This window comes from Jaculus jaculus, chromosome 7 (assembly GCF_020740685.1).
Source record: "Jaculus jaculus isolate mJacJac1 chromosome 7, mJacJac1.mat.Y.cur, whole genome shotgun sequence".
Taxonomy (NCBI): Eukaryota; Metazoa; Chordata; class Mammalia; order Rodentia; family Dipodidae; genus Jaculus; species Jaculus jaculus.
This window is the reverse complement of record NC_059108.1, coordinates 95,086,638-95,158,726: the sequence shown is the minus strand read 5'-3', so window position 1 is coordinate 95,158,726 and position 72,089 is coordinate 95,086,638.

Sequence of the window (72,089 nt, the reverse complement as noted above, 5' to 3'; positions counted from 1 at the left end):
GATTTTAAGGCCCTGCATTTATCAATAGAAAAAACAAATCTAAGCAGAAAATTAACAGAAATAGTGGAGCTAAGCAAAACTAAAGACCAACTGGACATAGAAGGCAACTATAGAACTTTAAACCTAATCTTCATAGGGCATATATTCTTCTCAGCTGCTCATGGAATCTTCAGTAAAATAGTTTATGTATAGGGCATTGTGCTGACCTGCAGCATAAGGGTCAAAACAGACCCCAAAGGAGGAAGTGGGAATGAATCTGAGACAAGAACACAAGGAATTGAGCCAAGACAAGTTCTGACCAAGGCTCAAGTTTATTCAGGCAGACACAAGCTTATATACAGAAAATAAAATTTTCTCAATAATGCCTAGGTGTCTGAAGTCCACTTCACCAAGGCTGAATGATAATGCCTCTGTGTCTGAAGTCTGCTTCACCAAGGCCATATGATAAAGCCTCTGTGCCTGGAGATCAAAGACCAGCTGCAGTTCCCAACATCTCCCCCTTCTTTATTTATTAAAAGAAGTGACTATGCCTGTCTTAGGTTGTCAGAGGCAGAAGAACATCCTCACCCATCATAGGACAAACACATTATCCTTCAATACATGCCCTGTCTTAGGTTGGATGCCTCGTCCCCCAATATTACCCATCTCTGGTTACCAGCCAGATAAAATTCATGGAGAATTAGAATAAAGTCTGAGAGAGCCAAGGATATGCTCTATAGTGCATAGCTTGGACCTCTGCATGAACATTCACAATAGACTTCATTAGGCACTTGAAGAAAATAGGCAATAGGCATAAGAGAAGCAGAAGTCAAACTCCCATAGCTGCAAAGCTGCCTATCCAGGAACTTAGAGAGTTCCAACCAGGCAGCACAGACTTAATTGCAGTAAGTAAATAATTAGCAGCCTTGGTGGCATCAAAATCAAGATGACTGTTCTGAATAGCTAGAATTTCTGAATGTAAACTAACCAAATCTAATGAATTGTTATCATGGTGCCAAATTCCTTCCAAGTGCATTTTGACCTTTACCCAATTTTTACAACTAGCATTGTAAGTTTTAGAGGTGATGCAGATCCATTGATAATCTTCATGGCATTCCAATCAAACTCTGTAATTGGCTATGTGTTTGAGGGACTTTATACAAACTTATTTTAAGCAAATTTTATGACCAAAGAAATGCATGGAGTAGACAGTGTATTGCCCCTTATCAGGAAACTGACCTTGCTGGGAAGCAGAAACTTAGGCCTATTGATGATTCTGAGGCTTATTATGGCTTCCTGAGCTTGCCTTCATTCCCTCCTCTATTTGTAACTTAGGAGGACCCAATCTTGGGTCCTTATTAGGGGAGAGGTTGTAAAGGATGATACTGGGTACTTAGCAGCATGAGTTGTACTGCATTAATTCATTCTCTGACAAAAGAGAATTTTCCATTGATTATACAGGGTCCAAGGGTTAGTAACAACAATAATAAATAGAATCACGGGTCCAGCTAGGGCTGAAAGCAAGGTTGTTAGCCATGGGGACCAATCAAACATGGATTCATATCAATTTTGATTCTGCTGTCTATCTTTAGCCCTTTCCTCTGGTTTCTTGCAGACCATGGCTAAGCTATCTCTAACTATAGCCAAATTGTTGATATAAAAACAACATTGCTCTCCCAGGGCTTGGAATAGTCCTCCTTGTTGTAGAAAGAGTAGATCTAATCCACTTTTATTTCTCCCTCTCATGAGAAGACACTCTAACTGCTTTAGGGGACTGGGTCGAAGACATCAGATCATTTACTATTTCCTGCTGAATGGGACACAAAGTGGGGACTTGTTGCAGTTAGAGTCTCTCCCAGGGAGGGGAATTATTTTAATGGACCCCAAAATGTAGGAAGATAGTCTTGAAAGAGAACACTGGAGAGAAAGAATAAAAGTAAGGAGTCAATGAGAAGTGAGCACACAGCAAACTGGTCTTTTTGGAGGTTGAGGGAATCCAGGTAGACAGGCTTGGATCATCTCAGGACCATCTGAGGATGAGCTGGCAGAGATTTTCTTTCAGAACTGTTCATTAAATGGCACAGTAGTATTCAACATGGCTTGTAAAACAGATGAGATGTTAGCAAAGTCATCAGAAACATACACAACATTTAGTCTTGATAATAAAGAGCTATTGAGTGCCATTAAATGCTGTACAAATATATTTTTTGGTCTCAGAACTTATTTACATATTTTAGATTTGAAAATAACCCTTTGAACATCTATAGTTGTTTTTCTTTATTATAGAATTAGAACTATGGGGGAAAATGTCTTGTTTGTTTCCCTCTTGAAAAGCTCTTGTGTTACTTAATAGACCATTTATATATTTAAGGTATTTTTTAAATCTTTGATTATACATTTCTCTCTGAGTGTTTAAGACCATACAGAGAGCCAAAAGTTAGTAAGGATTAATTTTGGAGGTCATTAATGGCTCTCCAAAGAGACTTTAGGGACACAGGAGTGGCCCCATATCTTACTGGTGTCTTTTGCCTTTTAGGATGATTCAGTGCCATGCTGGCCAAGTAGTTTTCCCTTCTTTGGGGAAGTCAGGAGGACTGATTGATCCTCAACTGTGACTCTTTTGTTTCACATTGTACACCAATTTTGTTTGGGTCTCCATATCCTCCCACTCAGGAACACTGGTGACTTACAAGGGGGCCAGTGTAGAAGTGTCCCATCATCTCCAGTGGCCTCATGACATGGGAACACAGGCCAAAATATTGACACTTTTTACTCCGATGATTCCAACTGGCTTTGGCTTCTACATAGGTGATTAACACACTTAGAAAGGAAGTTACTCAAGCCTCGATGTATGTACACATAGAGCACATTTAATTACTAAGATAGACATAGTTAAGAATGGCACAAGTGCTTCTAAAATCATTTTTCCTATCTTCAAAATTTTTGTTGTACTGTGGCAGCATAAATCATAGATCTTAGGTATAGAAAGTAGACACATCTCACAGTTTAAATATCTAACATTTATAAATATAGGCACAACATGTTACCAGTCTTGAAAACAGTACCAGTTTACTTACAAACTTAAATAATTTAACCTAGAAATTGTCAGAAAAGGACACGTAAGACACTATAAGGTCTTAGCACTTGTGGGAAAACATCTTTGATTAGTTCAGATACCTGTGTGGGTACAAATTACCCAGAGAACATTGGAAACAGAACCATGGAGCTTAATTTTTTTTTTTTTCCCTCAGATGAGGACCATTTTTTAATGTTTTTTTTTTTGTTATTTTTATTTATTTATTTGAGAGTGGCAGAGAAAGAGGGAGAGAGAGAGAGAGGGAGGGAGAGAATGGGCGCACCAGGGCTTCCAGCCACTGCAAATGAACTCCAGATGCATGCATCCCCTTGTGCATCTGGCTAACATGGGTCCTGGGGAATGGAGCCTCGAACCAGGGTCCTTAGGCTTCACAGGCAAGTGCTTAACCACTAAGCTATCTCTGCAGCCCTAGGAGGAGGACCATTTTTTAAGCATTAGGCTATACCCTAAAGTAGGGAATATGTCTTAAGGGTAATATTGTTATAAGCACTGGACTTAAAATGCCAAAATTAAGATAGTTACTCTACATACAATAGAGTAGAATTTGGTCTTTTCTGAGCCAAAACAGCTAGCTAAATATTAATATAACCCTTGATAAATCTTTTTGAAAGAAAAAAACATTATTTGACAACCAATGATTTTGGCTTAAACTTGATAGCTATTGATTTCATGTACCACAGAAATTTTTATTAACATAAAACAATTTTATGTTTTACTCATGACCTAACTTTGATAAAGCTTAAGCAAGCTATCTCAACATATTTTAGCCTGAAAATTAGTTTTTTTTTTCATTCTTTACGAGTTTGTAAATAATTTAAAAACCTCTAACTTTAGGCATGGTGTTTAGGTTTAGCCTGAAAATTTCTTTTTTTACATCCACACACCTTTATTTACATACTTTAACATTCTGATCTAATACCACTCAAAAGGCATTTTTAACAAGCATTCTATATCCCAACATTGAAAAATTCCTTCCCAGTTCCTTTAATCAATTCATCTCACCCCATCATTAACTGTCTTTCTTATAAGGCTATTAAAAAATTACACCAAATTGATTAATCCTATTACTAAAAAGAAAGTAGAGTTAATAAAATTTTATGTCATTAATACCAATAAGTCACTTGGAAACTATTTTATTAGGAATAACTAAGGCAAATTATGTTGCTATCTTAAGGCAGGCTGGGTTAGAAGTCAGGTCAGTTGTCTCCTCCTTTTAAGTAACGGGATATTACAATCTTTTTAATATATCTGACAAATTATAGGTTACCTCTTCAGAGGGTGTTCTGTTGTTTTTAATAATCCCCTATGTAAGGTGAAGTCAACCTAGAACAAATATCTGGTAAATTCACTCCTGCAAAAGACATTTAACTTTTCCTTTTAAATTTCTATGCTCAGGTCTTTGAGTTCCTTGAAATCATTCTCTAGAAGAGAAAGGGGTATTACCTGCATCTGTCTCATCTCTTTATTTACAAACAGTCCTAAACACGACACTACTACCAAGCACAATGAGCACACACACACACACACACACACACACACACACACACACACAAAGAACAAATCCTCCTGATCAAGTTTTGCCTAGAGATTTCCAATCATCTTCTGTTAGAATTTTCCCTGCCCTGCTCTATAAACCAAGGGCTCATTTTATTAACAAAATCAAAAAATTTGCTTAAAGAACTTAAAGCAATCCCAATTCCTTATGCTTTTAAAATATCTTTTACTAAGACAATTAGCTGCTTTTTATTCTTTGCTTGTCCCATAATTGCACCAACTTACCTTATTCCAGAAGACTGAGCAGTCCTCTTTTAGTTTCACTTTTTTCCATGGATCCTGGGTTGATGTTGGTGTTCCTCAATGAAGCCCCTAATATTCAGGTCCCTTTTCGGGCACCATGTTGTGCCAGCCTGCAGCACAAGAGTGGAAACAGACCCCAAAGGAGGGAGTGGGAATGAACCTGAGACAAGAACACAAGGAATGGAGCCAAGACAAGTTCTGGTCAAGGCTCAAGTTTATTCAGGCAGACACAAGATAATGTACAGAAAATAAAATTTTCTCAATAATGCCTCTGTGTCTGAAGTCTGCTTCACCAAGGCTGTACGATAAGACCTCTGTGCCTAGAGATGAAAGACCAGCTGCAGTTCCTGGCAGGGCATAAAATATGTCTCCAGAAATTCAGGAAAATTGTCTTTAACTTCTTGCATTATACCTGACCAAAATGCAATAAAATTAGAAATCAATAAGAAAAAACAAAAAATATAGCAACTCTTGAAATCCAAATATCTCACTATTAAAAAATTAATGAGTCACTGAAGAAATTAAAAGGAAATCCAGAAATTGCTAGAACTAAATGATAATGAATATACAACATACCAAAATGTCTGCAACACAATGAAGACAGCACTAAGAGGAAAGTTTATAGCACTAAGGGCCTACATTATTTAATTAGAGAGAGGTGAAGTTAATGACTTAACCATCCATCTAAAAACATTGGATAAATAATAATAATCCCAATAATGCCAGAAACAAATAAATAATCAAGATCAGAGCATAAATCAATGAACTAGAAATTAAAATAATTTAAAAACTTGATGAAACAAAAGCCTGGCTACTTGAAAAAATAAACAAAGTTTATAAACCTCTGGACAGATTTATCCAAAGAATAATGTGGTGGTTTGAATAGAATAGATGGCCCCCAATATATTCAGTTGTTTGTTTGTAGTTTGCATCTGCTGGTTACCTGGTTGGAGGCAATGTCACTGGGTGATCTTAAGGTGTGGTGGTGGGTTTCCGATTGATTTCAATCTAAAGATATGCAAAGTGTGCCTAGCAGGAGTTCCTGAAATGCGCTGTGGCTTTTGACCTTTAGGCTTGTGCTTCTCTCTGTCTGCTTGGGCCTGTGAAGGCAGGCTATCTTCTTCTGCCATTATGGAACTTCCCCTGTATCTGCAAGCTTCAATAAATCCCTTCCTGCATAACTGTGGCTGGTCTGAAAGTTCATCTCAGTGAACCTGAAGTTGTCTGCTACAAATAAAGAAGAGAAAAATAAATAAAATTAGAAATCAAAATGGAGATGTTAGATACCAATGAAGTTGGGAGTTTCTTCAGGACATATTTCAAAAATCTATATTCCATGGAACTAAAAAATATGAAGTAAATGGATCAATTCCTTGACTCATAGCAATTACCAATACTAAACCCAGAATAAATTAATTGCCTAAATAAAGTTATGAAATTAAACAACAACAAAAGTCCAGATCCACATAATTTCACTGATAAATTCTACCAAATCTTCATTGAAGAACTAAAACCATTATTTCTTAAGTATGCTCCACAAAATTTTAAAGGAGGGAATGTTCCCTGATTCCTAATATGAAGGCATCATGGCACTAATACCTAAACCAGACAGATGCCCAATAAGAAAATAAAGTTATAGACTGAAATCTCCAAATAACTTAGACACAAAAATTCTCAGTAAAATTCTTCCAAACTGAATAGAACACATCAAAATATCATTCACCTCCATTCAAGTAGGCTTCATCCCAAGTGTGCAGAATGGTTCAACATATTAACATTGATAAATGAAATGCATCACATAAACAGACTTAATGATAAGAATTACATGTTCATTTCAATTGATTCATAAAAAACCTTCAACAAAATAAAATACTATTTTATGATTGATGCACTGGAGAGTTTATGGGTGGAGAGCTCATAAATACCAGACCTAAGGCCCATATCATTCTAAATGAGGAAAAATTAAATGCCTTCCCATTAAGCTCTGAAACTAAACAGAGGTGCCCACTCTTACCACTGCTTTTAAACATAGTACTTGAAGACTTATTGTAAGTAATACCACTAGAAAAAGAAATAAATGAAATATAATTTGGACAGGTAGAACTCAAACTAACCATTTTTGCAGAAAACATGATTCTTTATATAAATCATTCAAACACTCCACCAAAAAAAAAAAAATACAAAACTGATAAATTCTTTTAGAAAAGTGTCAGGATATAAAATCAACAAAAAGAAATCAGAAAAAAAAATGTATATATCAATGGCAGACATAGAAAAAATATCAGTGAAGTAGTCCCATTTATAATAAGCACCAAAAAAGTAATACCTTTGATTATTCCTAAGCAAAGAAGTGAAAGATCTATACAAAGAAAACACAAAAGCTCCTAAGAAAGAAATCAATGAAGATATGAGAATATGGAAAACTTCCAATGTTCAAAGATCAGAAGAATTTGAATCATGAAAATGGCCATCCTACTAAAAGCAATATAAAAATTCAATTCACTTCCAACCAAAATTCCAGCATGATTCTTCACAGAGTTAGAAAAAAAAAAAATAGCTTCAAAATTTATATGCAAACACAAAGGGCCATGGGTATACAATAGTATCCTCACCAAAAGGAATTACCTCTGGTGGTATACATGATTTCAAGACATACTATAAAACTATGGTAATAAAGACAGCTTGGAGTTCATCTGGGCAAAATGGCCCTGGAGAGAGCAGGAGTAAGTCTAATCCTAAAACCATGGGCTGTGGCTTATAATTCCTCATGCCAATGCCAGAAATAGATTACACACCACAGTGAGCTGTTGGGTAGTGAACTATGAGGTCCCCTAAACAAGGCAGTGTTCTGCCAAAGCATTTGATTACTTACCAAAGGTAATGTTTTTGAGACCCTATTGCTGAAGACACCACAAGCTGCTATGACAGAACATCAAGAAATAACACTGGCATTTATAAGGAAACTAGTTCCCCAATGTCTAGTCCTCAAAGTGCTAAAGTAGCTGCTTGGAAGAAATCAATATTGTGAACAAGCAGAGGCTCCTGCTATATACAAAATAAACTAGCTTGACCAGATGTACACATCTTTGCAACAGTGGCACTCTTCCCATGCTGGTAACCAATGGCTCTTTGATTAGAAAAGAGGCCCACTCAATGTGGGAGAGGGAACAATTCATAGCTGGTACTAGAAACCAAGACAGAATCCTATGGATATGATGGCTACAGACTGCAGAGAAAAGCTCCCAATAGTCTTTGGCCATAAAGAGTTGCTGCACCAATCAAAATCTCTTAGTTTTTATACTTAACCCCTTTAGTATATGCTGTTCTCATTCTTCATTGGAGAATCTGTTTTCTTTTTTACAGAAGGCAGGAAAACCTTGGATGAACCAAAACATGAAATGACACCTGACTGACTATTATGAGATAACTCACCTTTTTCACAACAGCCAGGGTCCAAGTGACATCACTGAGGAAATATTGAGTTAATCATGAGTACTGCTTTTATGATGAGCCTGAAACCTGTGCCAGCTTGATGGCAATAGAAACTGAGTAGAGGGCTGGAGAGATGGCTTATTTGTTAAGTGCTTGCCTGTGAAGCTTCAGGATCCCGGTACGAGGCTCAACTCCCCAGGACCCATGTTAGCCAGATGAACAAGGGGACACATATGTATGGAGTTCATTTGCAGTGGCTGGAAGCCATGGCATACCCACTCTCTCTCTCTCTCTCTCTCTCTCTCTCTCTCTCTCTCTCTCTCTTCCTCTCTACCTCTTTCTCTTTCTGTCTGCCTCTCTCAAATAAACAAAAAAATGAACAAAAACATTTTTAAAAAAGCAACTGAGTAGACTCAAAACAGTAAAGCAGAAATCCAAAAATTTCTGAGGGTTCAACACTAAAGTAGATTAAGACAATACCGACCAAAGCTCAGGGGCCACTGTGGAAGGGGGAGGGCAGAATGATTGTAAGAGCCAAATGGTGGGAAGGAGTACACAGATGCATTGCCTCCCCACAGTAACTGACTGTTGAGTTCATAATCCATTACCCTATGGTGAATACCAGTAACCCCAATGAGGATGGTCCTCAGTGAAAAGGTGGTGGGGAAGTGTGCTGCACTTAAGAAGAATGTTGTTTTTATACGGACAAAACTGGCCTAGTTCAAAATGGTATTGACAAGGTCTGTTCCAGTTTGGAGGAACGAAAGCATAACCGGGAAAAGCAGGAGTCATGGTACCAAAACTGGTTCTCCTCTTCTCCTGTGTTTTCCACATTACTCCCCTCTATTCCTGGTCCCTTCATAGGACTCCTTCTTCTTTCTTTTGGACCTTGGGCATTTAAACGACTAACTTCTTTTGTCAAAGAACAGGTTGATTCTGCCACCAGAAATTTGGTGTCTGTCCATTACCACAGATTGCAGCTACAAGAAGAAGAGGGCCAAACAGATGAGACACCCCTCGGCTCTCCTTCAGCCCTACTTGATTTTGCTCCCTTGGTTGACAACAGGTCATGGTTTCAATTACCTAAATGGCTGTGAGGCTCCCAATGATGGGATTATTATGGTACCAAGCCCAGGGGCACACCGTAAGCTATGGCCGCAGCCAGAGATGAGAATATTGTAGGGCCCATTCCCTGGAGGCCATCCACATAGCCTAAGACAGGCGGATCACCTTCCATGAGCTGTGATCACGGCCAGTGATGGGATTATTGTGGATCCAAGGGTGGAGGCAGCCCTCATAGCTTAAGACAGGCGGGCCATCTTCAGTAACTGGTGTTGGGACTGGAAGCATACCATATAGCCTAAGACAGGGTACCTCGCCCATTTCAATTATACAAAGAGGGAGGAAATGTCAGAGACCATGACCCGGCTGCCCTGAGGACAAAAGAGAACTAGCAGCCCTCATGCAGCCCCTCCCTGAGAACAAACAGATACTCTGGGAGATGTCACAAAAGAGATTCCAGAAATGCCACAAGATGCTCCAGAAGATTACGGCCAGGTGGCCCTACCTCCTTGTACCCCTCCCCCCTTTTCCCCCCTTATTGTCCTACCTGCTGGTTGATTATAAAAGAGCTGAACAATCCAACATTAAACGAGACCTTGACAAAACCTCCACTTGGTCTCCTTCTTTTCCACCCATTCTTTCAGGTTGCAGCACTACTCGACCACCCCGTGTAACATTGGCCCCACAGGTCGGGGGCAGGGAAGGGAGGATATAGTAACATAATTCAAGGGCAATGGGGCCAAAACATGATTTGTCCATACAACCAAGCTTCTAATTGATTGGATATGACTTGCTCATTTGGAGTGAACTCTTATCTGGCTCTGGGAACCAAGCCAGATTCCCAAGAAAAGGAAACCTGTTATAGATTCCAGAAAGAACCTCCACTGCTCTCTGTTGCTCTGATGAATACCTAAAGGAAATAACTGAAATGCAATACAGATTTTTGTCTTGGCTTCAGAAGTTTTAGTCCATGGGTCTCCTGGTTCATTATTTCTGAGTCTGTGATGGAAGGACATGCTGGAGTGAAGCTTCTCATGGCACGGAGGCAGGGGAGAATGAAGAGAGAGAAAAAGAGAGAGAGAGAGAGAGAGAGAGAGAGAGAGAGAGAGAGAGAGAGAGGGAGGGAGGGAAGAAGGGAGAGAGAGAGAGAGAAAGAAGAGGAAGAGAGGAAGAAGAAGAAAGAAAGAAAGAAAGAAAGAAAGAAAGAAAGAAAGAAAGAAAGAAAGAAAGAGGAGGAGAAGAAGAAGAAGATAGGGCTTAATTCATCACTTCAAAGACACAGTCCCAGTAACTTGCACCCTTCCACCAGTCTCTGCATTCTAAAGGTTCCAGCAAGTCATATTAACATGGTGTGCTGACAACCAAGCCTTCAACACAAAGCCAAACCATAGCAGTAAGTTATAAAGAATAAAAAAAAAAGATAAGATGGAAAATTAAATTAATAAACACTAGAGTCAAGGAAAAAAGCAATAAAAGATAATCACAAGTGTAGGCGCAGATTATTTTAAACCATAAAGGAGAGAAACAAGTCAGGCACATGAATGTGCTTCATAATTCAACCACCCAAGGTTCTCAACCAAGCAAGTGGCTTATGGTATTGAATGTGTATGTTTCACAGTCGCTTTTGAGGCTGTGGACTGAGTGGTGTTTCAAACTGGCTTGGGCTTGAAGTAGTTCTTTTATCTAGTTCATGACTTTGCTGGGGACTATATGAGTTTGATTTATGCACACTCATTGAGGTAATAAATGGTGCACTTTTCTGCAAGAATATCTTATAAAACATGTGTACTTGTTTTTTAATTGCATGGTACCAATTAATTTTAGACCCCTGTATGAATTGACATCTCTATTTCTCAACTCCAACTATCATCTGAAACTGCTCATTATCCTGTCATTATTTGTTGTCACTCATCACAGCAACTGTGATGTTTCATGTCTTCTGCCTGTGTTAGTAGCACCATTATCAATCCTATGTCTTATTCTCAGTACACAGGCGTCTATTATCCCATTATTTCTCCATCTCTCTTTCTCTCTGCTTCTCATAATAGTCACCAATGTTCTTAGTCCTTAAACATTCCTCATCATCTTTTTAAAAAAAAAAAAAATTAGCCCATCTTCAAACTGTCATTTTTCTATCCGTCTTTCATCAGTAAATAGTAGCAGCACTAATATGCCTCTTGGTCATCCATTAATGGATTTCCTCAATCAATCATATATCTTCTTCTATATGATTAGTTTTACTTATTGTCCAATTGTAGTTTAAACAAAAATTCCCTGCATTTCACTTACAAAATAACTAAACACTCTCTTTCTGCTTCTTGGGCATTCAACTCATTTTTCAAAAATGTTGCAATAGAGAATATAATCATTTTCTGTTCTGCAACCTATTTTCCTTGGTATCTTATTTCACTAACCACGGACATATTATAATTTAGTAAGTTATCATGTATTAGCCTTACCATTATCATCTTAATATTGGCATGTCTATGTTACATGAAAACTGGCTTTGACATATTGCTTTCATTTCTTTACCAACCAATTATTTGTGTTCATCCTATATGCAACATGCAAACACTTGCATGGATATAAATATATTCTGTATTATATTCAATTTTCATCATCTTATTCCACACCATATTTGATAAAACTAGTACTTTGTACTTTGTGTAATAGCATCATAGGTGTATTGTTGGAAAGCCACTCTGAACTTAAACATAAGTATTTCTTTCCCAGGAGCACAGCTATATCATATAAGTTAATGAAAAATTTCTATTGAATTTTCTTTCTTTCATTTGGTTTCAGAGTTAATATATCAGTCTATCTAAAATAGAAATCCCAAACTTCAGTAGTATGCTCAGATGTCTGAAAGTTTTAATTTACTTTGGAGAAAAGCTTCAAGTGAGTACATTTCTTTCCTTTGCAAATGATGTCATTTATTAGCATGTGAATTTATTCTTGTCAGATAATTCCTCTTATATTTTTATTTTCCCTTTCTCTGAAACATGTTCAAATTGGAAACACTTTTCAAAAGTGAATGTAAACCATTGAGAATATGTTTAGTAAATTTACTAACTAGCTTCCTCTTGGGAAACTTCAAATACACAGTATTTCATGGAAGCTTGTTTTTGGAGATCCTGAGTGTTCTATCCAAAGGAGGAGGAGGCAACAGCATGCCAACAACAGTACTTCCCATGTTTCTTACTGCCGTGTCTATCTTCAATGGTAAAAGTAAGAAAGATATGTTTAACACTATTCACCAATTCTGGAATGATTACCTGTCTTTCACAGTTCTGTTTAGCAAAATTAATTTGTTCTATAAGTTTTAAGCATGTAGACATAGATATGAATATGTTTAGGAAACATATTTTTTTTTCTAAAATTCATTACATCTTTCCTTAAGTTTTAGTAGAGACATCTTTTTAACCTCTTTCTCACTAAAAATCTTATCTGAAGATCTGTGATCTCACTTGCTCTTGATCTTTCCTTTTCTTTTTCTAAGTATACTTTTTGTGTGTGTGTGGGGGGGGGGGGGAAGAATGGGTATGCCAGGGCCTCTAGCCACCGCAAACAAACTCTAGAGGCATGAATCACCATGGGCTTCTGGATTATGTAGGTTCTGGAGAATCAAACCTGGGTCATTAGGCTGTGAAGGCAAACATCTTAATATCTAAGCCACCTCTCTAGTCCCTCCTATCCCTTTCCTCATGATTGCTCCTTCATTATTGTTATGAAAAGAAATTTAATTTTGATGTTGTATTTTTCATCTAAACTTAATATGATCAATTTTTATATCCTTCCATTCCTCAAGATAATTTTAATTTCTTCCCTTCACTCAATTCTATCACTCTGGGAAGGTTTAAAGCAAAATATATCCCTGAGAAAAGTCTGGTTATTACAAACTGGACATTTTCCTCAGCCTCAGTTCTCATTAGATGATCAATGTTATATGGAGAAGCTATTAGGATTCTTCATATATATTTATTATGAATTTATTATTACAAAATTAGGCTCTTAAAATTCTGTTTATTATCTTGAACTTTGTATAAGTATGGATTATAGCCCTGCCTTATCCCATTATGTTGTGTAGGATCACATAAAGCTTTTGTCAAAGAGATGATAGAGTCTTCCTTGATACACTGGTCCAGCCACTATGGAAATCACTGTAGTGGTTTCTCAAAACAAAATAAAAAAATAAAAGAATTACCATATGACTCAACTGTATAACCCCTGCTAGAGAGATGGCTTAGCGGTTAAGCGCTTGCCTGTGAAGCCTAAGGACCCCGGTTCGAGGCTCAGTTCCCCAGGTCCCACGTTAGCCAGATGCACAAGGGGGCGTATGCATCTTGAGTTCGTTTGCAGAGGCTGGAAGCCCTGGCGTGCCCATTCTCTCTCTCTCCCTCTATCTGTCTTTCTCTGTGTGTCTGTAGCTCTCAAATAAATAAATAACAAATAAAAAAAAAACCCACAATAGTCTGCATTATCTAGGTATCTCTTTAAGAGGATACAGAGTCCTGTAGGTTTATGCACAATAGCCAAGAACTTGAAGCAGTTCAACTCTAAAATGAATGGATGATGAACGATGGCACATATATTCTGTAAAATTTTATTCTGTTATACAAATTGAATTCATTACACTGTAGGAAATAGATGAAATTGGACACGTTTACATTAAGCAAACTATACCAGATTCAGAAAATCACATACCACATATTTCCCCTCATATCATGAACCCAAATTTAAATGTATTGTGTGCATATGTATTTTATGAGACTTAAAAATGGCCCAAGGGGAATAAAGGATCTTGAGTGTTTGAGGAGAAGATAATGGAATGCCTGTGACATAAAAGCAACAGAGTTGCAGTTTTTGGAGAGGAAAGAGATCAGAAAGAGAGGGGGAACAGACACAGGGGAGGACAATGATTGAGGAAAATAAACAAAGAATGAATATGTTTGAAAATACCATAATGCAATCCATTATGACATATAATCTTCTAAGCCAGAAACTTTTGACTAGGATTGCAGTACCAGGTATGAATTCCCTCCCATACAGTGGACCTCAAATCAAATCAGAAAGCAGTTCACTACCCCAGTGACAGTTATGCCACAGTCACAGAAGAGTGGGCTCACCTTGACTCTGACTCTTATCCTTGTACATTTAAAGACAGGTACTTATTGTGTAGCTTCATTTTATGAGCTTCAGAATCCTCCTGTCTGCACCTTCCATTGCTGTAGGTGCTTATAAAGCACAGATACTTTGTGTCTGGTTGCATGTGGTTACTGAACAAATTGTTGGCACTTTTGCATCTTTAACCACTGAGCCATCTCCACATCCCTTCCCTGAATCTCTGTGCCTTTCTGATAATTAAATAGGTGATGCACAAATTAATACTGGATTTATAAGACATAACTGAACATGTGGGTAGAAAATCATTTCAAAAGATTTTCAAATGTGAACAGCTTGTCAAACATCAGAAAACCTTACCAATTGATTCAATTTATGGCCAAAGGGAAAGAAAAAATTTAAAAATCTGATGTTTCTGTGTAAGGTACCAAATAATTACAGGGGGAGTATTGGAGTCTGTCAATCTTTTGCCTTGGGAAATAAATGCTAAATCAACACAGAAGGATATAGGTTATGAATTTCTATTTATAATATAAAAATTATGTGACAACAAAACAAAACAAAAAACTAGATGTCATTGGGAAACCATCTAGCAAAAATCTATGAATGGAAGTGAATACTGAAAACATGTTTGTTCAATATGATGCAATAATAATCACAGTTCACCCACTGAACCACATGAGAAGCATAAGCATTTACATTCTACCAAGCAAACTGCTACTATCTCCATAACCAGCATCATCAGCATGGAGACAGAGAAGCTAATGGTGCCAAGCACTTGGAAAAGTAAAGAAATGGAGTTGACAAGTACCTGAGATCCATTTTCTACCAGTAAATCATCACCATGTAAAGCATGCCTTTACTATTCTCATTTTAGCCATCTAGGGATTGAACATCAGGAAGAATCAGGAGAACAGAGAGCAAATGAAAGAGTAAAAGTACAACATAATGATGCTGATTATCACATTTCACTGAACAGTTGGCAGACACAATTTTAATAAGCATATTATTTTAAAATTGCTAGATTCTATAATGATATTAAATTACATTTAATTATACCCTCATTTAACATGAGGAAATCCCAGTTTTTAGAGGAAGAGTATAGGAATTTTAAAAGTAAAGTAATCTTCATGTTGACTTATGTTTGAAGAGGGCATTTTCATTAATTCTTATAAAATCTATGACTTTGAATACTAATCTTAGTAAGATGTAGAAGCTATCCATCAAACTTCTTGATTTTCAGTGTCATAAAAACATGTTGCTACTAGATACTTTTTGGTGTGCCTTCCTTGGTCACAAGTCTATTCTTGTGGAAGAGGTACATTTATACTGTCATGTCTAATGTGCTAGTGATCACTTGTGCACAAAATATAATGATTAATGTTATCATAATCTTACTTATTATATTCAGCCTTATTTCCTATAATCACACTGGAAACCTTGTGAATAATGATGATGTTTATCTCTCCAAATAGGAAAGTACAACTTGAAGTAACCACAAAATTCTGTATTGGTTAAGGCAAGATTTTTCATCCTACTTAAGAAATTAATACCAGTAAGTCTCTGGAGTGAAAAATAATCTCTACATATTGAATTTAGCTATGTTTCTTATCTTGATTTTTAAAAATCTATTCATATATTTTTCTTTTTTGTCTTTCTTTTTTATTATTATATATGGACATATTTTGTATGTAAACATCACATATTGTTACCATTATTTCCCTCCTCCCTGCTCCTTTTCTGAAGAGGTCTTTCTCATTGGAAATGCAGGTCAACCCCATACGGATTGTGGGTCATGCATTATGGGGGCAACAGTTTGTTATGGGGGAGAGGCAATGTCTCTGTGCAAAATGTCCCAGCTTGTGGCTTTAACAATCTTTATACCCCCTCTTCCACAAACTATGCTGGGAATATTTTAAGTCTACTTCAGTGATGAGCACTAAGGAACATCTAGATGTCTGGTTTGGTTGGTGATGAGTGTCCTCAGTATCTTTCTTCATCACCCTTGTGCTTATATAAGCTTAACTAAGAAAGTAGCATTCTTGCTCATTTACCCAGTTCCTCTGTGGTTTCAGCTGGGACCAGGGTGGAGTGAGCTGGGTTGTTTATCTGCTCAAGCCCAGTTCTCATCTGAGAAAGAGAAGCAGATTCTCCAATGGAGAGTGAAGTCAGTGCCAGTTAAATGGGATAACCATTAATAAATTAGAGAGAATTAAAATGGTTTAGATAAATTTATAATCTAAGGTTAGTGGGAGCTTGACAATGGAAAGCAGAATCATTATCTGGATATGATTCTGACTTGTCTCTCCATGGTCCATGCCAACAACATTTGGTGTCTTCAGTAGGGTCTTACCATTAACCTCTGGTGGGTAATCAAGTGCTCTGACAGAAGTCTGTCTTGTTTGCTTGGGGAGACCTAGTAAGTCTCTCTGATCAACAGCTCATTGTGGATATAGACCACATCCTAGTACAAGGAATTGCATATACACTATTCTTTCACACAAAGCAATTATAAATGTATTAGTTTATTTTAATTTGTCAGGTTAAAACATTTATATATTTTAGAGATATAATGTGAATTGCTTATAAAGTACACAATGTAAAAATACTCAACCATATTAATCAACATGCCAACTAACTTACCAATTTAACTTTTGTGTCACAGGGACAATAAAATATCTATTTGCCTCATAACTGTGAAATATATAATAATGTTGAAATTACCTGTGGTCACCATGCTCACTAATGGATAACTAAAACTTATTTCTTTAGTTTAACCACAATGAGGAATTTTCTCACCATCTCCATGTCCCCCTCTTTTCTCTTCTGTTCTCTGCTCTGCTCTGTTCTGCTCTTCTCTTCTCTGCTCTTCTGCAACCTCTGGTAACCATCTTCTATTCTGTACCAGGATGAGGTTTACTTTTGATGTTACACTATTTTCTTTTTCTTTTTTTTCTCACAAGCTGCTCTTGATCAGGTGATTAACACTGCAATATGAACTACAACAGGAAGGGGGAAGGTAGGGGGAAAAACAAACAGATTAAATCCAAAATGAGCTGATACCATAGAAACCTTTATCCTTGGAGATAGCCTAAAAGATAAGGGGGAGCACCTGAAAAGTTGGGTTCTGGTGAGGGTGGCATGAAGCCTTAGCTTAAAAGAAAAAAAAAAAAAAACAAACAAAAAACTGTTCTGACTTGTAACACATAGTGCTAGAGATGGGTTGCTACCCACATTGAGCTGTTGATTGGAGAGACCTACAAAGTCCCCAAATCAAGACAGCTTTCTGTCAAAGCACTTAATTACCTGCCTGAGGTAAAAACTAAGACCCTATTACTGAGGAGATAATATGCTGCTGACGCAGAGCATGGAAACACCTGGCTAGAATTCAGAAGGAAGCCTATCCCCAGAAACTTAGCCTGTCTAGTGCTAGAAAGCACTACATGAGCTACTGGAGAAAATGTTCAACAATACAGTCTGAGCAACCAGAGGTATAAGCTACTCAGAAGCAAACACCCTGACATGATGTACATGCCAGTGCCATAGTGGCACACAGTTTCAGTGGGTAACCAATAGCTTTTTTGATTGGCTAAGAGATCGGCTCATTATAAAGGAATCCATATCTGGAATTGGGAACCAGATCAGAATCCTATGGAGACAAATATTATGTTCTCTCTAGCTTAAAGCTGTTACTAGTCTTTGTCTAAAAGAGGGGTTACATACACCAAATTCTCCATAAATTAATAATACCTCTCTTATTTAAACTATGCTGACTTCACTCTCCATTGAGGAATCTGTTCTTTTTCAGAAAGTAGTGAGACCAGAGGAGTTAGACTACCCTTCGCACTTCAACCAAGCCGCAGCTGAATCCACAAAGGAATTGGGAAGACAAGCAAGAGTGCTGCTTCCATGCTGTTCCTGATTACCAATGCCAGGGTTTAGTAGTCAGACACTGAGGGTGCTCAACACTTACCAAAGCTGAGATCCACAGGCTCCTAAGAGCTGATCACTGAAGTGTACTTAAAACTCATTCATCATGGCTCAGGGAATTTGGAGGAAGAGGGGGTGGAAAGACTGTAGGAGACACAGGTTGATACACAATGGCCAGAGGCATTTCCTGACCCCCCCCCCCACAAATAACTAACTACTGCTCCCACAACACATAAACCACAAACCCATGGGGAATACCTGCAACCCTACTGAGGAGCATCCCCAATGGAAAGGGGGCAGGGACAAGGGAAAGGAGGGTACCAACACTTGATGTATCCATATGAAACATCTTGTTAACAATAATAATAATGTTATTAATATTAAGAAAAAACATAACAAAATTTCTACCTTGTAAAAAATGCCATTCCTATGCGACTTAGAGCACAATTTTCCCTTGGTTTATTTAGCATAATGACAGATACAGAATTCCCAAATCATCCATTTTTAACTTATAAAGTATTATGACAACATCACTTTCATACTGATCAATCAGAATACCTGCTCTATAGATATTTGGTAAGCTTGTCTGCTTGTTCTATGGCCCCATATTTAGACCAAAATTTGGCTTTCCTGGGTTTAGAGACCTCCAGAAAACAGGCCTGAACAACTGCCTCCCCATAAATATATGTTCTCTCTACTTTTACTTTCTGCTGATTTCTCCTTTTAATAATAATCTTGCTATGGGTGTTTGAATGGATGTCTCCTAATTGATTCAGAAGTTTATTAAAGCTTGTAATTTAGATACCCTGTCCCCTGATTGGAAGAGGTGTTACTGTGGGTGACCCTAGGGTTAAGCACTAAGGTGTGGGGGTGGATTTTGAATTCCAATCTAAAGGTATGCAAAGTGTATGAGCTTGATCTGGGCTTCCTGGAGTGTGGTTGCTTGCTTTTGGTCATAGATCACTTTCTCTATGTATGGACCTGTGGTATGGGGGCCCAGCTTCTTCTGAGATTAGGGAACTTACCCTGTGTCTATAAGCATCAATAAATGCCTTGCTCATATAAACTGTGTCTGATCTGAAAGCTTGTCTCAGTGACCTGAAGGTGACTGCCATACATGCTAATCAGATCAGATGGGATGTTTTAGGCTGCATTTCCCTGATTGTTACAGATGGTGAGAGTACCTAAACACTCTCAAAACACCCACAAATGCATTAAGAAATTTCCTCTGGATTTCTTCAGGTAGAAGTTTCCTACATCAGACTATTTTTCTGCTTTTCCTAGGAGGGCCATTTTTATTTATTTTTTAAAATATTAGTGGTAAGACCCTACTGCTGAAGACACTTTATGTGGTTGACACATAAAATGGAATGGCATGGCTGGAAGCTGGAAGAGAGTCAGTCCCCAGATAGTCAGTGTGTCTAGTGCCAGAAGGTGCTACATGGGCGACTGGGGGAAAAGGACCAATATCTGTCCAAGCAACTCATGGTCTCACTTACTTAGCAGCAAATAACCTGTTGTGATGCTCATACAAGTACAATAGTGGCACACAGCCATGGTGGGAAACCAACTGCTCTTGATTCAGCTAACTGATCCCTCAGTGGTACGGGACCTATAGCTGGAGCTGGGAAACAAGTCAGAACCATACCCAAACATAAGCCCGCTCTCCCCTATCAAGGTACCACCAATTGTGGGCTACAAGAGGGCCTACACCTATTAACTTCTCTGTAAAAAAAGTAAGAGTTATCTTATTTGTCTGGTGTTAACTTACTCTCCATTGGAGAATCTGCTTCTCTTTTTCAGATAGATGTAGATCCTAGGGAGAGAGCCACCCTATCATACCTCAAAAGGGCCCTGGCTGAAACTAAGAACAATTGGCCAAACAAGCAAGGGTGCTGTTTTCTTGGTGAACCATGTACCAGCACAATGGTGAAGGACTTCAACACACAAAAAAATCAACTTCTACCAAATCAGATATCCAGAGACCCAGAGGTCCCCAACACCTCATCACTGAAGCAGACCAAAAATGAACCCAACATGGCTCAGGGCAGTTTTGTGGAAGAGGGGGTGGAAAGAATGTCAGAGCCACATGTTGGGTGATGATATGCAGGCATTTATCCTACCCATAAGTGTGGGCTGACTCCAGAATGCATGACCTATATACCTCAACAAGGAGGGGCCAAGGGGAGTGGGTAGGTAATAGATGAGCTTAATAATGGCACCAAATTGACTGTGTTCGCTGAGTACAAAACTAATTTTATATATATATATATATATATATATATATAAAATATATATATATATAAAATATATATATATATATATATATATATATATATATATATATATATATATATATATAATTGCTTGAGCAAACAGCTCTGAATTGAAATGTGGAACTTATAGGGTAAATGTCCAGTAAGAGAATAACAGGGTCTGCTGGTAACTCAATATTCATACATTTCAGGATTCTCCAAATTGATTTCCACAGTGATTGTATGAGCTTACATTCCCACCAACAGTGAATGAGGGTTCCTATTTCTCCACATCCTTACCAATTGTTTTAATTTGATTTTTTAATGTTTTCTATCCTTAGAGCAATTCCAATCTTATAGTTGTTTTAATTTTCATTTCCTTAATGGTTAGGTATGTTGAACATTTTCTTAAGTGTGTGTTAGCCATTTGTAATTCTTCCTCTGATAACTCCCTATTTAGTTCTCTGCCCCATTTATGGAGTGGTTGTTTGATATTTTATTGTTTAGTTTTTTTGTGTTCTTTGTAGATTCTAGATATTAGCCTTCTGTCAGTGATATAGATGGCAATTTCTTTTTTCCTCATTCAGTGGGTAATCTTTTGGCTCTGTTTATGGTATATTTGTCTGTGCAAAAGTTTTTCAGCTTCATACGATCCCATTAGTTGAGTGCTTATTTAATTTTCTTAGCTTCTAGAATTTTGTTCAGGAAGTCTTTTCCCAGTCCTATATCATCAAGAATGTGTCCTATTTTTTTTCTTCCAGTAGTTGAAGTGTTCCAGTTTTTTCAGGTCTTTAATCCATTTGGACTTAATTTTTGTGGATGGCAAGATGAATGGGTCTATTTTAATTTTTCTAAATATGGTCATCCAATTTGTATACCACCATTTGTTGAAGATGCTATCTCTTCTCCAGTATACATTACTGGCTCTTTTGTCAAAGATCAAGTAGCTATAGTTGCTTGCCATAAAGTCAGGGTCTTCAATTCTGTTACATTGGTCTATGTTTCTGTTTTTATTCCAGTCTCATGCTGTTTGTGTGACTATGGCTTTGTAATATAGTGTTAGACCAGGTATGGTGATACCACCAGAGGTGTTTCTTTTGCTGAGGATATGTTTGGATATCTGAGACCTTCTGCTATTCCATATAATATTTAGCTGGCCAAATATTAGGCTTGTAGTAGTATTTTTATTGTTATTACATTAAATCTGTATATTGCTTTTGGTAGAATTGCCATTTTCCCAATATTAATTCTACATATGTAGGAACATGGGAGGTCCTTACATCTTCTTAAGTCCTCCTTTATTTCTTTTGTGAGTGCTTTTTATGTTTACATTATGTAGTTACTTCACATTGTTTGTTAGTGTTATTTTAAGGTATTTAACTTTTTTGTTGTTATTGAAAATGGGACAGTCTCACTGATTTCATACTCTATATATTTGTCTTTTGCATATAGAAAAACTACTGATTTTGTGCATTGATTTTGTACCTTTCCACTTTGCTGAAGGAATTTATTACCTTTAGAAGTTTTGGGATGGAGACTTTTGGGTCACTTATATTTAGGATCATGTCATCTGCAAATAGGGATAACTTAACTTCTTCCTTTCTAATTAGAATGGATTTTATTTCTTTCTTCTGTCTTAATGCTTGGGCTACCAATTCTAGCACTATGTTGAAGAGCAGTGATGAGAGTGGGAACCCTTGTATTGCTCCTGATCACAGTTGGAACTCCTTGAGTTTTTCCCCATTAAGAATTATTTGGGGGCTGGAGAGATGGCTCAGTGGTTAAGGCACTTGCCTGTGAAGCCTAAGGACCTAGGTTCAAGGATCAATTCCCCAGGACCCACTTTAGCCAGATACAAAAGGGGGCACACATATCTGGAGTTAGTTTGCAGTGGGTGGAGGCCCTGGCACAACCATTCTCTCTCTCTTTCTCTATCTCTCTCTCTCAATCACTCCCTCTGCCTCTTTCTTTCTCTGTCATTCTCAAATAAATAAATAAAAATGTACAAAAGAAAATTTAAAAAAATTATTTGGGCTTTAGGAGCTTTATATATATTATTTAATGTGTTGAGATATAAACCCTACATACTTATTTTTTCCATGTTTTTCTTTAAATTAAATTTATTAGTTTTCTTTTCAGTAAATACAGGCAGTTTGGTACCATTGTTTAGGCTCATCTGTGATCTACCCCCTCCCATTGGACCCTCCTTGTTGATGAAAATGGGTCGTGCATTGTGGAGTTAGCCCCCAGTTATTGGTATGATAAATGTCTCTGCAGATCATGACCCAACATGTGATTCTGACATTCTTTCCACCCCCTCTTTGACAAAATTTCCCTGAGCCATGTTGGGTTCATTTTTGATCTGCTTCAGTGCTGAGGTGTTGGGGGCCTCTGAGGCTCTGGCTCTCAGATTTGGTAGGAGTTGATTTTTCTCTACATTGTGTGGGCATCACATCAGGTTATTTGTTGCTAATTAGGTTACACAATGCATTGCTTGGACAGATCTTGGTCATTTCCCCCAGTCGCCTATGTAGCACCTTCTGGCACTAGATACGCTGACTGTCTGGGGACTGACTCTCTCCTGGCTTCCAGCCATGTCATTGTCATTCCATTTTACGAATCAGCTGCGTATGGAGTCTTCAGCAATAGGGTCTTACCACTGGCCTTTGGTGGGGCATCAAGTACTCTGACAGAAGTCTGTCATTGATTTGGGAAAACTTGTAGGTTTCTCTGATCAAAAGCTCATTGTGGATGGTAGGCCCAAGCTGGAAGTGGGGGTTACACGTCAGTGTCCACTAAGAAATTGAGGAGAAACATAACTACTGTACAAGAGTTAGAGAGGAGAGAGATAGCGGGTAGATGGGGAGAGGGAGGGAGGGAAGATGTAGGAGATTTAGGTCAGTCTTGATCCTACCCTCTCCAGTGTCTTGTGGTTCAGGTGTTTCCTGTAAGGGTCTAGTGAAGGTTCAGCCATTTGGTCTGTCTTTTAGGAAGTAGAATTTTATGGTACCATTGCCGTTTGGGTCCGGATTACAGTTTTCCACACTTCGATACCCTCCCTGCCCTCCCATCCATCTTATTGTCTAGTCCATGAGGTGCTTGCTGGGTTTGTAAGGTATCTTGGGTAGATTCAGGTTAGGTGTTGCAGATGAGTGAGACTATGTGTCGAATTTTTTTCTGTGATTGGGTAAGTTTGGTGAGAATGATCTATTCCAGGTTCAACCATTTTTCCTCAAATTTCTTTATGTCGTTTTTTCTTACTGCTGTATAGAATTCCATTGTGTAGATATACCATATCTTTGTTATCCATTCTTCTAATGATGGACATCTGGGTTGATTCCAGCTTTTAGCTATTACGAATTGAGCTGCTACAAACATGGTTGAGCAAATCTCTCTGGCATTTGGTTTGAAGGTTTCAGGGTAGATTCCCAGTAATGGTATAACTGGGTCTGTTGGTATTTCTATAGTCAGCTTTTTCAGGAGTCTCCATATTGCTTTCCAAAGTGGTTGTACCATCCTGCATTCCCACCAACAGTGAATGAGTGTCCCTGCTTCTCCACATCCTTGCCAGCATTTATTTTCATTTTACCTTTTGATGTTGGCTCTCCTTATTGGGGTAAGGTGGAATCTCATAGTTGTTTTAATTTGCATTTCTCTGATCATTAGGGATGATGAACATTTTCTTAAGTGTGTGTTTGCCATTTGTATCTCTTCCTCTGTGAATTGCCTGTTTAACTTTGTGCTCCATTTTGTGAGTGGGGTATTTGTCTTTATTGTTTAGACTTTTGAGTTCTTTGTAAATTCTAGAGATAAGGCCTCTATCAGTTGGATAACCTGCAAATATTTTCTCCCATTCTGTGGGTATTCTATTGGCTTTGCTTATTATATGCTTGTCTGTAAAGAAACTCTTCAGCTTCATATGATCCCAATGATTGAGTGAATGTTTAAGAACTTGAGCCACTGGGGTTTTGTTCAGGAAGTCTTTTTCCATTCCTATATTATGGAAAGCACTTCCTAAATTTTCTTCCAGTAGTTTTTGAGTTTCTGGTCTTATGTTGAGGTCTTTGATCCATTTGGATTTGAGTGTAGTGCATGGTAAAATGTGTGGATCAAGTTTTAGTTTCCTGCATGTGGTTATCCAGCTTGTCCAGCACCATTTGTTGAAGATGCTCTCTTTTTTTCCAGTCTATATTGTTTGGGCCTTTGTCGAATATCAAGTAGCTATAGTTGATTGACCCAAAATCCGGGTCCTCAAGTCTATTCCATTGGTCTATACTCCTGTTTTTATGCCAGTACCATGCTGTTTTTATTACTATGGCTTTGTAATATAGCTTTATATTGGGTATGGTGATGCCACCAGAGGTATTTCTTTTGCTGAGGATATGTTTGGATATGTGAGGCCTTCTGCCTTTCCATATGAAATTTGAGATCATTTTTTCTATCTCTGGGATTTACACTGTAGGGATTTTAATTGGAATTGTGTTACATCTATATATTGCCTTTGGTAGGATTGTCATCTTCACAGTGTTAATTCTGCCTATCCAGGAGCATGGGAGGTCTTTCCATCTTTTCAAGTCCTCCTCAGTTTCTTTTTTGAGAGTTTTTATATTTTTGTTTTATGAATCTGTTACTTCCTTGGTTAACGTTATTCCAAGTATTTTATTTTTTTTTGTTGTTGTTGCTATTGAAAATGGGACTACGTCCTTTTTTTTTTTTTTTTCTGTGTCTTTGTCATTTGTATACAGAAATGCTACCGATTTTTGTGCATTGATTTTGTGTCCTGCTACTTTGCTATAGGAGTTAATCACCTTCAGGAGTTTTGGGATTGAGTCTTTCAGGTCTCTTACATATACAATCATGTCATCAGTGAATAGAGCTAACTTAACTTCTTCCTTTCCAAATTGTATCCCTTTTATTTCCTTCTTCTGCCTTATTGCTTGGGCTATGACTTCCAGAACTGTGTTGAAAAGCAGAGGTGAGAGAGGACATCCCTGTCTTGTTCCTGATCTCAATGGGAATTCCTCCTGTCTCTCTCCATTAAGTATTATTTGGGCCTTCAGAGGTTTGTATATTGCCTTTATTATGTTAAGATGTGAACCGGCCCTGCTGATTCTCTCCAATGTTTTGATCATGAAGTGATGTTATATCTTGTCAAAGGCCTTTTCTGCATCTATTGAAATGATCATGTGGTTTTTATGTTTAAGCTTGTTTATATGGTGTATTACATTGACAGATTTTCGTATGTTGAACCACCCTTGTGTTCCTGGGATAAATCCCACTTGGTCAAGGTGGATATTGCTTTTGATGTGTTGTTGGATTTGGTTTGCAAGTATTTTGTTGAGGATCCTTGCATCTATGTTCATTAGGGAAATAGGCCAGTAGTTTTCTTTTCTTGTGGCATCTCTGCCTGGTTTTGGGATTAGGGTGATACTAGCTTCATAGAAGGAGTTGGGTAGCTTTCCCTGTTCTTCAATTGTGTGGCACAGTTTTAGGAAGATTGGTTTGAATTCTTTCATGAAGGTTTGTTAAAATTTGGCTGGGAATCCATCTGGTCCTGGACTCTTCTTTTTTGGGAGGTTTTTTATTATTTATCAGTCTCCATGAGTGTGATGGGTTCATTGAGGTGATTGATCAGCTTTGAGTTTAACTTTGGTAGATGATATGCATCCAGGAATTTATCCATCTCCTCCACATTTTCCAGTTTTGTGGAGTAGAGGTTTTTGAAATAAGTCCTGATAATTCTGCCGATTTCACTCATGTCTGTTTTGATCTCTCCTTTTTCATTTTGAATTTTGTTAATTTGGAGTCTCTCCTTTTTTTTGCTTGATCAAATTGGCCACAGGTTTGTCAATCTTGTTTATTTTTTCAAAGAATCAGCTCTTTGTTTTGTCAATTGCCTTAATTGTTTCCTTGGTTTCCAATTCATTAATTTCTGCTCTGATTTTAATTATTTCTTTCCTTCTGGAGCTCTTTGGGTTGGATTTCTCTTGTTTTTCCAATGCCTTTAGGTGGATGGTTAGGCTATTGATTTGGGATCATTCTGCCTTTTTTATGAAGGCATTGAGTGCTATGAATTTTCCCCTGAGGACTGCAGTCATTGTGTCCCATAAGTTTTGGTATGATGTGTTCTTATTGGCATTCAATTCCAGGAATTTTGCAATTTCATTTTTTATTTCATCCACTATCCATTTATTGTTTAAGAGTGTGCTATTCAGTTTCCAGTTGCCGTTGGGGTTCTTGTTGGCTTTTTTGTTGTTGATTTCTAGGAATATAGCATTATGATCTGATATCCTGCAGGGAATTATGCCGATTTTTCTAAATATGTGGAAGCTGTCTTTGTGACCCAGTATATGGTCTATTTTAGGCAATGTTCCATGGGCTGCTGAGAAGGATGTGTAGTCTCTGGATTTAGGTTGGAAAGTTCTGTAGATGTCTGTTAGGTCTAAGTGCTCTATGGTTTTGTTGAGCTCTCTTACTTCCCTTTTGAGCTTCTGTTTGGATGATCTGTCTATTACTGATAATGGTGTGTTAAAGTCCCCAGCTATGATGGTGTTGGTGGTTATTTCTGTTTTATTGTCAAGTAGGTTTTGTTTTATGAACTGTGGTGCCCCTGTGTTTGGTGCATACAGATTTATGATTGTGATATCCTCTTGATGGTTTGTTCCCTTTATAAGTAGGAACTGGCCTTCTTTGTCTTTTTTGATTGTTTTTGGTTTGAAGCCAACTTTATCTGATATTAATATAGCTACACCTGCTTATTTCTTATTCGCATTTGCTTGGAATATTTTTTTCCACCCTTTCACCCTGAGGAGGTTTCTGTCTTTAGTGGTACGGTGGGTTTCTTGAAGGCAGAAGATTGAGGGGTCTAATTCTTTGATCCACCCTGTTAGCCTGTGTCTCTTGATGGGTGAATTAAGGCCATTAATGTTTAGAGTGATGACTGTGAGGTTTGATTTGATCCCTGTCATGTTGTGGTGGTAGAGGTGTGTTGGCATTTCCATGGAATTTAATTTTTTTTTTTTTTTCTATCTACTCTGGGTTTGGTTGCTGTGATCTGCTTCTTGTAGGCATTTGTGTTTGGTTATTTGTTTCTTCTCTGTGGAGAATTTCCTGGAATACTTTGTGTAGGTTTGGTTTTGTGTTCATATAATTGTAAAGCTGTGTTTTGTCATGGAAAGTTTTCCTTTCACCATCTATTATAAGGGAGACTTTTGCTGGGTAGAGTAGTTTAGGTTGGAAGCCATAGTTTCCTAGAGTTTGGAGAGTTTCATTCCAGGCCCTTCTAGCTTTCAGGGTTTCTATTGAGAAGTCTAAGTAATTCTGATGGGGTTTCCTTTGAAAGTGGTGTGCTGTTTTTCCCTAGCTGCTTTTTGGATTTTTTCCTTGGTGTCAATGTTTAGAGTCTTAATGATAATATGTCTTGGGGAGTTTCTCCTTTGGTCTAGTTGGTTAGGAGTTCTGTTTGCTTCTTGAATCTTGATGGGTCTTTCTTTTAAGAGACGGGGGAAGTTTTCTTCAATTATGTGTTAAATAAGTTCTCCATGCCTTTTGTCTGAAATTCTTCTCCTTCTGGTATTCCAATTATTCTGATACTATCACGTTTAAGTGTATCCCACAATTCTCTCATGTTCTGTTCATAGGAACTTTTGAACTTACTGAAATTTTTGGACTCTCAAACTGTTTCTTCCATCCTGTCTTCCAGATCAGAATTTCTATCTTCCACTTCGCTGACTCTATTCTTGAGAGCCTCTAGCGAGTTTTGGACTTGTTCAATTAAGTTTGCATTTTCTACTACTTTCCTATGTCTTACTTCCATCGCTGTCTCTTTTTGTCTCATTTTCTGATTTTCTTGATGATTCTTGGAAATCATCCTTGCATTACTTTATGTTTTCATTTAGTGTGGCCAGCTGATTTTTAAGGTCCTCTTTTTTTTCACTCTCCCTCAACTCTCTTAGCTCTCTTTGAATTCCTTCCAGTGTCTTATCATATTGCTCTAGCTTAGTGATTGTAGCATCCATACGATTATCTATCCTTTGTAGCTTTCCTCCCAGTTCTAGCAGTAGGTTTGTCAGGGTTGCATTGTTCATTGCTTCCACTTGATGGTCTGATCCTAAACACTCTTCTACATTTGGTTAGATGTAATCCTTGTTGGACTAGGTGATCTGTCTGGATTTTCTTGCATTTTATTTTTCATGTTATTTCTTTTGCGCTGTGGTCTACCCCATGTCAGTGTATGGGCAGGTAGGTGGGTGGAACAGCCTGGGATCTAGCTTAATGAGAATCCAAGGCAGCCTGGGGCAGTTGCAAGTAGCCTGGGTTTTTGCTCTCTCTTGCCAAAGCCGCCTATCTATAGCCTGACAGGGGCACCAAAGTTGCCTGAATTCTCACCCAGTAATGCACCTAAGCTGCCTACCTTCGAGCTTGAAAGGGGACTGAGGTAGCAAGCCCTGAAGCTGCCCAAACTCTGGCTGGTTACACTGGGGCCTGTAAACAGTCTGTGCTCTCCCATCTCAGGGGAGTGGGGGATGGGTGGCAATGGACAGGTAGGGGCTGGCTGTGGGACTGGGCCCACTGCACATGCAATTGTAGTGCAGAGGCAGCTGATGTGGGTACGGGATCAGGACACAGCAGAGGCTGACCGGCGGCAAGTGATGTGAACACAGCAGCAGGGGATCTGGCAGCCACCTATTCACGGCAGAGGTGGCCCCCACGCTCCTGCAAACCGAGCACCACATGGCTGGTCTACTTGCAGGATCAGAGAACAAGGGTGAGGTAGGAGGTCTCAGCTTCAGTGCAGCAGGCTGTCAGGCTTGGCTAGTGGGTGCCCTATCAGAGCACAGCCTCGTGGGGCACGGGGGCATGCGGATGGTGCGCGGGTGCGGGGGGCGGGCGGGTGGCGCGGGGTGCGACAGGGCATACGGGGCACGCGGGGGGGTGCGGGGCACACGGGTGCGTGCAGGGCACGCTGGGGCACCGGGCACTCAGGGTGGGGCCTGTGGGAAGCTGTGGAGCACAGGGGGCACGCGGGGGGGTGCGTGGGGGCGTGGGGGGCATGGGGCGCTCAGGTAGGTCAGGGGGGCAAGGGGCACAAAGGGCGCGAGGTGGGCATGGGGGGGCACAGGGCACGCAGAGGGAGGTGTGCACAGCGCACGGGGGGAGTGGGGGGGCGTTGGGCGCGCAGGAGGCGCTGGGCACCACGGGGTGTCCGAGGCTTGGGGTGCACGGGATGCGTCGGGGTGCGTGGGGTGGGGCGCGGTTAGTGCAGTGAGGCTCGGGGCATGCGGAGGGGCTCGGGGTGCGCCGAGGCACGCAGGGGGGTGCGGGGCTCGCCGAGGCACGCCAGGGCACAGGACGCCACTGGGCGCGTGGGGCACGCCACGTAGCACGGGGGGGCGCGGGGTGCACGGGGGGGTTTGGAGCCCATAGTGGTAGGCGCAGGGCTCACGGAGGCATGCCGGGTCACAGGACGCTGCAGGGGGGAGCGCGGGGGACACGGGGCATGCGGGACTCCGCGGGGCGCATGGGCCTTGTGTGGAGGTTGGGTGTGGTGCGCGGTGGGGTGGAGTGCGGGCTGCGCGGGGGTGGGGCGCGGGGGTCACGGGGGTGGGGCTCGGTGCGCGCGGGGCCGCTGGGGTGCCAGGCCGCGCCAGGATTCAGCGGGTCATTTTTCCATGTTTTGATCATGAAGTGGTGTTGTATTTTTGTCAAAGATCTTCTCTGCATTAATTGAGATGACCATGTGGTTCTTAAGGTTCAGTTTATTGATGTGGTATATTATATTGGCCAATTTCTATACGTTAAACCATACCTGCATCCCTGGGATGAAGCCTACTTGATCAAGGTGGATAATGCTTTTGATGCATTGCTGAGCTTGGTTTGCATGGATTTTGTTCAGGATCTTTGCATTTAAGTTCATAAGGGTTATAGGCCCATAATTTTCTTCATTGTTGCGTCTCTGTCTGGTTTTGGTATTAGGGTGATGCTAGGTATATAAAAGGAGTCAGGGAGGATTTTCTGGGCTTCAAGTATGTGGGATAGTTTGAGAAAACTTGGGACCAGTTCTATCAAGGTTTTATAGTATTCAGCTGAGAAGCCATCTTGTCCTGGACTTTTTTTTTTTTTTTTTTTTTCTCGGAAGGGGGGATGAGGTTTTTGATTACCTTTTCAGCACCATGGATATGATAGGTTTGTTTAGGAGATTAATTTTCTTTGAGTTTAGTTTGGGTAGGATGTATGTGTCAAGAAATTCATCCCATTTCTTTTAGATTATTTAATTTTGTGGAGTAGAAATTTTGGAAGTATGCCCTGATGATTCTTCGAATTTCATTGATATCCATAGTGATCTCTTATTTTTTATTTCTGATTTTGTTAACTTGAGACTTCTCTTTTTTTGTGCTTGAGCACTTTGGTTAGGGGTTTATCAATCTTGTTTATTTTCTCAATGTAACAGCGCTTCATTTCATTGATTGTTAAAATTGTTTTTCTAGTTTCCAGTTCATTAATTTCTGCTCTAATCTTGATTATTTCTTTCCATCTAGTGCTCCTTGGGTTGGAGATTTCTTGTTTTTCAGTGCCTTTTTGTGGACAGTCAGGCAACTGATTTGGGATCTCTCTTTGTAATGAAGGCATTTATGGATTTGAACTTTCCTTTTATGACTGCCTTCCTTGAGCCCCATAAGTTTTGGTCAGTTGTGTTTTCATTATAATTCAAATATAGGTATTCTTCAATTTCTCTTTTGATTTCTTCCATGACCCATTTATTGTTTAAAAGTTTGATATTTAGTCTTCAGGAGTCATGCATTATGGCCTAATATATGGTCAATTTTGGAGAAGGTTTTGTGGGCTGCTGAGAAGAATGTGTATTCTGTAGAGTTGGTGGATAGTTCTGTGGATATCCATTAAGTCTAGTTGATCTATGATGTTGTTCATTTCTATTATTTCCCTGTTGATTTTCTGCTTGGATGATCTGTCTATTCATGATAGTGGAGTATTAAAGTCTCCAACTATGGTGGTGTTGGTGTTTACTTCTGTTTTATTGTTGAGTCGATTTTGTTTTATAAACTGTGGTGCACCAATGTTTGGGGAATATATATTTATGATCGTGATGTACTTATGTTGGATCATTCCCTTGATTAATAAGAAGTGACTTTGGGGCTGGATAGATGGCTTAGCAGTTAAGCACTTGTCTATGAAGCCTAAAGACCCTGGTTTGAGGCTCGATTCCCCAGGATCCACATTAGCCAGATGTACAAGTGTGTGCACTTGTCTGGAGTTCATTTACAGTGTCTGGAAGCCCTGGTGCGCCCCTTCTCTTCTCCCTCCTCTCTCTGTCTCCTGCCTTCTCTTCCTGTCTGTCACTCTCAAATAAATAAAAATAAACAAACAAAAAATATTTTTAAAAAAATTTTAAAAAAGAAGTGACTTTGTCCTTTTTGATCACATTTGGTTTGAAGTCTATTTATCAGACATTAATATAGCAACATCCACTTGTTTTTTATTTCCATTTGCTTAGAATATCATGTTCTAAACCTTCACCCTGAGGAGGTATATATCTTTAGTGGTGAGATGGGTTTCTTGAAGACAGCAGATAGAAGGGTCCAGTCTATTGATCCATCCTGATAGCTTGTGTCTTTTGATGGGTGAGTTAAGACCATTAATATTTAAGGTTATTACTGTGAAGTTTAAATTAATCCCTGCCATGATGAGGTGTTTTTTGTGTTGGGTGCTTACTTGCGTTATGAACTGTTTTGGTCCTGGTCTGTTTTGGTTAGTGTGGTCTTGTTGGCTCCTATGATTGGTTGTTTGACTGTTCTGTGTGGAGTATTCCCTCAAGTATTCTCTGTAGGTCTGGCTTTGTGTTGATAAAATTATAGAGTTGACTTTTTTCATGAAAAGTTTTTTTTTTTTTTTTTCTTTCACCATCTGTTATGAGGGATACTTTTGCTGGGTAAAATAGCTTGGGTTGGAAGCCATAGTTTTTCAGAATTTGAAGTGTTCCATTCCAGGCCCTTCTGGCTTTCAGGGTTTCCATTGAGAAATCTGATGTTGTTCTAATGGGAATGCCTTTGTATGTTGTGAATTGTGTCTCTCTTGCTGCTTTTAACACTCTCTCTTTGTTTTCATTGTTAAGAGTTTTTACTATGATATTTCTTGGGGATTTTCTTTTTGGTATTGCCTGTTTAGTGTCCTGTGGGCTTCTTGGATCTGGATGGGCCTCTTTTTTGCAAGATTTGGAAAATTTTCTTCAATAATTTTTTTGTGTATGTTTTCTATGCCTCCAGTCTGGATTTCCTCTCCTTCAACTATGCCTATTATCCAAATGTTTGGTCATTTTAGAGTATTCCACAGTTCCCTCATATCCTGGTCACTTGAGTTTTTGAACTTAGCAAAGTTTTTGGTCTCTTGATCACTTCCAGGTCAGAGGTTCTGTCTTCCATATAAGTAACTCTGTTGGTGAGTGGTTCTAGAATGGTTTTTGTAAATTCTATCTGATTTCTGTTTTCTGCTGTGATATTTTGTATTTTGATGTTTGTAGTGTCCATCTCATTTTTAGGTATGATTTCAATTAGAGTTCTGATTTTCTTAATGCTTCTTGTAGTTCACTCTTGCATTGGATAAAGTCTTCATTGAGCTTAATCAACTGGTTGTTGAGGTCTTCCATTTCTTGACTTAACTTCAGTGCATTCATATCTCTTTGGAGGGTTCTAACATTTTCTTCCATAAAGTTAAGTCTACTGTCAAAAGCAGAATGCTATTGGGGGAGATTCTATTCAATTTCATTGATACGATTGCTGGTTCTTTGATAGCTTGCTTCAAAATCAGTGTTTGTTCGTTTTCAATCAGGGTCTCTTTAGTTGTTGTGTTTTCATTTTTGGAATCAGTTTCTGTTGATTTCTGTGTGATTTTATTGGAAGCTTCCTTAATAAGACTAGGCATCATGGTGGAGATCTCTCAGTGTTCAGACTTCGGTTGGCTTTTTTTGCATTCTTGTCTATCCATTTTAGGAAGACTCAGTGTTTTTCTGAGAAGGAGGCAAGTTTGTGTCCTTTGCCCATTCACCTTCTGACTCAGGTGAACAGGGATGTTGGTACTTAGTATCCAGTAAAGATACCAGAGCAATAGGTCTGATTCCACAGCTCACACAGGAGCCAGGCCTCCCCAAACAAGGCACAGTGGGACCTACCAGGACCACGGAAGTAGGAGGAGTAAGGGAACAGGGACATAGCTTACTTTGTGCTGAGCTCTCTAGGACATGGACCAGTGTAGGCAACCTAGACTGGGGAGGTGGAAGAAGTCTACACACTGACCCTGCAGGGAACTCATACCCAGGCTGTCGGAGTGGAGAAAAATGGGTCCAGCCTATTCACTCCTGACCAGTGCACCACAGGGCCACTTTTCTTAACCCATAATCTTTTAAAACTCTTTTTAGCAGAAATTCAACAAGTTGCCAAATGATTAATAAAATCAGATCTGTTTGTTTCTTTCTAGTCAGTCACTGAAATACACATACATCTTCTTAAAGTTTCTTGTAAACATTCTTATAGTTTTATTTCTGAATTTTCTATGTCTTTTGCATTTTCTCTTCTTCCAAGTGGTACTTTTCCATTTGTCTTTCTATAAACAGTAAAGTCTATTATATTATTTCATACAGGTACAATTTAGATAGAGGAAATGTGGCATAATTTAGGATGTTTTTTAAGTAGCAAGACCAGGTGCAAATCAAAGATCTTTGAATTTTCATCCCCATTCAATTTCAATTTGTTGGAGCTACTTCTTTCTTCATTAGAGCTCACAGCACTCCTGTGAGAAAGCTGAATTATAACCTACAAGAAATCTATTTCCAAAGTAGAGTGAGTCTAGAAACCTGTGAGTCTAGATATAGCAGATAATATTCATTCAAACAGTGCATACCATCATTGAAGGCAAAAATGACTTTTGATTAATGAGAAAATCAAAAATATTTTTCCATTTAAAGATTTATTTTGGGCTGGAGAGATGGCTTAGCCGTTAAGCGCTTGCCTGTGAAGCCTATGGACCCCGGTTCGAGGCTCAGTCCCCCAGGTCCCACGTTAGCCAGATGCACAAGGGGGCGCACGCGTCTGGAGTTCGTTTGCAGAGGCTGGAAGCCCTGGCGGGCCCATTCTCTCTCTCTCCCTCTATCTGTCTTTCTCTCTGTGTCTGTCGCTCTTAAATAAATTAAAAAAAAATTTAAAAATTAAAAAAAATAAAGATTTATTTTATTTATATAATCATAGTTTTATATTTTTCTCACATAGAATTTGTACAAATTGCTAATCTTTTTATCCCAATTTTAGCTATATATATAGCACTGCTATAAGTATAGTACTATAAGTAATAGGCCATTCTAGTCAGAGTTGAAAGACCTGAATGCAGTAAGAACTATGGCCTGTGAGGGTTTGCTTATGAGACTGAGAAAGACCTTTGCCTGGACTGGGCTATAAGGAGTGCTTGCTGTTTTGCCTATGTCCTGAGAACCTGTGCAGGGCTGCATTGCATAGAAATGTATTATTATGAACAGAGAGATATGGCACAGAAAGAAGTGAAGTCTATGGCTCAAACCATTGCCCTTTCAGCTGCAATTGTTTGAGACATTACAACCATTGAGAATTGTGTCAGCTGATCGGCATTGGGAAAGCAGGAACAATGCACATTCTTGAAGTAAGGGGCCTGAATGTTGAAGGACTGTCCTGTTCTTCAAAGACTGCTTTATTCCCCTCTGGAGTAACAAATTTGTAGACTACTTTGTATTATTTCATATAACAAATGCAGAAAAGAGAGGGTCACTGAATTTTCAACACAGGTTTTTATTTATTTATTTATTTATTTATTTTATTTTGGAAATTGCCATGGGCAATGTGAAGTAGGCTTATTGGATTACCTACATGGAGACCCAATGGAGCCATGTGGATAGGCTGTGAATTGCAGTAGAGAACTAGTGGAGATACCAGGATTGTGAGATGGCTACCAAGGAGAGCTGTCAGCATTAGATGAAGTTTTCCAGGACTGTGAGTAGCTGAACTGGAGGAGCAGAATTGGAACTCCAGATATTCATCACTGGTTATGATTATCAGACTTGGAGAATTGTCATTGGTTAAAGTTGTCAGACTTGGAGCTGTAAAATTTGATATTTGCCCTGTTTGTTTTAAGTCTTGTATTGGTTGAATATTTCTTTGCTATGCCCAATGCCATTTTTCTCAGTGTTGAGGTTTATTCTGTGCCATTGTTTTTTTTGTTTGTTTGTTTTGTTTTGTTTTGTTTTGTTTTGTTTTGGTATTACAGATCAGTTAAAAGATCTTGGACTATGGGGATGTTTGAACATCATTAGGATTGTTTAAAAACTATGGGGACTTTTAAAGTTGGACCGAAGGTATTGCCTTTCACATCTTGTATTGTTACAAGCTTATGGTACTAGGGGCAGAATGTGGTGATTTGATACATTTGTCACCCATAAACTTACATACATGTTCTGAGTGCTAGATCCCTAGATGGTGGCAATTTGGGAATTGAGTCCTCCTGGAAGTGATGTATTAATGGGGATGGGATTAAGTTACTGCTAGCTTTCTACTGTCAGTGTCTGGCATACTGTCCTGCTGCTATTATCCATCTATGCTGGCTAAGTAATATCCACCCCTCTGGTCAAAACATAGTTTTCCTCTGCCATCATGAAGATTTCCCTGAAATCTGTAAGCAAAAATAAACCCTTTCATCCCACAAGTTCTTCTTGGTTGGGTGTTTTCTGCTAGCAACACAAACCTAACTACAACAATCATCATCTGATTGCATATCATTCCCTCTTGAGTTCTCATTTGATATCACAGTACAGAAGAATAAATCAAAACAAGACCAACTGGTTCAAATTTTATGGTCTTGTGCATTGTATGTTTTATACATTTTCTTTTTTAAAAATTTTGTTTATTTGAGTGAAAGAGGCACAGAGTAGTAGAGAGGGAGAATATAAATTGGCATGTTAGGGCCTCTGGGAGTATGCATGTGCCACTTTGTGCATCTGGTTTTATTTGGGTACTGGCAAATCAATTATGGGTGCTTAGGCTCTGCAGGCAAGAAATTTAACTGTTAATCCATCTCCTCAGCCCATATATTTTCTTTCATAGTAAATTATACAAAGCCAGTTAGTGTGGTACATATCTATAATCCATGCTCTTGGCAAGCTGAGATAGGACGATGGTGATTTCTTTTTCAATTGCAAAAAAGAAAAGAAAGAAAAAGAAGGATATAGACAAAAGGAAGAAGAGAAAAGGAAGGACAGAGGGGAAAAGAGAGAAGAAAAGCAGAATGTGATAAAGGTGAAGAGAGGAAAGAAAACAAAGAGACAGTGTTTTTTTTTGTTTTTTTTTTCTCATTAACACAAATCCTGAATGTATTTTAAAGAAAGACCATCAACTTTTCAGTTTTTCCCTTATTTTGAATTTCAAGACTGCACAAATCTTGGATTAATTAGCTTTATATCACAGTGACAAAGGAAACCTGAGAAAAGAGAAACAAAGAGGAAGAGGTGACTATGGCTTACACCTCCACAGACATCAGGCCATACTTTCTGGCCCCATGGCTTCAGGCCTCTGGTGAGGCACATTCTCCTGGCAGGGAGTTGAATTTGAACAACTCTGCTCACTTCCTGGGACTGGAACCAAAGGGAAGAGGTCTCCGGTATCAATATACTTCAAGGACATACCCCAGGAGACTTAATTTCCTTCCACTTGACTCCACTTCCCCAAGTTCTATCATCTCTAACTGTACTTTCATCTGGATATCAAACCTTCCACACAGGATTTTTGAAGTACCAACCATAACAAAACCTTTCACACTTTTTATACAATTAGGCTAATTTTTCTCCGACACTACCTAAAAATGTAATCAATTTTTCCTATCTTAAGAATGATTTCTATAACATAAAAAATACACTGCATGCTCAAGTAATTGTTTATTTATTTTTCTATGATGAAATGTAGCTATATACCTGAAATATAGTCTTTCTCAAATTCTAACTATTCCCTTTTTACGTGGATCTATTTACAATAGTCTGTGTGTTTGTGTCACTCCTCTTATAACCATTAAATGTATTTATAGTTTAGGGGACTGTATAACATTAAAATTATTGCTTCTAATTAGTTAAGACTTAAATGGTTGAGAGCTTTGTTAAGCAAATATGCAAGGACAAAACAGACACATAGAAACCAATCGGAGACATAGAGAAATCACTCATGAGTTTCTGAGGGTCACTTAATTCCTAGCACCATTTTCTTTCCCTGACCCCCATAAACTCATGGTCATCCATGACACAAAATTCAATGCCTTAAGTCCAACTTTAAAAGTATCCATAAACTTTATGAATACCAACACCATTAAAACATTGCCATAGTCCATGGTCTCTTATATGTGAACTGTAAAATCAAAAGCACATAACAGCACAGAGTAAACATTCTCATTGTAGAAATAAAGCATTGGGCATAGAAAGGAAAGACTGAACCAATGCAAGGTCTAAAGAAAACAGGGAAAACATCAAATCCTGTAGCTCCAAATTAAGCATGTGTGACCAGTGGCAAAGTCTCTGGGGTTCCCATTTTGCCCCTTCAGCTGGGCTGCTCACAGACTGTTGAAAATTCTATCCCGAGCCAGCAGCTCTCTTTGGCAGCCATGACAGAGTCTTGTTATTTCTAAAACATCCTCAGAAATACAACCCATAGTTTATCCATACTGTGGCTCCATCAGGCTTTCACAATGGGAATCCAAAAGCCTGCTTCAAATCACCCAGTGGCCATTTTGAAAAAATGAAAAACACTGTAACTCCAATTTTTCCTACTTTTGTTACACACCCACAGTACCAGGTAAATGCAAAATTTGGTAACCCATTGGGGAAATAAAACTAACTTTGAAGCAAGACTTTCTTTCAGCATTTAGTCTACCTTTCTGCTGCCCCAAAGCAAAAAGCTGGCATGATCTCCATGGCAGCAAATTCTTAAACAATTGCAGCTTAACTGGGAACAGTTTGGGTCCAAAGAGATCTTTTCTTTTTTTGCCATATCCATTTGCTCACATCCTTCAAAGTGTGTATCATATTCTATAGTTCATACCTTCTTTATACTATCCCATGCTATATATAAATAAATGAACATAAAAAATAATTATTAATCAATTATTGAATAAATAATAGTTATTACTTGTTTGTAACTCCAGAAACATTAGGGAATAAGTTAAATCCCAGTGACAAGAGAAAACATACATTGATAAATATTTATTAAAGATATGTATTCCATTTTTTGCATCCATTTCAAATTGTCATATGATTTTTAACTTATATACTATTATCTTGATAAGTTTGCAGAATATTCAAGATCCAGTTTTCTAAACTGTGATTTTTGTGTAAGGCAATCCATGTGACTCATATTTGCAAGCTTTCACTCAAATAAGATATTTGCTGACTTTCAGAAATGTTTTGCTAGATTTAGTTCAGAGGGCTTAGAGATATTATTTCATGGAACTTTTAACTTAAATATTAATGAGTCTATAAATTATTGATTATGACCTAGATGAGGTTTATCACCATGAACTCAACTCCCACTGACTGTCTGTTTGGATAATTTTCAGCAGATCTCAAAGACCTGGACATAAAAATTAGAAATGGTAATTGATAAATTTCTGGATATAGTTTTCACAGCTGATTTGAGAAAATATATTGGGATAAAGGATCACATATTTATTTCAATAAGTTTGAGTTTATATACTTTGATTTTAAAATGTAGAAGACTGCTGTTCTAAATAGGAAGAAACTGAAACAATGTGTGCATCCACCATGTAATCTTAAGGGAATGTCTTCTAAATAGTAAACGGTTATACATGGCATTACTTGAAAGAGATAATCAAATTTTATTTACCATGAAGGAATAAGGATTTCTAAGAGTACGCATTGGAAGTATTTAGAAGACAGGACCTGGATGTACATGAATCTTGTCCCCATTTCCTAGTCCTTGATGGAAAGGAATCATCCTTGAAGAAACTAGGAAAATGGAAGCATTGATGTAAGAAAGTTACAAGGTCCTCTTATACAGCATAGCAGTGAAGATGAAGCCAGATGACATATTTTGCAGTGTTTGTTTGTGGAGCAGCAATAAACTTGGCATATTTCCAAGAAGTAGCATTCTATTAAGCAAATATATCCATGCCCATATTTAAAGCATCCAAAGTCGTCACCTGGTCTCTGGAGCAAATCTATACAATGATTTTTATAGAGCCATGGAACACTGTATTGCAGGGAATTGTTTTCCATATTATCTGTCAACAATGATATACCTCTATGTAAGTCACATCAAAGATACTATCACTGGAGTTTGTTGAAATTTGTGTAATCTTCACATTCTAAATCAATTTTTATCCAATTTACAGGTTTTATCTTCTGTTTAGGATCATCCCCTTTGAGATATAATTTGCCATGATTGCTCATATTTCTGCATATGTATCAATTAAGAATAAACATAGTCTGACTTATTTAAATTTCAAATAGAAAAACACCTCCATTCCTAGTTATAAAATTTCTGATGCAGTACTCTTCCTCACAGATTTCTTCTCATTCAAGGTAGTGCCAACAATGCATACTTTTAGAAGACAGAATAAAGGATGGGTTTCCCAGTATGCCTGTTACAGGACTAAGGATTTCCAGTGCATAGTAACCTGTAATTGTCATGGCATTGTTCATGTGAGTTTGTTTGCATACTTGCATTGAGACTTGGATGTGGGAACTATAGAACTAATGAAGGAAAAAAAAAATTCCATGATGCCAGCTTGGTCATAAGTAAATGCTGCCAACTGTTTTATGTGCCCCCCCACCCCCACCCCCGTGTATACCATGTCCATGGAACTGTTGCAAGATTTTAAAATAGTACTAGGAAATCTTCCTCAAAATATAAAATCCTAGAATTTTATTTATTTTTAATTTTATTTATTTATTTGCAAGCCGAGAGAGAGAGAGAGAGAGAGAAGAGAGAGAGAGAGAGAGAGAGAGAGAGAAAGAATGGGCATGCTAGAGCCTCTAGCCACTGCAAATGAACTCCAGACGCCTGTGCCACTGCAAATAAACTACAGATGCATGAATCACTTTGTGCATCTGGCTTTATGTGGCTATTGGGGAAACAAACCTGGGTTGTTAGGCATTGCAGACAAATACCTTAACTACTGAGCCATCTCTCCATTTCCCAAATTTTATTTAAACTTTATTTTTATTTATTTATTTGAGAAAGAGATGTAGAGAGAGGGACAGAGAGAATGGGCATGCCAGGGCCGCCAGCCACTTCAGCCTCAGAAGTTCTTTTTTTTATAATACCTTCATAGTCAGATCTGTCCATAGTATTTTTGAATAGTACTTCAAAAATAAAACATGTAATTCAAAAGTTGACAGCTAAGGCAATTACCCTCAGATTTTTTTTTTTTTTTTTACAATAGTATAAAAGGTAAGGGAAATACGAAGTCAACTAGAGTGAAACACTTTTAGATACTTATCCAATAACAAATGTGTTTAGAAAAGAAGAACTTTGTGCTGGCAAGATTGCTTAGTGTTTAAGGCACTTGCCTATAAAGCCTAAGTATCCAGGCTTGATTCCCTAGTACCCCAGTAAACCAGATACACAAGGTGGCACTTGCATCTGGGATTTGTTTGCAGTGGCTAGAAACTCTGGTGTGCTATCTACATCTCTCTCCTTCTCCCTCCCCAAATATACAAACAAATAAATAGATAAAATATTTAAAATATTAGAATGGAAAAACTTCAAGTGTTTTCAAGCAATATTTTTCATGTGTTGCTAGTTTGAGCACAGATTGTTATAAACACTTTGGAAAAATAGTTTGGCAGAATGTATTCAAGTTGAAGACGTATTGGGTACATACCTAGTGCAGCAGACAGCTCCAGGTCACTGAGATGAACTTCCAAACTAGGCACAGTTATGAAGGAAGGGGTTACAGTTACAGATTCAGGGGAAGTCCCATAAGGCTTTCAGAGGTCCGAGCAGAGACAAAGAAGACACAAAAAAACCCCAAACTTAAAAATAACATGCTATACACAAGCACACTTTGGAATTTCAGGGAGAACTCAGTCACTTTGCATAATTTAGATTGGAATTCCAAATCTACCACCATACCTTAGGGCTGGATCCTCAATTCCAAATCTACCACCATACCTTAGGGCTGGATCCTCTGATCTACACAATGACACCTCCTCCAACCTGAATCTACTGGCAGCATCTATTCAAACTCCACACCCAGGAATTCTATACTTAAAATATAATTTATGGAAAATTATTTTATACATGTCAAATTTATTTAATATGGAAGAATCCCAAATAGAGTTTAAAAGCATAATTCTGGTACATAGTTGATATTCTATGAATTGGATGAGAGCTATTTATTTACTATGTGACAATTCATAAAGCTTTACTTTTCTAATTTCTATACATTTTAAATATGTTTAATTATACAATAAGCTTAAAAATGAAGATACTGAATATGGTAGGTGACCTTTGTCAAATAATTTCATTAAATAAAATAGTAAATATTTGAGATAGCCTATACTCAAATAGACAAATGCAGCATGTTCTATCTTGTATGCAGATTCTAGTTTTTAATTGTATGCAAGTGGGTGGGGAAAGTGAGAGAGTTAGAAAGAGAATGAAGCAGGGAGAGAAAGTAAAAATATGTAATAAAATTTAAATATTTCCAAACATTTCAAATAAATTAAAGTACAGTTAACATTCCCTCTCTCCACCAATTTTTATATTTTCCTTAATTCTAGAGGAAATACAATTCCAGCTCAGGTTAGGCCTCTGATTTCATTATAGTCATTCAAGGCTAGTAACATTAAGGCATGTAGTGGTATTTACTTTTGTTGAGTGGCAAACCATAAAGTCAGAATCTCTATAAGAGTGCAGTCCACAACAACTGTAACATGAATGGCAGATGTATGTCTTCACTTTATGTTTCACTCATTTACTTGCAAATAACAAGTTTCAAATTTTGGCTTTTCACCCCAAAGCAGAAAGTGATAACTAATTGATACTGACAAATGGAAGATTTCAAGTTCTGAGGGATACTCTGCTGACTTGTGGGTGAGATCCATCAAACACAGGGCTGAAGCTTAGAAGAAGATAGGAAACAGATGATGAGCACCAGAAGAACTGGACTTGGCTAGTAGAAACTTATTTCTGTAACTTCAGAAAGAAGTAGAATCTCTGAACACAAAATTTTGGTCACATAAATCCTCATGCAGATGACCTACCCCTGTTTATAGCACCCTTACTCATTGGTGATGCTTGGTAGTCAGGTAGAGCCAAGGATCACCCACATGGATCACTGAACTTCCCAAAGTCACAAGTCCTACACTGATCACTAGTAGTAGTGCATGCATGTGTATATGCTGCAAGTGCAAGTTTGTGGGGAAAAAGTTAAACCATGGGTCATTCATCTGGAAAGGTATTTTATTTCAGCCTCAGTGATACAGTATGTTTTATTTATTTATTTATTTATTTATTTATTTATTTATTTATTTATTGTTTTTCAAGGTAAGGTCTCTAGTCCAGGCTGACCTGGAACTCACTATGTAGTCTCAAGGTGGCCTTGAACTCACAGGGATCCTCCTACCTCTACCTCCCAAGTGCTGGGATTAAAGGCATTCACCACCATGCCAAGCTCAATATGTTTTATTTTTACTTATTTATTTATTTGAGAGAGAGAGAGATACAGAAATAGGCAGGGAGAGAGAGAGAGAGAGAGAGAGAGAATGGGTGTGCCACGGCCTCCAGCCACTGCAAACAAACTCCAGATGCATGCACCCCCTTGGCATCTGGCTTATATGAGTCCTGAGGAGTCAAACCTGGGTCCTTTGATTGCAGGTAAGAGCCTTAACCACTAAGCAATCTCTCCAGCCTGAGACAGTATGTTTTATTCCAGGTTTTTCACTTAAAATCACAGAAGAAAAAAATCAAAGCTGTGTCTTAATGTCAGCTGAACATAGTTTGTATCTGTATGAATTTCAGAAGAAATAAAAAACATACATTTCTGCAGAAATTCAGAAATGAGTACTCAAGTGCCCTTGTATTTTTTTTTTCTACTCAAAAAGAAGCTGGTATTGATGTGTACTGAAATTGGTTCAATTGTAACAATTCTGTGCACATAAATAATATCTTCCTGATATAGGCTGAGATAACAAGTCTTAGGGATTCATTTTTTTTTTTGTAAATTTAAATTCTAATGTTTTCATGAGATTTCTGACTTATCCCTTATTAAGTTTTAATTACTGGACTTTGGAGCAACAACAAAAAAATGAGATTTATTTCAGCATTCTTGTTAAGCAGAGAAAACATATTAAATTGTTGGGTGAGGACTTTTACAAGCTCATATAACAAAACGTTATGATGAGACATTACCTTTCTAAATCTTTGTATCATATATATATATATATATATATATATATATATATGTATGTATATATATATATGATAGTAAAGTCTTTAATGAAAAGAGAAAAATATGTGGGATCAGGATTGTTTAAATCCTTTTAAAAATATTTTATTTTCATTTATTTATTTAAGAGAGAGAAATTTAAAGACAAACATTGTTTATTAATGTTATCTGGATCAACAAGATTTGTCTCTTAACAGTTGCTGCTCTAGTTTTAACTTCTAACAAGAGAAAAACCCTTATAACTGATGCTACTTGGTTGATTTTGTTAATTTAAGTGTACAATGACATTGGTGTTTGAAATGTACTATATGGAATAACAAAATATATTATGGCCCCTGACTGGGACAGGAGCCTAAAGAACAGGTCTGCCAGTGTTCAGGGAGCATTGCCAAAGGGAGCATTGACAGATCTGTAGGGGCCACAGGGTGGGCGGATGTACCCTGAGAAATTGCTCCTTCTCAAGTAAATCTGACTGATTCATTACAGACCACAGTGAATACCAACAAACTCACTGAAGACGGCCATCTGGGGAATGAGATTGTAATATAAAAGTATAATCTGATGGACATATAACCAATATGTAGTATGTTCATGCTGAGAAGTTCATAACAAAAATAACTGAAAAGAAACAGAAATGATGAAACAAAATAGTATTGTAGTTCAGACTATCATGCTTAGCCTACACTAGAATTTTTTTAAATCTAAATTTGTCCTTGTTTAGTACACCTAGGATAGCTGTCAAAATTCCAGAAATAACTAACTGTCTTGGAAAAATCATGTTTGAAAGCCTTGTCCTGGCAGATTGGGTTAGAGGATAAGAAGTACACTGCAGTTTTGAGAAATGTAGTTATTATTTTCAAAAATTCTAATCACTCCAGGCATGGTGGCACACACCTTTAATCCCAGTACTATGGAGGCAGAGGTAGGAGTTTCACCATGAGGTTGAGGCCACCCTGAGACTACAAAATGAGTTCCAGATCAGCTTGGACTAGAGCGAGACCCTACCTTGAAAAACAAACAAACAAACAAAAATCTAATCACTATTTTGTTTATTTTATTTTATTTATTTATTTTTTTTTTTAGGCAGAGTACCACTCTAATGGCCAGGCTAGTCTATGTCTCCCTATGTAATACAGGCAGATCTCAAACTCATGGCAATCCTAACTGCTTCAATCCCATGAAAGTTGGGGTTACAAAATTGTGAACCTCCATACCTGGTATAAATTTAAAAACGTTAAATTATAGAATGAATGAAAGTGGCTGAGTGCCATGCCTTATCTATTTCTCATGTAGCAGTCACAGAAGAATCAGGAAGTAGGGGTCCAGTAATATACTTCATATCTGGGGAGTGTTACAAAAGTCAGTAGCTCAAATGTTTTCAAGAAGAAAAAAGGGTGCTTTCTGTGGTTGGAATACAATGGAGGAGTTAGAAGGAAACAGGACAGAGCTGAAGTTGTTAAGGCATTGGGTTCAGACTAGAGAGTGCCTGGCCAGGATTACTTTTCTTACCCTTATTGTGAATAAAATGCAAAAGTGCTTTGAAGGAGGGATACATGTGAACTTTTCTTTTAAAAACTTCATTCTATTTGCTATGTTAAGGAGACATTGTAAAAGTAAAGCAAGAAGTGTAGTGAGAGATCAGTGAATTGATTATAGGAATCCGAAAACAAGAGGTAGGAGGAGTGGAGAAAGTGGGTTTATTGAATTACCTGCACACAATAATTTTTAAATTAAATTAAAATAAAATAGAAAATTGTGAAGAGGTAAGTATGGTGATGAAGACCACACAAAATAGGGGCTGGAGAAATGTTTTAGAGGTTAAGGAACTTGCCTACAAACCAAAGGACCATAGTTCTATTCCCCAGGACCCACATAAAGCCAGAGGCACAAGGAGGCACATGCATCTGGAGTTTTCTTATGGTGGCTGAAGGCCTTGTCACACCCATTTTCTCATAAGCAATTAAAATATTTTCAAAACACACCAAAAATATATAAACCTTTATGTAAATTATCAAAATTACAAGATAGTATAGAAAAGTACAAATCAATCCAATTTCACCATACCCTTGTGCTCTATGAGGTCATTTTAAAGAAAAGTATATATTCTATCTATAAATAATTCAATGTATACCTTGACTTTTTGTGATGTCAATATCACATATAAATAATTAACAATTTTCAATACCATTGGGTATTACTTCTTCATTCAAAGTATTTTTTCAGTTTTATAAATGCAACTTTAATACTAAAACATATGTTAGTTTTCTCTTATTTCTGGCATTAGGAAGAGTATATTCATATTTCAAAGTTACAATTTCCTACATGTATATTATAAACTCGTTCATGTACTGAAACGAAGATGAGCAGTCTGAGATGTTAATGGTTCATTGATATCTTTTCTTTACAGTGATTTGTTTAAATGGAGTTCCAAATAATTTTTGTGTATATTTTCAAGGCCAATATAGTAGGGCTAGTCTGGAGCCAAAAATCACTCACAATCTCATACATATATAACTGATAAGAAACTGAATAATAATCAAGAAAGATCAAGTCCCTTGCCACTGGCTCCTTCATGTGGAGAAGCTAGATATTTAGCTAATGAATGAATGATGTGGATCTAGAAAGAAACACAGAAGCCAACATTTTTACCATCTCCTCTCTGGAAAAATCTATGAGTGTATATATAAGTTATGAAGCAGAACAATAAAAAGCAAGTTTTTGGCTAAGTTATTTGATTAATAATTTAGAAGATAAATACTAATTAAAATAAGAATCATCTATTAGAACTAATTTTATTAAGTAATTTTAACATATTTTCATATTTAATGTTTTCAAAAGTGATAAACTGATACTTATACATTTGACTAATACACAAATAACCTTAGACTGATTCAGGAAATGAATTTTCTGGTTTTAATCACCTTTTCTTTAATTCATATTTGTATTCATTTCAATTCTTAAAAGGAAGAAACAAGCCAGGTGTGATGACACATGCCTTTAATCCCAGCACTCGGGAGGCAGAGGTAGGAGGATCGCCATGAGTTCGAGGCCACCCTGAGATTACATAGTGAATCCAGGTCAGCCTGGGCTAAAGTGAGACTCTACCTCAAAAACAATATTAAAAAGAAGAAACAGTAAAACATTAAATGGCAGACTACCCTAATGAATACATATATTTATTTGTATTTAAAAAATGAAGCTTTTGCTTTTGTTTTTAGTTTTTAGAGATAGGGTCTCTCTCTAGTCCAACTTGACCTGGACTTCACTATGTAGTCACAGGATGGCCTCAAACTCACAGCAGTACTCCTACCTTAGCCTCACGAATGCTGGGAAGCCACACAGATCTTCTGTACTGCCAATATACTGACCCTGACAGTGACATGGAAGGTAAAGACAGAATTTCCAAGATTTAAAAGTTTGGTTCAAGTGTAGCAAAGATCAGCAAAGCAAGCTCTAGAGTGAGAAATCATGGTTCAAATCAGGCAGATAGGTAAGTCTAACATGAAAGCTGTCTTTTGACACTGTGTGTATGCTAACGTACATGCACACACACACACAATAAGTAATTGAAAATTTAAAGAAATATATTTAAATGTTTTACATATTTCCAAAATGCATAAAATAAAAAAAAATTTGACTTAAAAGTAAAATCTTCAGATGACTTAAAATCAGTACATAAAATATTAAGTATTGGAACTCATAACATTTTGGTACAGTCAATTTTACCACACATGCATTTCAGCATGCTCAAATATAGAGCTGAAAACAATTTTACCAGATATGTTAACCAGTGTTCCATTCATTGTATGCATTTATTCTCAAACAATTTTTGAAAGAAGTCAATAGTGCTATGACTAAATTCCTTTTTTTATACTTGTCAACATAAATTAATGCATTTGCAAAAGTACTAGCTGCCACTTTAATTCCATCCTTGTTGGCTGAGTCATGCCCCTGGAGAACACATCTGGTTGCATATTCAAAAAGTGTTTCTGGATTCCTGTCCTGTCCATAGCAACATGTTCAGTGAGGAGGATACTCTAGTGACCACAGAAATAGACATAAGTAATGCTCACAGGAGGAGCTCACCGGCTAGAGATGTCAGACATTAAAATATGGCTATGGAAGTTAATCTGAAATATAAAAGTCTATGATGGTATTAGAATAAATATTGTGAGCCGGGTGTGGCGGCACATGCCTTTAATCCCAGTACTCAGGAGGCAGAGGTAGGAGGATTGCTGAGAGTTTGAGGCCACCCTGAGATTACATAGTTAATTCCAGGTCAGCCTGGACCAGAGTGAAACCCTACCTCAAAAAAAAAAAAAAGAATAAATATTGTGATGAGAATTGACTTAAGTAAAACTAGAGATATTGTAAAGACATATTATATCCTTGAAATATTTTATTTAAATAATTAATATCTTTCTATGTTATTGGAATACATCGCTGCAATCTGCTAGGATATATATGTATAATTGTGTGTGTGTGTGTATGTACAAAAAGGATATTTATAGATATATAGATTCCAATAAGATGCATTAATCCTGAGGCTGGGAAAAGGCTTGAGTGGTTAATGCACTTGGATGCAAAGCCTAATGGCTTTGGTTCACTTACCTAAATTTATGAAAAACCAGATGCACAAAGTGGCACATGTGTCTAGAGTTCATTTGCAATGGCACTATTCCCTTTCATACTCACTCATTCTTTCCAAATAAATTGTTAAAACTTCAATAAAGATACATTTCCTTAAGATATTTCTGAAAATATGCACTAAAGAAGAAATTTGAGTTTGCCCCTGCAGTACTTTTTCAAGAGTTAAAAACAAAAATTTATATAAGCAGTAAAGCTGACAATTGTGCTTTATCAGCTTTTTATTTTTAGCTCAGATCCTATTGCAAAACATCATTTCCTCTATGAAATGTATTAAATTTGCTTGTACAGTACTCTTGCTGCTTCCTACTCTGGAAGATCTTAAACACTACAAAATTGAAAGTTTACATTTATAATAATCAAGTTCAAGGTTTGGAGTAAAGTCTCCATGACAAAGTGCTTGCTTGCTGTCCCACTCTGAATACCTGAGTTCTCAGAACCAGAACCCACTTAGTCTGACATGGAAAAATGAGCATTTGGTATCATAGTGTACCAGCTACTATAGCAAACACTGCAACAAACTACAAGAGGCTATGCATCAAACCAAGGTGGAAGGTGAGGTGAGAAAACACACACACACACGCACACACACACCTGAAGTGTTCTTTATTAGTGTAATGTATCTATTGCTCTTTCAAGTGTTCAGGGTTCACTGGGTAAGCAATTCCAGACCAAAGGTTGATGAAGTGTGCTTGGGAATGCTGTCTTAGAAACACAAAATCACTGTTGTATTCATGAACTCATAGTGGCTGCTGCTACCTACACAAGACCTGCATGATAGGAGCACAGTAGAAAAGATGGTATAATAGTAAAATGCAGAGTATTTAGAAAGAAAAAGATGTTCACTGGAAAGAGGCATGGGGACTCAGGAGTTGGTAGGAACATATTATGATGAGGATATATTATGTAAATGTATGGAGATTTTCTAAATTAGTTTAAATTAAAATAAAATAAAGTTGGAAATGATTGAGAAGAGTAAAGAAGAAAAACAGTTAAGGAGTTATGGGATATAAATTTCAGCAAGAAAAATACAAGTAGCCAAATGAATAGTACTTTCTTCACATCTGAAAGGAGTGACCACTTGGATGTGGTCATGACCAACAAAATAAGTATACTCATCAGTACCTTGACTTTGTATTAATATCCACATGGGGCCAACGTGCCATAAATTTTAACACATGACTTCTTAAAAATATTAGAGTTTACATACCTATTCTTTTAAGGCAACATGGAGAACATGATTTTCAAGGAAGTTTTAAGTTATTTGAGACCAAGCTGTACCTAATTACTAAATGATAGGTTCACATGCATAAACTTGCATTTACTTTGAAGGTTCAATGAACATTGCCAGATTTGACCATTACACAGCAAATATGATTATTGGAGGACCAAACTAGACAATGCAGCTTAAGTTTTCTAAAAATAAAGCAGAGGTATTTATTCATTATACTAGGCTGTAAAGGTCATTTTAATTCATTTTCTTTCTTTTCTAGAAAGAGAGTGCCCAGAGATTTTAGACAGGTTGCACAGTGTCACAAAAATAGAAAAGAGCAAGATGAGAAGAAATGAATTTTTTCAAAATGTACAAATATTAAACATGAAACCAGTGAATCTGATATACCTTAAAGTCTTTGATTATCCAAAGTTATCCAAGATAACATAAAACACTTCAAATAATAGATAGCACTGTTGAACTGGTTACTAAATTCTAAAAATAAAAGAACATACTTTTTTTTAAGATTGCATATTGTCATACACAATTGTGCTGCAATTATTTAGTGTCTACATTTTCTATGTCTATTTTATATGCTCAAAAACAATGGACTCTTAACAGAGTACTTAATTGGAAACATTTGCCTTAATTTTACATGATGATTAAATCACCATAATAAATTCCATAATTTTTTTTTTCTCAATGATCCCTCCTTTTTTCCTCTGAAGTTGTTCAGTTATAAGATGTATTTGAAAGCTCGTACTACTATGTCATGTTGAATAAGGTTTCCTTAAAAGACTTTTTAGGAATAAATTGAATACAGTTGTCTCTTCTACAACATACTAGAAGGAGTCAGTTTCAGCCAGGCCACTGATTTCTCTATTTGTACTCATTTTAGTCTGTAGGAAGACAGTATTATCTCCATATTGCTTATGCAGATTTGTGCTATAAAGGCAGTGTTTTGGACTTCACTGGTCATATTACGCCTCTGTGTCATAGCTACTCCACTTGGCCATTTTGTGAAAACAGTATATGCAATGTGAAATACTGAATGTGATTACAGGTCTATAACACATTATTTACAAAACAGGAAAAAGAGGATAATATTTGGATCAAAGACAATAGTTTTTCATGCTCTGTTGTAAAACATGGAAGAGTGACTAGGTTTATCTCAAGCTCTTTTGGCTCATGAATTTGAATAGTTGGTTCCCAGGTGGTGGCTGTTTGGGAAGGTGGTGGGCTCTTTAGGAGTTGGAGCTTTCCTGGAGGAAGTGCATTCCTGGTGGTGACTGAAGGATGAGTCTTGAGGTTTTCCAAGCCCATCCCACTTCCTCTTCATCCTCTGCTTTCTGACTCTGTATGCAATGCAGTTAGCCAGCATCCTGCTAATGCTGGCATGCCATTCCCATGATGTTTTTCCTATATAAGAGACTGAATCGTCAGAAACTGTAAGCTGGTATGTACCATTTCCTTTGGAGGGAGGCTGCTTCTGGACTTTTGTAACAGAACAAGTAAGTAACTGATATAGTTTAGAACATTATTAAGAATATACCAATAGGGTTAAGATGGCGGCGTAGGTACCACGCCAAAGCAGCCTAGGGGGGAAAAAGACCAAAAAAACTCAGCAAAATACACGTTTTTACTAAAAAGTGAGGTGTATAGGAAATTGAGGCGGCAGCGGAGAAGTAGAAGAGTTATAGAACATCCAGAGCCCGCACAGGCGGGAAAAGTGGCTCCAGCGGCTCAGGCAGCTCGGCCAAACGCCACAGCCGCGGCGCAGCAGAAAACCGCCAGACCAGCTCGAGCCGCAGGAAAAGCCAGGTGCAGGATTTTCCCCTCACACTGCGCTCTCCGCAACTCGGGAAACGTGAGGGGAGAGCGGCAGCGAGCAGGGGAGGAGAAGACCGCGAGGTAGAACACGTGGAGCAGCGAGACAACCAGAGCAGCCGCGGCTCCCTCCCCTCCCCCACCACCTGAGCCCAGCTCCAGCGAACAAGGCAGCGGCCCGGGACCTGGCCACGCCAACTTGGGCTGACAGCGGGACCCAAGCAGGAGCAGAGTTCGGCAGCAACTTCAGAGGCTCCAGCACCGGTACCAGCGGCCCAGGCAGCAGCGGACCCAGGAGCGGCAGCGGTGGCAGATCCCGCAGCAGCGGCTTCGGGGGGAGCAGCGGCGGTGGTCACGGCAGCAGCAGCTTCAGCAGTGGGGGTGGCTCCGGTGGTGGCAGCTATAGGAGCAGCAGAGGCAGCAGCAGCGGCTCGGTTTGCCCCATAGGAAAAGCAAGTGCCCAGCTCCAGAAATCAGAACAGCAGCCCGACGACCCAGGCAGCAACTTGACTGAGACCAAAATAACCCAAGGTAACTGGGATTGCACCAGGGAAGGGTGTCACTTGGTCACAAGCTGACTTGGATCCCTCAACAGACCAGAAATCTAAACCTCTTTGTTGATAGAGGATCTGGTCATTATAATAACTACTCTTGCATACATACTCGGGGCTGTTTTTGATTGAATGTGTACAGTGTTTAGTTAAATTTTAGAATATACCTGTGTTTTATTCCACTCAGCCTGCTTGAATACTCCTATAGCAGGGAATCTCAACCCCTAAGAACATCTTTGTAGATACTCTGAGAGTCTTAAGAGCCACACCTAATACCTCAAGGTCCTACCCTGAAAATATATTACATCAAATCAATTGATACAGCTAAGAATACACAGCTAGCTAGAAAATCCAAGCACTAACTTAATACAAGATGCAAAAATATATACATTATAACACAAGAAACACTAAAAAGCAAGATGATATAAGTCCACCTAAAAGTATTAATGCATCAGAAATGTCCTCCAGTGAGAAAGAGTTAGAGGAAATGCCTGAGAAAGAGTTCAAAAGAATAATTATAAATATGTTCAAAGAGGTCAAAGAACACATGAAAACAATCAAGGAAGAAATCAAAGAGGAAATCAAAGAGGAAATCAAAGGAATCAAAGAAGAGGCAGGACACCAATTTAATGAAATAAAGAAGGCAATACAAGACATAAATAAGGAAATAGAAATAATAAAGAAAAACCAGTCAGAATTACTAGCAATGAAGAACACAGTTAATGAAATAAAAAACTCTGTAGAAAATCTCACCAGTAGGATGGATGAGGGAGAGGACAGAATATCTAAGCTAGAAGACCAGGTGGCAGACCTAATGCAGTCCAACAAAGAGAAAGACAAACTTATAGAAAAGTATGAGTGGGAATTTCAAGATATTCGGGACACTATGAAAAGATCCAATATAAGAATTCAGGGCATAGTAGAAGGAGAAGAACTCCACTCCAGAGGCATAGTAGGCATCTTCAACAAAATCATAGAGGAAAATTTCCCCCAAATTGGGAAAGAGGTGCCAATACAGATACAGGAAACCTTTAGAACCCCAGCCAGACAAAAACCAGAAAGAACCTCCCCTCGCCATATTATAATCAAACTTCCAAACACACAAACCAAAGAAAAATTATTGAAAGCAGTTAGAGAGAAAAATCAAGTTACCTACAAAAGCAAGCCCATCAGGATTACAGCAGATTATTCAACAAAACTTTTAAAGCCAGAAGGGCTTGGAGTGATATATTCCAAGTTCTGAAAGATAACAACTGTCAACCAAGGTTACTTTATCCTGCAAAGTTATCCATTCAAATAGATGGAGAAATAAAGACATTCCATGACAAAAGCAGGTTAAAGGAGTATTTGAAGACAAAACCAGCTCTACAGAAAATACTTGATAGAATCCTCCATGCTGAAGAAAAGGAAAAGCACACATATAAGGAACCTAGAAAAAACAAGCTATACTCAAATACCAGTTAACAGAAGAGAGCACAGGTAGAACCAGTAACACACACACACACACACACACACACACACACAAAAATGGCAAACATAAATACACACCTTTCAATAATATCTCTTAATATCAACGGTCTCAATGCCCCAACGAAAAGACATAGATTTGCAGACTGGGTTAAAAAGCAGGATCCTACAATTTGTTGTCTCCAAGAAACTCACCTTTCTACAAAGGATAGACACTATCTTAGGGTGAAAGGTTGGAAGACGGTGTTTCAAGCAAATGGGCCTAGAAAACAAGCAGGGGTTGCTATCCTAATATCAGACAGGGTAGACTTTAGTCCGACGTTAGTCAAGTAAGATAAGGAAGGTCACTTTATATTGATTAAGGGCACACTACAACAGGAGGACATTACAATCCTAAACATATATGCACCTAACATGGGGGCTCCCAAATTCATCAAACAAACACTATTAGAACTAAGGTCACAGATAACACCAAACACAGTGGTGGTGGGTGACTTTAACACCCCACTCTCATCAATTGACAGGTCATCCAGGGAAAGAATAAACAGAGAGGCATCTGGACTAAATGAGGTCATAGAAGGAATGGACCTAACAGATATATACAGGACATTTCATCCAAAGGCTGCAGAATATACATTCTTTTCAGCAGCACATGGAACATTCTCTAAAATAGACCATATATTAGGACATAAAGCAAATCTTAACAAATTCAGGAAAATTGAAATAATTCCTTGCATTCTATCTGACCACAATGGAATTAAACTACACATCAGTAGCAAGAAAGGCTATAGAGCATACACAAAATCATGGAAACTAAACAATACACTACTAAATGATGAGTGGGTCAATGAAGAAATCAAAAACGAAATCAAAAAATTTATAGAGTCAAATGATAATGAGAACACAACATACCAAAATCTCTGGGACACAATGAAGGCAGTTCTAAGAGGTAAACTTATAGCCTTAAGTGCCTATATTAAGAAATTAGAAAGGTCGCAAGTAGATGACCTAATGCTTCGCCTTAAAGCCTTGGAAAAAGAAGAACAAGGCTAATCAAAAATTAGTAGACGGGAAGAAATAATAAAGATTAGAGCAGAAATTAATCAAATGGAAACAAAAAGAACAATCCAAAGAATTAATGAAACAAAGAGTTGGTTCTTTGAAAGGATAAACAAGATTGATAAACCCTTAGCAAATCTGACCAAAAGAAAGAGAGAAGAGACACAAATTAATAAAATCAGAGATGAACAAGGCAACATCACAACAGATTCCAGAGAAATTCAAAAAATCATAGGGACATACTACAAAAGCATATACTCCACAAAGTATGAAAATCTGAAAGAAATGGATGATTTCCTTGATTTATATGACCTACCTAAATTAAATCAAAATGAAATTAATCACTTAAATAGACCTATAACAAACATGGAGATCTGAACAGTTATCAATAATCTCCCAACTAAAAAAAGCCCAGGCCCGGATGGATTCACTGCTGAATTTTACCAGACTTTTAAGGAAGAGCTAACACCATTGCTTCTTAAGCTTTTCCAGGAAATAGAAAAAGAAGGAATTCTACCAAACTCCTTCTATGAGGCCAGCATCACCCTGATACCAAAACCAGGCAAAGATAGAACAAAAAAAGAAAATTACAGACCAATCTCCCTCATGAACGTAGATGCAAAAATTCTCAACAAAATATTGGCAAACAGAATACAAGAGTATATCAAAAAGATCATTCACCCTGACCAAGTAGGCTTTATCCCAGAGATGCAGGGATGGTTCAACATACGCAAATCTATAAATGTAATACATTACATAAACGGGTTGAAGGACAAAAATCACATGATCATCTCATTAGATGCAGAGAAAGCATTTGACAAAGTCCAACATCCCTTCATGATAAAAGTCCTACAGAGACTGGGTATAGAAGGAACATATCTCAATAAAATAAAGGCTATTTATGACAAGCCTACAGCCAACATATTACTAAATGGGGAAAAACTGGAAGCTTTTCCACTAAAATCAGGAACAAGACAAGGGTGTCCACTGTCCCCACTTTTATTTAATATAGTTTTGGAAGTCTTAGCCATAGCAATAAGGCAAGAGACACACATAAAAGGGATACAAATTGGAAAGGAAGAAATCAAGTTATCATTATTTGCAGATGACATGATTCTATACATAAAGGACCCTAGAGACTCTACTAGCAAGCTGTTAGAGCTGATCAAAACCTACAGCAATGTAGCAGGATACAAAATAAATACACAGAAATCAGTAGCCTTCATATATGCTAACAACAAACACACAGAGGATGAAATCAGAGAATCACTCCCATTCAAAATTGCATCAAAAAAAATAAAATACCTTGGAATAAACCTAACCAAGGAAGTAAAGAATCTATACAATGAGAACTTTAAAACACTCAAGCGAGAAATTGCAGAAGACACTAGAAAGTGGAGAAACATCCCTTGTTCCTGGATTGGAACAATCAATATTGTGAAAATGGCAATCTTACCTAAAGCAATCTACACATTTAATGCAATCCCTATCAAAATTCCAAAGGCTTTCTTCATGGAAATAGAAAAAACAATCCAAAAATTCATTTGGAATCACAAAAAACCTCGAATATCTAAAATAATACTGAGCAACAAAAAAGAGGCTGGTGGTATCACCATACCTGATTTTAACCTATACTACAGAGCCATAGTAACAAAAACAGCATGGTACTGGCACAAAAACAGACATGTAGATCAGTGGAACAGAATAGAGGACCCAGATGTAAGCCCAAGTAGCTATAGCCACCTGATATTCGATAAAAATGCCAAAAATACTCATTGGAGAAGAGACAGCTTCTTCAGCAAATGGTGTTTTGAAAACTGGATAAATATCTGCAGAAGGATGAAAATAGATTCTTCTCTCTCGCCATGCACAAGAATTAAGTCCAAATGGATTAAAGACCTTAACATCAGATCGGAAACTTTGAAACTGCTAGAGGAAAAAGTAGGGGAAACCCTTCAACATATTGGTCTTGGCAAAGACTTTCTGAATACAACCCCTATTGCTCAGGCAATAAAACCACAGATTAACCACTGGGACCTCATGAAATTACAAAGATTTTGCACCGGAAAGGACACAGTGAAAAAAGCAAAGAGGCAACCTACAGAATGGGAAAAAATCTTCGCCAGCTATATATCTGATAGAGGATTAATATCTAGGATATACAAAGAACTCAAAAAGTTAAATAATAAGGAATCAAACAAGCCAATCAAAAAATGGGCTATGGAGCTAAATAGAGAGTTCTCAAAGGAAGAAATACGAATGGCATATAAGCATCTAAAAAAATGTTCTACGTCACTAGTCATCAGGGAAATGCAGATTAAAACTACATTGAGATTCCATCTCACTCCTGTCAGATTGGCCACCATCATGAAAACAAATGATCATAAATGTTGGTGGGGATGTGGAAAAAAAGGAACCCTTCTTCACTGCTGGTGGGAATGCATTCTGGTCCAGCCATTGTGGAAAACAGTGTGGAGGTTCCTAAAACAGCTAGAGATTGATTTACCATATGGCCCAGCTATAGCGCTCCTAGGCATATATCCAAAGGACTCATCTCATTTCCTTAGAAGTACATGCTCAACCATGTTTATTGCTGCTCAATTTATAATAGCTGGGAAATGGAACCAGCCTAGATGTCCCTCAACAGATGAGTGGATTATGAAGATGTGGTACATTTATACAATGGAGTTCTACTCAGCGGTAAGAAAAATGAAGTTATAAAATTTGCAGAAAAATGGATGGACCTGGAAAGTATTATACTAAGTCAGGTAACCCAGGCCCAGAAAGCCAAGTGCCACATGTTCTCTCTCATATGTGGATCCTAGCTACAGATGACTGGGCTTCTGCGTGAGAATGAAAATACTTAGTAGCAGAGGCCAGTAAGTTGAAAAGGAGACATAAAGGGTGGAGAAAGGAGGGAGGAGGATACTTAATAGGTTGATATTGCATATATGTAATTACAATGATTGTAATGGGGAGGTAATATGATGGAGAATGGAATTTCAAACGGGAAAGTGTGGGGGTGGGGAGGGAGGGAATTACCATGGGATATATTTTATAATCATGAAAAATGTTAATAAAAATTAAAAAAAAAAAAGAATATACCAATAGAAAAATGATTGTTACCAAGAAAGATGTCTTTCTTTCTCCATAGAAAGAGCTTTAGAAAACACTGTCTAATCACTACTAGGTTGGACAGGCTCCCAAAATGGAGTCACCAAGGACAGCAGGATGGTGACAGAGACAAGGAAGCAGATTATCCACATTCCTCAAGAAACTGCCCAGCCATTATCCTTTCCTTGCCTAACAATGCTCAAGGTCATGGTTTCCTACCCTCTTATCTCATAAATCACCTGGTAACTGTTCTGGTCTCACACCCTAGCTATTTGAAATGACTAAGGTAAAAAGCAAAAGAGTTATTTTCCTTTTCTCACCTTCCCACAGCTGAAGAAGCCTATAAAGCCCACTACCAAAAACAAACAAACAAACAAACAAAATACCTCAGGTTGGCTGTACTCTGCTCTAAAGAGTCAGTCCTGGCAGCTTGTGCTTTTTGCAAATAAAAGCTTTCATCTTTGCCTAAGAATGGGCTGTGTGGTCTTGGTCACTCCAGAACCTTAAATCTTGTGCCCTGACTTGGATAGGGACCTTCTGGTTGTGCTCTTGGGTGGCCAGACCTCCTTTCCGTTGCACAGACCACTGAGCAGCCATTGACCCACTGCCACTGAGAGCTTTGGGCTATCTCTGCCTGATGCTGGCTTTCACACTCACCACAATTTGACCTCACTCTTCTTCCCTTCATCTCCTCCCTCCTTCTTGGTAAGTGTCCTTCTTGGATTGACCTGCTGTCTGGCTTAATCCCTCCTTGTGGAAGACATGTCAGCACACAAGGCTATACCCCTCATCAGCTTTTGGGCCCCAACCCAAGGTCTCAAGAAAGACACACTCTCAACATGTCTGGTCTCTGGCTCTCTGGTTTACCCTACCCTAAGAGGCGCCTTTTGGTTTGATTGTACCATCTCGGAACACTCTCCCTTATGAGGTCTCATCTTTCACTGCCAGCCACTTGCACCATCGGGAGCACAATTGCCTGCATTGCCCACTAACGGGCTAAAATGCCAACAGTTGTGACCTGTACGGCCTCTGCTCATGTGGAAGATACAGGCCTGTTCACCCCAACTGGCCAGGGGGTCACATTGGTGTTCTATGTAAACCCATCTTAAGCCTTGGTTTCTCTTACCCTTTTTGCTCTTTCTTTCCCTGTTTCCTTAAGAATTTAAAGCCTCTACAACTCTTGGACATCATCTTACCTTTCTCTACAACTCTGCCTAGCCACAGTACAAGCTGGATAATGGGTCCAACTGGCTGGAGAATGGTACTTTTGATTTCCAAATTCTCACTGATTTAAAAACTTCTGCCAATGTACAGGCAAATGGTCTGAAACACCCCATATTCAAACATTTTTCTCTCTTTGTGCATGGGCTCCTCTCTGCTCTACCTTCACTTCTCACCAGGTTCTTCTAGCCAAGATCTCATGAATGAAGTCTCACTCAAACCCTCCCCATACTCATCTTCACCCTCTGCTTTTGACCCAACCACCATAGATGACCTCGGTCCAACAGCTCCAACTCCTTCAGCCTCTCCTGACCCACTTGCCTGTTAACAAGGTTTGATTTTGGTTTCTGGAGTTGAAAGTAGAATAGAAATTTAAAATGGGAATGCATAGCCTCTAAATAACTGAATGAATGAATGTGTGAAGGAGAAATGGTTGTCTAGAGTCCGTATGAAAAGTGTATTTGAAATGAATGTGTGTGTTTGAGTATGTATGTGGTTCACAGCTCTAAGGCTGCAGAATGATTTCTGTTCTGAGCAATGCCATTACATTTTGGGTGATGTTCTCCACCAAGAACACTGTAGAAGATGGTAGAGCCAATTTTTTGCTGTTGAGTGTTCCCCAGAAGAAACACTAAAAGTAAGTAAGATGATAGGCATTAAAAAAAAAATTCTCCTGCTTAAAGAATTGTAAAATGGCAGGATCAGAAAACTGCCTTGTAGCCTGAGGGAAGTCCAAAACTCTTCCTGAAATTCAGGAATAAAAAAGTATATATAGCTAGTTCATAGCTTCCCTGCTTGTAGAGCCAGGGGCTGCAAGCATGGGGAATCTCAGGATTCTGGCCCCAGCATCATGATGGATGAATGCCAAGTTGCTGTGAATAAATAGGGACTTCTTATAAGAAATTTGTAACAGTTTTTACATTTACTTTATTTTCTACACTTCTGTAGAACTACTAACAGACAACAGCCTTATGACTTATGTTTAAATTTAGAAGTTCTCAATACTGAATTTATAAGAAAATTTCTAAAATTTCTAATAATGTTTGAATCTGCTTTCACAATCTTTTAAATAATTTTTTAAATATTTTTTATTTATTTATTTGAGAGTGACAAAGAGAGAAAGAGGCCCATAGAGAGCGAGAGAGAGAATGGGCACGTCAGGGCTTTCAGCCACTGCAAACGAACTCCAGACGCATGTGCCCCCTTGTGAATCTGGCTAACATGGGTCCTGGGGAATCGAGCCTCAAACCGGGGTCCTTAGACTTCACAGGCAAGTGCTTAACTGTTATGCCATCTCTCCAGCCCACATTTTTTAAAATGTGTTTCAGAAAAGTTATAAAAAACAAAGTTCCAAAATCAATAAATGATAAAACCTATATGTTTATTATGGGTAAATAGTATAAGTCAAATCTGCTCTACTTTTTCATAAAAAAGTAACTTCAAGGCTGGAGGGATGGCTTAGCAATAAAGGTGTTTGCCTACAAAGCCAAAGGACCCCTGCAGGTTCAATTCCCCAGGAACCACATTAGCCAGATGCACAAGGCACATGTGTCTGGAATTGGTTTGCAGTGGCCCTGGCATGCTCATTCTCTCTCTCTCTGTCAAATAAGTAAATAAAAATTAAATATTTAAAAATAAGTTTTTAAAGGTTATTTCAAAAGACCTTCTGAGGAAAACAAAAATTTAAATGATCATATTAACAGTCTTATGGTAAGGACAATAAAAGTTTTTGTTGGTAGGTATGAGATGAACTGACTAAAGAAGATAAACTGGACAAGAAACTTTAAATGTTGAATGTTAAATGTTTGCTTAAAAGATTGTTACAGAGTGGTTACATAGATTGATATGTAAAAGTATGTAGATGAAGGTATGAGTAAAGTATGTGGATGAAGATATGAGTAAGATTAAAGAGAAGGCTAAAAACAAAGTACTTAATCAGATTATAGACTTCTTGAGATTTAAAATGACTATGAGTCTAGGGTTTACATCAGATTAACAAAGTATGGCCCTGGCTGGTAGCAGGTTGCTATGGTGTTCAGGTTGTAAATTTAACTCATTGATGTTAATCTTAGAATACTAATGATCATGAAAGACTGAATTTATAGTACCCAACCAAATTAACTAAATTCTTCTACTTGTCAAACTTTTAACTAAATATTAAGGTAAAAATTGACTCATTAATATTTAATTCTCTCATATGGTTATTATATCTAAAACTCTGCTTCAAAACATTCTCACAGAATTACTTACTCTTTTTTTTTTCACTTTATAAGGTAAATAGACCACATTTGGAGACAATGGACAGTATTTTCCTGTCATACACTTGAAAACTATTTACTTCACAGTGAGCAGTAAAAGAAAATTCTAAACAAGATTATATTGCAATTTAAGAGATGATTCCTCAATTCCTCTAACAAACAGTCTTAATACTTTAGATTTAACTTATGTCATTACTAAAAAAGTTTGCCAAAGTGCTACAGACAAAATTAAAGTGTTGGTTAAGGTTTGAGGAGATATAGATGGTGTCATAAAATTTCATGTATGTTTGGAATTCACTACAGTTTTATAAAATTGATTTGGGGCACATTAAAAATATTTCCTTTTGGCTCAGCAGTTAAAGATGCTTGTTTGAAAAACCAGATGCACATAGTAGAGCATGCATTTGGAGATTGCAGTAGAAAATGGTCCTGGCATGCCTATTTACTCTCTTTCCATGAGACTTGCCTCTTTTTTCATTACATCATGGCAGTTTAGTCCAGTTCCTCTATTCTTTGGATATATTAGATATAGCTGAATTAATTTCAGAAACTGACTTATAGATTGGATCAACATCTTATTTAGCTTTTAAAAGTGCTAAATCCTTATCTATCAATCTATCGTGTATATATAAAGTTATCCAAATTCTGATGAACTTTAAAAATTATAAATATTTTCATGCCTTCATATTTAAACCATAACTGTCAGTACATAATATAGATTTCTTGTTTATTTTAAATTTTGTCAGCAGGTCATTTGTTCATAGATTACTCTGTGTAGCTTCATGTGTCTTAAATATATAAACTCTATTTATTATTATCAGACTTTTCCAGATATCAAAATTTTATAATTTGGTTTATACAAAATACATAATGTTTCAGCTATCAATAAGCATATATCACCATCCCTGGCTAAAACTCTTTGATTTTATGATGGTTTTAGTTGTTAGCTCAGGACAAATGGAGTTACAGCAGGAGGGAAACCAAGACATAAGGAAGTGGATCATCCACATTCTTCAAGAAACCACCAAGCCATTGTCCCTTCTTTGCCTAACAATGCCCCAAGTCTAGGATTCCTGCCTTCTTATCTCTCACCTGGTTACTTCTGGTCTCAAACCCTATGGTTAATGTAAAGAACAAAGGGAATCCTTCCCTTCCTCACCTTCCCCCAACTGAAGAGCCCTAGAAAGCACACTATCTGTGGAATCTCAAGTTGACTGCTCTGCTCTTGAGAGCCAGTCCTAGTAGGTCATATTTTTCACTAAATAAAAGCTTCCATCTTTGCCTCAGAGTGGTCTCTGTGGTCTTGGTCACTCCTGGACCTGCATCTGATGCCCTGATTTGAATAGGAAGGCTTCTGGATGCTCTCTTGGGCAGCGAGACCTCCTTTCCCGTAACCAGACCACCAACCTGCCATTTGATGTTCTGAAGACTTCAGTCCATCCCTGCCTAGTAATTCAGCCTCACACTTCTTCATCCCTGCATAATTTGGCTTCACTTTTCCCTTCTCCATCTTCTCCTTCATTCTCAGTAAGTGTGTCTCTTGGTTTGGATTGCTCTCAGATTTCATTCCTCCTTATGAAAGGTGTGCTAGAAAACCAGGCTACACCCCTTGACTGTTAGACCCCAACCCCAGGTCTTGAGCAAGATGCACTCTCAACACCTTGGGTCTATTACTGTCTGGTCTCCTGTAACATAAGGGGTACTTTTTGGTTCGGGTACCATCTTGGACACACCCTCTCCCTCCCTCAAATTCTCACTGATTTTTAAAACAAACTTCTGCCAATGTACAGACAAATGATCTGAAATGCATTATTTTTCACTCTGCATGCATGGTCTTTTCTGTTCTACCCACTTTTTACACCAGATCCTTCTATCCACCTCCTCTCAAGAGCTCCTTTGGCTCCACAGGCTCCCTCAGCATCTCTTGACACCCTGCCCAGTAAAAAGATTTGAATTTATTCCCCAGATTTTTAAATAGAATAAAAATTTAAAATGAGAATGCATACTTCTAAATAAATGAAAGAATGGATGTGTGAAGGGTAAATGGTTGTCTAGAGTCTATGTGAAAAGATTGTGTGTGAAAATGTATGGGGCTCTCAGCCCTTAAGGCTGCAGAATGATCTCTGTCCTGAGCAGTGCCATTTCATTTTGGAGAAGTTTTCCACCAGCCCACCATACTAGATGGCATAGCCAATTTTTACTACTGAGTGTCCCCCAGAAGCAACACTAAAAGTAATTAAGATCATAGACCCTCCCCTGCCAAAAAAAATTACAAGATTCTCCTACTCTTAAAGAGTTGTAAAATGGCAGGATCAAAAAGAAGCCAATAGCCCTGAGAAAAGTCCAAAACTCTCCCTGGAATTTAGAAAGAAAAAAGAAGTGGCTCTTTCTTAGTTAGCTTTCTTGCCTAGCAGAGCCAGAGTGCTGCAAGCATAGGGAATCTCAGGATCCTGGCCCCAGCATGATGATGAATGAATGCCAAGTCACTATAAACAGATAGGGACTTCTTATAAAAAATTTGTAACTGTTTCTTGTTTACTTTATCTTTCTGTGCTTCTATGGAACTACAGGCAACAGCCTCAAGATTTACATTTAAATTTAGAAGTACTCAATACTGAATTTGTAACTTTTTTTTTCTAAAGATGTTCACATCTGCTTTCATATTTTATAAAAAGAATGTGTTTCAGGAAAGTTATAAGAAACAAAATTCCACTTCTGGTTAAGATGGTGGCGTAGGTACCATGACAAAGCAGCCTAAGGGGGAAAAAGAGCAAAAAATCTCAGCAAAATACACACTTTTACTAAAAAGTGAGGTATATAGGAAATTAAAGTGGCAGCAGAGAAGTAAAAGAGATCCAGAGCATCCAGAGCCCAGACAGGCCAGCAAAAGTGGCCCCAGCAGCTCCGCCAACCACGGTGGCAGCAGCACACCAGAAAGCCACCAAGCTCAGCTTGAGCTGCAGGAAAAACCAGGTAAGGGGAGCTTCCACTCACACCAGCACTCTGTGCAACTCAAGAAACGTGAAGGGAGAGTGGCAGTGAGCAACGGAGGAGCAGACCATGAGGTAGAAGAACACGTGGAACACCAAGAGAACCAGAGAACCTGTGGCACCCTCCCCTCCCCCACTGCCTGAGCCCAGCTCCAGAGAACAGAGCAGCGGTCCAGGAACCTGGCCATGCCAACTTGAACTGACAGTGGGACCCAAGCAGGAGCAGAGTCCAGCAGCAAAATCAGCTGCTCCGGCACTGGTAACAGCGGCACCAGCAGCAACAGATCCAGTAGCGGCAGCAGCAGACCCAGCAGCAGCAGAGGCAGATCCAGCAGCAGCAGCTTCAGTGGCAGCAGTGGCAGCTACAGCAGCAGCAGCAGAGGCAACAGCAGTGGTGGACTCAGCAGCAGCAGCAGCAGCTTCAGAAGCAGTGGCGACAGACCCAGTAGCAGCAGCTTTAGCAGCAGTGGCGACAGATCCAGCAGAGGCAGCTTTAGCAGCAGCAGTTCCAGCAGTGGGGATGCTGATCTTCAGGGCCACAGTTGCCAGGCTTGGTTTGCCCCACAGGAAAAGCCAGTGCCCAGCTCCAGAAATCAGAACAGCAGCCCAATGACCAAAGCAGCAATTTGACTGAAACCAAAATCATCCAAGGTAACTGGGATTGCACCAGGGAAGGGTTTCACTTGGTCACAAGCTGACTTGGATCCCTCAACAGACCAGAAATCTTAACCTCTTTGTTGATAGAGGATCTGGTTGTTATAATAAGTACTCTTTTTTTTTAATTTTTAAGAAATTTTATTTATTTATTTATTTGAGAGCGACAGACACAGAGAGAAAGACAGATAGAGGAAGAGAGAGAGAATGGGTGTGCCAGGGCTTCCAGCCTCTGCAAATGAACTCCAGACACATGTGCCCCCTTGTGCATCTGGCTAACGTGGGACCTGGGGAACCGAGCCTCAAACTGGAGTCCTTAGGCTTCACAGGCAAGTGCTTAACCGCTAAGCCATCTCTCCAGCCCATAATAACTACTCTTGCAAACATACTTGGGGCTGTTTTTGATTGAATGTGTACACTGTTTAGTTAACTTTTAGGATCTACCTGTATTTTATTCCACTCAGCCTACTTGAATACTTCCATAGCAGGGAAACTCAACCCCTAGGAACACCTTTGTAGATACTCTGAGAGTCTTAAGAGACACACCTAACACCTTAAGCTCCTATCCTGACAATATATAACATCAAATAAATTGATACAGCTAAGAATACCCAGTTAGCTAGAAAATCCAAGCATTAACTTAATCCAAGATGCAAAAATATACACATTATAACACAAGAAACACTAAAAAGCAAGACGATATAAATCCACCTAAAAGTATAATGCATCAGAAATGACCTCCAGTGAGAACAAGTTAAAGGAAATGCCTGAGAAAGATTTCAAAACAATGATTGTAAATATGTTCAACGAGGTCAAAGAACAAATCAAAGGAATCAAAGAAGAAATCGAAGAGGTAATCAAAGGAATCAAAGACAAAGTCAAAGAAGATGCAGGGCACCAAATTAATGAAATAAATAAGGCAATACAAGACATAAATAAGGAAATAGAAATAATAAATAAATACCAGTCAGAATTACTAGCAATGAAGAACACAGATAATGAAATTAAAAAAAAAAAAAAAAAAACTATGCATAAAATCTCGCCAGTAGAATGGATGAAGGAGAGGACAGAATATCTAAGCTAGAAGACCAGGTGGCAGATCTAATACAGTCCAACAAAGAAAAAGGCAAACTTATAGAAAAGTATGAGGGGGAATTTCAAGATATTCGGGACACTATGAAAAGATCAAATATAAGAATTCAGGGCATAGTGGAAGGAGAAGAATTCCACTCCAAAGGCATAGTAGGCGTCTTCAACAAAATCATGGAAGAAAACTTACCCAAAGTTGGGAAAGAGGTGCCAGTGCAGATACAGGAAGCCTTTAGAACCCCAGCCAGACAAAACCTGGAAAGAAGCTCCCCTACTCATATTATAATCAAACTACCAAACACACAAACCAAGGAAAACATACTGAAAGCAGTTAGAGAGAAAAATCAAGTTACTTACAAAAGCAAGTACATCAGGATTACAGTAGATTATTCAACACAAACTTTTAAAGCCAGAAGGGCTTGGAGTGATGTATTCCAAGTTCTGAAAGATATCAACTGTCAACCAAGGTTACTTTATCCTGCAAAGCTATCCATTCAAATAGACGGAGAAATAAGGACATTCCATGACAAAAGCAGGTTACAGGAGAATTTGAAGACAAAACCAGCTCTACAGAAAATACTTGATAGGACCCTCCATGCTGAAGAAAAGGAAAAGCACACATATAAGGAACATGGAAAGAAAAAAAAAAAAAAAAAGCAATACTCAAATATTACTTAACACAAGAAAGCAAAGGTAGAACCAGAACCAGAAAAAAAAAAAAAAAAAGGCAAACATAAATACACACCTTTCCATAATATCTCTTAATATCAATGGCCTCAATGCCCCAACCAAAAGACATAGATTTGCAGACTGGGTTAAAAACCAGGATCCTACAAGTTGTTGTCTCCAAGAAACTCACCTTTCTACAAGGCAAGCGCCACATGTTCTCCCTCATATGTGGATCCTAGCTACAGATGATTTGGCTTCTGTGTGAGAAGGATAATATTTAGTAGCAGAGGCCAGTAAGTTAAAAAGGAGTTAAAAAGGGAAGAGAAAGGAAGGCAGGAGGGTACTTAATAGGTTGATATTGTATATATGTAAGTACAATGATTGAGATGGGGAGGTAATAAGATTGAGAATGGAATTTCAAAGGGGAAAGTGGGGGTGGGGAGGGAAGGAATTACTGTGGGATATTTTTTTATAATCATGGAAAATGTCAATAAATTTTTTTTAAAAAAGGGCTGGAGAGATGGCTTAGTGGTTAAGCACTTGGCCTGTGAAGCCTAAGGACCCCGGTTTGAGGCTCGATTCCCCAGAACCCACGTTAGCCAGATGCACAAGGGGGCGCATGCATCTGGAGTCCGTTTGCAGTGGCTGGAGGCCCTGACACGCCCACTCTCTCTCTCTCTATCTGCCTCTTTCTCTCTCTGTCTGTCATTCTCAAATTAATAAATAAAAATAAGCAAAAAAAATTTTTAAAAATTTTAAAAAACTAACAAAATTCCAAAATCTATGGTTATTCTTGGTAAATAGCATAAGTCAAATCTGATCTATTCTTTCTTTTAAAAACTTATTTCAGGGCTGGAGACATGGCTTAGCAGTTAAGCGCTTGCCTGTGAAGCCTAAGGACCCTGGTTCGAAGTTCGGTTCCCCAGGTCCAATATTAGCCAGATGCACAAGGGGGCGCACGCGTCTGGAGTTCATTTGCAGAGGCTGAAAGCCCTGGTGCGCCCATTCTCTCTCTCTTCCTCTATCTGTCTTTCTCTCTGTGTCTGTCACTCTCAAATAAATAAATTAAAAAAAATATTTCAAAAGGCCTTTTGAGGGAAAAAAAAATATCATATTAAAAGTGTTATGGCAAGATCAATAAAGGTTTATGTTGGTAGTTATGAGATGAACTAACCAAGGAAGATAAACTGGAGAGAAAACATTATATGTTGGATATTAAATATTAGGTATAAGATTTTGTTACAGAGTGGTTGCAGGGATTATAAAGTAAAACCATATAGATGAAGTTATGAGTAGGCTTAAACAGAAAGTTAAAGACAAAATACTTTATAAGATTACAGATTTCTTGAGATATAAAATGATTACTAGCCTAGGGCTTGCATCAGACTAATAAAGTATGGCCATGGATGATAGCAGGTTGCTATAGTATTGAGGCTGTAAACTTAACTATCTCATTGATGTTAATCTGGTCATAATAATGGTTATAAAAGACTGAATTTAGAGAACCAAATTATGTTAACTAGATTCCTCTACTTGTCAACCTTTTAACTAAATCTTAAGGTTAAAATTGACTCATTAATATTCTCTCCTAAGGTTATTATTTCTAAAACCCTGCCTCAGGAAAAACAAACAAACAAACAAAAAAAAAAACAAAAAAACCTCTCAGAGGAACTATTTACTCCCCCCACATTTTATAAGGTAAATAGACCATATTTGAAACATTAAGCAAGATTTACCTGTCACACACTTAATAACTATTTATTTCATGGTGAACAGTTAAAAAAAGTCTAAACAAAGTTATGTTGTGTAGCAGGAAACAAAATCAATGCACAAAAATTGGTAGCATTGCTGTATGCAAATGAAAAAGATACAGAAAAAGAAATAAAGGACATAGTCCCATTTTCAATAGCAACAACAACAACAACAAAAAAAAAATACCTTGGAATAATGTAAACCAAGGAAGTAAAATATTTATACAACGAAAATATAAAAACTCTCAAAAAAGAAATTGAGGAGGACTTGAGAAGATGGAAAGACCTCCCATGCTCCTGGATAGGCAGATTTAACATTGTGAAGATGACAATCCTACCAGGGGCAATATATAGATTTAATGCAATTCCAATTAAAATCCCTATAGTGTTCTTCACAGACATAGAAAAAATGATCTCAAATTTCATATGGAAAGGCAGAAGGCCTCGCATATCCAAACATATCCTCAGCAAAAGAAATACCTCTGGTGGCATCACCATACCCAATATAAATCTATATTACAAAGCCATAGTAATAAAAACAGCATGGTACTGGCATAAAAACAGGAGTATAGACCAATGGAATAGACTTGAGGACCCAGATTTTGGGCCAAGCAACTATAGCTACTTGATATTCGACAAAGGCCCAAACAATATAGATGGGAAAAAAGATAGCATCTTCAACAAATGGTGCTGGAAAAACTGGATAACCACATGCAGGAAACTAAAACTTGACCCACACATTTCACCATGCACTACACTCAAATCCAAATGGATCAAAGACCTCAACATAAGACCAGAAACTCGAAAACTACTGGAAGAAAATTTAGTAAGTACTTTCCATGATGTAGGAATGGAAAAAGACTTCCTGAATAAAACTCCAGTTGCTCAAGTTCTTAAACAGTCACTCAACCATTGGGATCATATGAAGCTGAAGAGTTTCTTTACAGGCAAGCATATAATAAGCAAAGCCAATAGAATACCCACAGAATGGGAGAAAATATTTGCAGGTTATCCAACTGATAGAGGCCTTATCTCTAGAATTTACAAAGAACTCAAAAGTCTAAACAATAAGAAGACAAATACCCCACTCACAAAATGGGGCACAAAGTTAAACAGGCAATTCACAGAGGAAGAGATACAAATGGCAAACACACACCTAAGAAAATGTTCATCATCCCTAATCATCAGAGAAATGCAAAGTAAAACAACTATGAGATTCCACCTTACCCCAATAAGGATAGCCAACATCAAAAGGTGAAATGAAAATAAATGCTGGCGAGGATGTGGAGAAGCAGGGACACTCATTCACTGTTGGTGGGAATGCAGGATGGTACAACCACTTTGGAAAGCAATATGGAGACTCCTGAAAAAGCTGACTATAGAAATACCAACAGACCCAGTTATACCATTACTGGGAATCTACCCTGAAACCTTCAAACCAAAAGCCAGAGAGATTTGCTCAACCATGTTTGTAGCAGCTCAATTCGTAATAGCTAAAAGCTGGAATCAACCCAGATGTCCATCATAAGAAGAATGGATAACAAAGATGTGGTATATCTACACAATGGAATTCTATACAGCAGTAAGAAAAAACGACATAAAGAAATTTGAGGAAAAATGGTTGAACCTGGAACAGATCATTCTCAGCGAACTTACCCAATCACAGAAAAAAAAATTGACACATAGTCTCACTCATCTGCAACACCTAACCTGAATCTGCCCATGATGCCTTACATACCCAGAAAGCACCTCATGGACTAGACAATAAGATGGATGGGAGGGCGGGGAGAGAATCAAAGGGTGGAAAACAGTAATCTGGACCCAAACGGCAATGGTACCATAAAATTCTACTTCCTAAAAGACAGACCAAATGGCTGAACCTTCACTAGACCCTTACAGGAAACACCTGAACCACAAGACACTGGAGAGGGTAGGATCAAGACTGACCTAAATCTCCTACATCTTCCCTCCCTCCCTCTTCCCCTCTCCCCTTTATCTCTCTCCTCTCTAACTCTTGTATATTAGTTATGTTTCTCCTCAATTTCTTAGTGGACACTGACCTGTAACCCCCACTTCCAGCTTGGGCCTACCATCCACAATGAGCTTTGGATCAGAGAAACCTACAAGGTTTCCCAAAACAATGACAGACTTCTGTCAGAGTACTTGATGACCCACCAAAGGCCAGTGATAAGACCCTATTGCTGAAGACTCCATATGCCGCTGATGCGTAAAATGGAATGACATGGCTGGAAGCTAGGAGAGAATCAGTCCCTAGACAGTCAGCGTGTCTAGTGCCAGAAGGCGCTACATAGGCGACTGGGGGAAATGACCAAGATCTGTCCAAGCAACACATTGTTCAACCTAATTAGCAACAAATAACCGGATGTGATGCCCACACAAGTGCAATAGTGGTACACAGCCATGGTGAGGAATCAATTGCTCTTGATTTGGCTAACTGGTCCACTCAGTGGTACTAGACCCATAGCTGGAGATGGGAAACAAGCCAGAACCATACCCAAACACAAGCCCACTCTACAATATTAAGCTACCATCAATCACGGTGTATAAGAGTGCCTAAACCTACCATACTGTCTATCAAAAAAGTAAGTGTTATCTCAATTTTCCGGGTGCTAACTTACTCTCCGTTGGAGAATCTGCTTCTCTTTTCCAGATAGATGTAGATCCTAAGAAGAGAGCTGCCCCAACATACCTCAAAACGGGCCCAACTGAAACTAAGGACAACTGGCGAAATAAGCAAGGGTGATGTTTTCCTGTGAACCGGATACCAGCACAAAGGGGAAGGAGATCAACGCAGAGAAAAATCAACTCCTACCAAATCAGAGCCAGAGCCTCAGAGGGCCCCAACACCTCAGCACTGATGCAGATCAAAAATGAACCCAACATGGCTCAGGGAAATTTTGCCGAAGAGGGGGCGGAAAAAATGTCAGAGTCACATGTTGGGTCATGATTTGCAGAGACATTTATCATACCAATAACTGGGGGCTAACTCCACAATTCACGACCCATTTTCATTAACAAGGAGGGTCTAATGGGAGGGGGTAGATCACAGATGAGCCTAAATAATGGTACCAAACTGCCTGTATTTACTGAAAAGAAAACTAATACATTAAATTAAAAAAAAAAAAGCACACTGTGCACACTTCAACATACAGAAAAAAAAAAAAAAACCTCTCAGAGGAACTATTTACTCCCCCCCCCATTTTATATAGACCATATTTGAAAAATTAAGCAAGATTTACCTGTCACACACTTAATAGCTATTTATTTCATGGTGAACAGTTAAAAAAAATCTAAACAAAGTTATGTTGTGATTTAAGATGTAGTTCCTCTATTCCTCCAACAATCAGTATTAATACTTTAATTTAACTCATGTAATTACTGAACAAGTTTACCAAATTATCACA